General features: G+C 38.5%; 1 protein-coding gene across 1 annotated transcript; it reads left to right on the top strand.

Annotated features, from left to right (window-relative positions):
• The first annotated feature begins 23,038 nt into the window (after positions 1-23,038).
• LOC128112492 (integumentary mucin C.1-like) lies at positions 23,039-53,542 on the top strand. The gene is made up of 2 exons (XM_052741490.1): positions 23,039-23,113; positions 52,097-53,542. Exons 1-2 carry the CDS (start codon positions 23,045-23,047, stop codon positions 52,676-52,678), a joined length of 651 nt encoding a protein of 216 aa, XP_052597450.1. The 5' UTR covers positions 23,039-23,044; the 3' UTR covers positions 52,679-53,542.
• Positions 53,543-72,089: the final 18,547 nt, after the last annotated feature.

Raw genomic sequence — 72,089 nt, 5'->3', positions numbered from 1 at the left:
TCCCTCTTCATGTGAATATCTGGAAAAGATTTTTCTCCAATTCAGTAGGTTGCCTCTTCATTGTGCTGTTGATTTTGTTTGATGAAGCTTTTTGTTTGTTTGTTTGTTTTGTTTTTTTCGAGACAGGGTTTCTCTGTGTAGCTTTGGTACCTGTCCTGGATCTCACCCTGTAGCCCAGGCTGGCCTCGAACTCACAGAGATCCGCCTGCCTCTGCCTGCCGAGTGCTGGAATTAAAGGTGTGCTCCACTGCCACTTAGCTTTGATGAAGCTTTTTAACTTGATGTAGTCTTAATTGTCAATTCTTGTTCTCACTTCATAAGCTATTGAACTTTCATTTAGTGATTCAATGCTTATGGTAATATCGTTATGCATTTAACTTATAAAGTTTCATGCCTTACATTAAAATCTGTGAAGCATTTTGAGTTGATGTTCACACAAGGAGAAACAATGGTGATCCTGTTTTATTTGTCTGTGTGTGGATGTCTAGCTTCCCCAGCTCTACTTGTTACAAAGGTTACTTTTTCCTAATGTAAATTTCAGTGGCTTCTGTCAAGATTCAGATGGCTATAGCTTCTATACGCAGCTATCCCTATGGATGCTTCTTTCATTTCGGGGGCGGGGTGTATATTCAGGGGTCTTCCATCTGTTACATATCCTTGTGCTAGTACCATGGTGGTTTTGTTACTATGGTTCTGTATTACAGTTTGAAGTTAGGTACTGATGATAGTGCTGACATTGCTGTTTAGGCTTATGTTTCTTTGAGGGCTGTTAATGGAATTTTAAATGGGGATTGTGTTGAATACCGAACTCACTTCTAGAAACAAGGCCATCTCACTAATACCGATTCTGTTGCACTGTGACCATCAGGTGTCTTTCCATCTACCGCTGCTCTATAGTTTTTAATTATAGAAACCCTCAGCAGCTTTGGTTAAGTTTATGTCTAGTCATTTTATTTACTTACTTTTATGAGGTTGCTGCCAATGGAATGATTATCCTGACTTCCTTTTCAGTAAGCTTGTTACTGGTGTTTGTTAAAATTATTGGTTTTTATAGATTAGTTTTGTACTTTGCTACCATGATGAAAAGGTTTGTCAGATCCAAGATTTTTCTACTGCCCTGTCCTGGGTCTTTTAAGTATAGGATCATATCATCTTCAGAGACAATTTGATCTATCTCCTTTCTTTCCTTTGCCTTATTGCTTTGGATAAGCTTTCAGGCACCATATTTATTGTGGAGTGAGTGAACATCCTTTTCTCAATCGTAAATTTTAGAGGAAATGTTTTGATTTTTCTCTTTCAGTGTGTTAGGGATGAGTGTGTGATGTTTAGCTCTTTTCAAGAAACAAAACACTTTTGATTTAATTCAGTTAAATTTTGTGTGTGTGGTATATTTCTTCAGATAGGTGTGTATGCGTGTGTGTGTGTGTGTGCGCGCACGTGTGTGTGTGTGTGTGTGTGTGTGTGTGTAGGACACAAGCCAACTTCAGGTGTCTTCTTGCATTGCTCTCTTTTATTTTTTAAGACGGTGTTTCTCATTTTGCATCAAGCTAATCAATTCAGCTAGACGGCTGGACATGAACTTCAGGGACCCATTTGTCTTTCTTTGTCCCTGTCTGCTGTGGCTAAGATGCATGCTGTATCTCGGGTGTTTATGTGGGCTCCAGGGATCCAGGCCCTCATGTTTACATGGCACTTTACTGACTGAGCCATCTAACTGCTCCTTGTCACACACTGCTTTTATTATGTCTAGGTATGATCCTCGTTTTCTTAGTTGTTTTTTTTTTTCAAGGATTTTATCATGAAGGTAAGGTGAAACATTTCAAAGGCTTTTTATTCCTCTATTGAAATTAATGGGTCATTATTGTCCATATTTTATTTCTGCTCTGATTAACATTTGTTGATTTGCTTATGTTGAATTATCTTTGTATTCTTGGGTTAAAATCAAGCAAGTCATGATATATGATCAGTTCAGTGAGAGATTATGAACTGTTGTGTCTGATTGAAATATGAGGCACTTCTGGATAGTGGATGAAATTGTAGAATAGAGCCCAAGCTCCTTGGGGTTGTATCCTGGTTCCTCCATTTCCTTATTGTAGGGGAAGTTAAGTGTTTCATCTTTCTGTGTCTCTGTTTCCTTGTAAATGAGGAAAATACTTCCTAGGATTATTCTGAAGATTAAATAAGCTAATATTCATGAAGTGCTTGGGACTTTTGACTGGTACTTAGTAATTACAATTTCAGTGACAATAAAACATAAGTAAATGAAGATTTTCCTAGGTTAGAGACAGATGGCAGTGTTTTTCCTTCCTACTGAGTGGTTAGAGATGGTGAAGATAAAACACAGAAGTAGCAGTTATTTTTGTTATTTTTGTAAATGTAATTACATACATTTATTTGTTTATAGTGTACGAGTGCATGTTTGTGTCTGTTCCATGGCATACATGTGGAGGTCAGAGGACAATTTCAGGAACTCGGTTCTTCCCTTCCACCTTGCAGGTCCCAGATATCAAGTCCTTGGGACCTTAGATTTGACCACAACTGCCCTTACCAACTTGCCATCTTGCCAGGCTCAGAGAGGAGTTTTAAGCATGGTGGGTTAGGGTTGTGCTTTGCAGCTTTCATATTGGATATAGCCCTCATGACTCAATGTAACAATTTTTGTGCCATAGATCATCTGCCTTCAGTGTCTAGAGTGAGCTCTTTTTGAGGCTGACCTGGATTTTATAGTAGGTGCAATTACCTAGGCAAACGTGCAGTTCCACTCTCTGAGGCCCAAGGCCTCTCTGGTCAACAGGACCTGGGAAGGAGGCTGGCTGCCTAGAAATTGCCCTCCAAGGTCTTTGCACAGGGGAGGGTGTGGTCTGTGAGGATGCAGTACTTTCCTGGGGCCCTCTCTGTGGAGACAGCAAGGTGTGAACCCCGAGTTACTTTAGCTATATGCCAGGTGAGGAAGATTTTTGTTACTCCTTAATTTTAACCTTCTAGTTATTTAACTGTAGTAATACATGTACATTACTCAAGTCTGAAGTGCATCACTAAACCTGGGAGAAGGAACAAAGCAGAAAGATGAAGAAGTGGAGGCAGTGAGGAGGAGGGAGCAATGGGGATAGGGAGGGAGGGAGGGAGGGAGAGATAAGAGGTAAAGAGAGGGGAGGGAGCGAATTACTACCTAGCCTTGCAGATGCTTGGCATTTGTACATACTCTGTTTTAATTTTCTCTTTTATTCCCCCCACAGGAAAGGTTTTATTTCAAAGCTTCTTTGTGGCATTGGTGATATTCCAGGAGCTATTGGCAGGGTTGCCTACTTATTTTCAAGTTTTCTTTGATTTATTTACTTATTTTGTTTGGATTTGACATTTTTCACATATATAAATAAAACACTTAGTTGTTTTCACCTCCTTAAGACTCATCCCTCTCCTTTTCTACCCAAACCCTTCATCTGCCTCCTTCTACTGTCACATCTTCTTGTGTGAATGACCTACCCCACACTCTCACATCTTATGTGTATGACCTTCCTCCACAGTCTCATATCTTCTTGTGTGAATGACCTACCCCACACTCTCACATCTTATGTGTATGACCTTCCTCCACAGTCTCATATCTTCTTGTGTGAATGACCTACCCCACACTCTCACATCTTATGTGTATGACCTTCCTCCACAGTCTCATATCTTCTTGTGTGAATGACCTACCCCAGACTTTCACATCTTATGTGTATGACCTTCCTCCACAGTCTCATATCTTCTTGTGTGAATGACCTACCCCAGACTTTGACATCTTATGTATATGACCTTCCTCCACAGTCTCATATCTTCTTGTGTGAATGACCTACCCCACACTTTCACATCTTCTTGTGTGAATAACCTACCCCACACTCTCACATCTTGTGTGAATGATCTACCCCACACTCTCACATCTTGTGTGAATGATCTACCCCACACTCTCACATCTTTTTGTGTGAATGATCTACCCCTACACTTTCACATCTTCTTGTGTGAATGATCTACCCCCACATTCTCACATATTCTTGTGTGAATGACCTATCCCCACACTCTCATATCTTCTTGTGTGAATGACACACTGATTTTGAATTAAGAGATGATGACAAAAAATGCAACAAAATCTTATATTACCATTCTTTCCCTCAAGGCACTCATTTTAAGTAAAAATATGAGTATTAATAAGTCATTGGTTTAGGAGTCATTTGGAAGCAAGACTGAAGCCATGCTCCCAGCAGAAGACAGGAGAGGGACTTCCTGAAGCCTCACAGAAAGACTAGGCAGAGGGGTGACTTTCAGGCTGGGCTTTGATAATAAAGCCTGGAAGCCTAGTAGAAGGACATTTGGAATCCAATTGCTCATTGACTATGTGACCTCAGGCAAGCTCTTACATGTTAGAAGCTCATTTGCTTCTGTGTTTCATGGGGGTGCAGTATTATGTGCTCCTAAATACAGCTGTGAGGATGAAGTGAGAAAGTGATTATGGCATACTGAACTTGAACCCTGAGCCCAGGCCTGGTGCAGTAAGGTCAGAAAATACTTGTGAGATACAAGCATGCACGGATGTGAGTATGCACAGCTTCATAGTCAGGAAATGTCATGCACAAGTAGTCACTGGGAGACACTGATTACCATTTGGCTGATCAACCCTCAACCAGTAAATTTAAATAATAATAATAAAAACTCCCAGTGTTTATCTTTTTTCTTTAAGGTCACACTTTTGAAATGCTAAGATTTTTGGTTGTCTTACATTTTATGACCTATTTTTGTCTTGTGAATAAGCATTGGAATTTGCCTCACTGATTTTGGTACCAGCTTGGATGCTGTAGTTGATGGGGCTCAGTCAATTCTGGATGATATTGAGTGACTGCAGAGCTTCCAGTTTCCTTTAAAAGCAAGTTATTGAGGACAACACTGTTCTCAAAGAGGGAGTGACTGACCTGGGAGTTATTCCCAGAAATGGAGGTATGCTAAGAATTGGATCCTGTCTGGTGCAATCACTGTCCCTGTTACTGGTCATGGTAAGACAAGACCAACTCAAGTGGCGATGACATTGCTGTGTGTCTTAAGTAGATTATTGAACAGTTCTGAGTTTCAGTTTATTTTTTAATATAAAATATATTGAAGGCAGGGAAAATTGTTTCACGTGCTTATTCAATAGATACTAAATGACAGTCTGCTTTGTCCCACGTCCTGGGGATATGATTAAAAACTACAAAATTCCAAACTTGGTGGATGTTTTTAGTGCCAAAAGAAAGACAGACGGTATATAAATAATTATAAAATGAATATGTATTGTTTAGCTGATAAGCCCCAATAAAGAACAAAGTACTAGGAGGTTATAAAAGTAAAGGTAATTGAACTGGAAGATGAGATTCAAAGTGAGATCAGAGGATGCTGTGTTAGTTTTCTGTGGCTATTCCTGCAAGAATCACTAACTTAGTGACTTAAAACCATACAAACATCATTTTCTAAAGATAAGAAGTCCAAATGCACATCACCATCTCACCCAAAGAAAAGCAATATATCTGAAGGATATCTGGAGGCTCAAAATGTGAACCTGTTTTCTTGCTTTACCAATAATGAATCTACCCAGATTCCTTAGTTCACAGCCTCTTTCTTCTGTCTGCAAATCCAGGAAAATTCCATGTCTTTGACCATTTTCATTGCAACCCGTTTTGTGGGCCACTTGCCCTCCTTTTCTATTTTGAAGGTTTCCATGGTTACAGTTGCAGTCACTGAACCACATGGGATCATCTCCCTATTTAAAGATCCGCCAATCAAGCCCATCACTCTGTCAGCAATCATGACTCCCCTGTTGTGTAACTACTTGTGAAGTCTGGGAAATGGGCCTTTCTGAGAGGGTCATTACTTTACACAGATGGGCAAGAATGAGCCTGCTTAAGGTGGTAGGAGTGTGTGTGTGTGTGTGTGTGTGTGTGTGTGTGTGTGTGTGCATGTGTGTGTGTGCTCATAGGCATTCTAAGCAGATGTCTGTTGATTTTGAGAAAATTTTAAGGACCTTTGGAACTTATTAAGTATTTAGTTTTTTTTCCCTTAAAGACTTTGAGAATTGGTATTGAGTTGGTGTGGCATCACATGATGGCATCTAAGGATCTTCCTGTCTCCCAAGAGGGTAACAGACTGGGGAGGCCATCAAGGAGGCAACTGCAGTTACCAAAGGAAGAACCAGAGAAGACCCTAGCACAGTCGAGGAGTTGGCAGGAGTCTCATCCTGGTAATTCTCTGCAACCCAGGTATTCTCCAGCATCTTTATTGAAAGCATCCATACTTGCCTGTGTTCCTACCTCAAAGGCTCTTTGATGTTTCTTTTATGCAATCACTGACATTTTTAATGCCTGACTCAGGATTTACAACCTCAAAGCAGCTTCCAGTCACTGGCTTTGCTCTATGTAATGTATATTTGTGGCTGTCATGTATTTGTGGCTGGCTGGGTAGTGGTGGTGGTTGTAGGAGCACCCTATTTGAGGATGATACTCACGTATTTGTGTAAAACAGTATGATAGGTACATAAAACTCATGCAGAATATCCCACTTAAATTAATTTAATCATCTTAAGTTATCTCTAGAAGCAATCATCTCTAGATTATTTCTAATACCAAATTCAGTGTAAATGGTGTATGAACAGTTGTTTTTGTGTGTGTATGTGTGTGTGCGTGTGTATGCATATGCATGTGTTGTGTATATGCATTGTATATATGTGCATACATGCATATGTATGTGTGTGTGCTCTATGTGGAAGCCAGAAGTCAATGCCTGGCATTTTCCTCTGTCTCTTCATATTATATTTTTTGAAATAGTATCTCTTACTGAACCTGGTGTTAAATTAATTGCACTAGGCTGGATGGTCATTGAACTCCATGGGCTCCTCTGTCTCTGTCCCATCTAGCATGGGGGTTACACATGCATTCTGGAAGCCCAGATTTAATTGAATGATTCAAACCCAGATTCTCATACATGTACAGAAACAAGCACTGAACTCATTGAATCATCTTCTTACCTCCATCCAAATTATAATATATTTTAGTTTTTTTTGGTTTTTTGAGACAGGGTTTCTCTGTGTAGTTTTGGTGCCTGTCCTGGATCTCACTCTCTAGACCAGGCTGGCCATAAACTCACAGAAATCTTCCTGCCTCTGCCTCCCAAGTGCTGGGATTAAAGGCATGGGCCACCACCACCTGGCTATAATATATTTTACAGGAAATAATGACAAGATTTTATAAGTTATATATATTTAGTAGAGATGTGAATTAATTGTTTTATGGTAACAGTTGTTTTAATCAGATGAAGTCCAACCTATAGATTACAGAGGACCAACTCTATGAACTGCTTCTCTCTTAGCATGTTTACTATGACTTTCATTCTATCCCCCCCACCAGAACATATTCTAGCCTCCTAGAGTGGCTTCTTCCCTCAAACTTCAAAGCCTTCATGACTGGGATTCTAAGTAGATGCTAGAGGTAAATCCTTGATTTTGAATATTGGGATGCTAGAGTCTTACATTGTCCACTATGCCCTGGTAACATGTTCATGTCCTTGAGTTGACAAAGTCTGATCATTCAGCTGGGACCATTGGGTTCCCTGTGTTAGTCTGGCCATGCTAGATGCTCCTGCTTTAATAAGCATCCTGAACATTGTAGTAATTGGTGACTATAATGCTTTGTGTTTCTTATTCACGCATCTTTGATATATCTTGAAACGTAATCAGAATATAGAATTTCTTGATTTATATTTTTATCTCTAAGTAATTAAGTTTCTATCTCTCTTTCTCATCTGTCTCTAAAGTTTCTAAGCATCTGATGTTGCACAGTGACTAGAGTAGGACTTTTACAACCACTTCTTAGGGAACAGGTGCGGGACCACCAACTTAGAAGTAATCAAACATTTTCTTTCTTTCTTTCTTTCTTTCTTTCTTTCTTTCTTTCTTTCTTTCTTTCTTTCTTTCTTTCTTTCTTTCTTTCTTTCTTCCTCTCTCTCTCTCTCTCTCTCTCTCTCTCTCTCTCTCTCTCTCTCTCTCTTTCTTTTTTTGGTTTATTCGAGACAGGGTTTCTCCATGTAGTTTTGGTGCCTGTCCTGGATCTTGCTCTGTAGACCAGGCTGGCCTCTAACATTTTTAAGTGCTATGGTATTTCTTTCATGAGGAAAATGGGGAAATGATAATTCAGGAAGGAATTAGGAGGATTAGATGTGATTGATGTGGTATGCATTGAAGGATCTCCCCAAAGAGGTGCCAATAATAGAATGACAAGCCCTGGCTGAGTCAGAGGCTGTGGTGTGAAGTAGCACCTTTGTGTGACCCAGTGTGTTCCAGCAAGGGATGCAACTTCTGTTTCTCTGCCTTTCACCTTTGTGTGAACAACTCTTAGGTAGCTTTGTCCATATGCCAAGAAAAGTGTCTACAGCTTATTTAAGCCCTGTTTTTGTTGTTGTTGAGTTCCTTTAGGTTTTTTAGTCTTCTACCTTATTAACTTTTCACATAGAATGAGGGATTGTTAAGATTTTTGATGAGATATTCACATATTACCACACATTTTGAGCCAATACTTCTTGCAGTTTGAATGAATGGGAATTACTGAATGTAACTACTGTACTGAAGCCTTTGATTTCTGATATCTATTTACTTGGTTATTAATTAATCTCACAATATGACAGGATGAGCTATAATAATTCAAGTCTAAAAAATAGTTAAAGATTAGAGAGAGTTGGAACTGTCATCCTGGCTTTCATCATTTGAGAAGACCAAAGGAGAGGTACAAAGATGTCTTAATTAGTATCAGAACATGGTGAAATTTCAACCATGGAATATGGGTAACATGACCTACAAATCAATTGTGTTATAATCTTTGAGAGTGCAGTATGTTCCTTTTAGAAAGACAGATGGCACGTACTGACAGATTATGCGTTCTTTTGTCTCAAAAAATTATTACTTGTTAAAAGACTGCCAACCGTTCTCAATTAATACAGACTTTCAAAGTTTTCAGCTTGAAATTCTGCAGATATAAAGAGCTTCCTTGGGTATATTCAGCATAATAATGGGAGATGTCTGCAATTTCCACATTGTAATAATCAAGGTGTATTGCATACTAGTTGTTGCTCTGTAAGGTAACAAATACAAATATTGTGAAGATAAATATTTAATTCTATACCAAACAGTTATGTACATGGTCATTTATTTTTCCTTTTTCCTTTGGCTCTTGTAAAGGTTAATTGATTAAAGGCAGTGAGTTTGGCACCTCGACAATATTTTGCTAGTCAGAGGATCATAAACATGCCATAGTGACCTGGATCAGCACACTGTTCCTCAGTGACAGGGTCCTGAGAGAGAGGACTAGGAGGTCAGGAGATGAAGAGATAGATCAGTTTGGGATTGAGAAATCTTGCACAAGCTATGTCTTAGGTCAAGCAAACTTATTAAGAAGCACAGCATCTTATATACCATTTCTGGGGAGAAAGGGAACTGTCAGTAGAAGCTATCATACAACAGGATGAAGTCAGCAGGATGACAGTGAAGTAATTTTCATTGGGAACACAGAGTCTCTCAAGGGCGTCATAGACTGAGTACACAGTGGCCTTGGGGCTAACAGCTCCAGTCTCTTTAGAGGAAAGGCAAGTTCCCAGGAATCAAAACCTTAAGTTCTTTGATGCTCTGGCCAGATTAGCCTTGCCAAGTTCCTTTTGTCTTTTCATCAGGGTCACTGAGAAAGCCTTGGGAAGGTCTGGCTCTCAACACCATATGTTGCAGAAATTAAGCAGACATTGCTTAAGCTTAATTGACTAAATGGCTACCTAACAGTCACTGAAATATTTAAAAGTGTTTGTCTCATCCCTATAAGGATATACTGGGTTTAAGAAAAATGCAAACCCTTGATGTTCAGAATTGTGGAAGCCAGTCCCAGTGGATAACTCTACAAATCTACAAAACATTTTCACTCTTATGGCTCAGGGAATGTTGCAGAAGAGGGACCAGAAAGATTGTAAGGGCCAGATAATCAGAGTCTTTGCTGTGAGATTATGTCTTCTAGTAACATCAGAAGCTACACCCATAATGTCTCACTAATACGACTGCCCAAATGTGACCTGAACAAGGATGACACCAAGGGACATTATAAAAAGGATGGGAAAAAGCCCAAGAGGCCTCAACCTACACAAAGAACTATAGGCAATTAAGTAAAGTTACTAAGACCCAAGAAAGAGCACACAAATTGGCTGTCCATAGCCAAATGATCAGCTCTGGAAACATACATACAAGTGACATTATGTAGACTCAATGGATTATATTTAGGAATATATACATATACATACAATAATAACTGATGAAAAGTGAGGTCATGAATTCAAAGGAGAGTGGATAGGGGTACATGGAAAGGTTTAGATGGAGGAAAGGGAAGGGAGAAGCATTGTAATTAAAATACAAATTCAAAAATTAAAGAGAAAGAAAAACTCAATAAACTCTATAATCTTGTCCAACTGAAATGTTAGTTTCTAGAATTACTAATTAAGTTGTAAATCCATTGCCTTATCTAGTGGTCATGTTTACTAACAGCAAAATCTTGCAATCTGAAGAGTGTATTGTATTGTTCATTGCCTTTATGAAATCACTTATTGAATTACTATTTCATGGGAACAAAAGTCTCTTCTCTGGCTTTTTAATATTCCTTCTATGTGCTGCAGATTCAAGGCTATTTTATTTTGCTGCATTGGATTTCAATGAAAACTTTAATCTAAAATGTTTACTGAAAAGAACACAAAAGAGTAAAAAAATTAAGTCATAATCTATGGGAGAGCAAGGATCTTGACTCCTGCCCCACTGAACAATGTAGCTGCTCACATACTTCCCAGCTCTTTGCATCTCTACTGAATATAGTAGAGAATCAGTGCTTATTGAGTGAATAAGCTACTTCATCACTTTAAAATTTAGAATAAATTAGAGTTTTTTCCACAAATACATTTCCCCCTAAAGACATTAAAATACCCCACAATCACTCTCATAATGATTGTTTAGTAAAATACTTTTCACATGTTATTTGGCATTTGGACTAAGAGTCAGACTTCCTTATTGCCAGAGTCTGACTCAGTCTCAGCTGGCAACAGGTACATTATAGGCTCCAAAAGGATCATTTCTAATGCCAGATATTTGAAATCCATCACTCAGTTGTTTCCTTGGTTTCCTAGTAGGTTATCGTTCTTGGTAAAATGCCACTATGAGTCAACAATTTTGCAGTGGGACACTAGGCTGGTTCTGCCCCACAACTGATTTTATCTCTTCATCTCTTTGGTTATACGTTTTCTCAACTATAAAATGGTCTAGCTGGGTAAGATCACTCAGACATCATGAAATTCTACTATTGGGTGATTCTGATCTGTGAAATCTGATCAATATCTGGTTAAGAAAATAGTGCTTAATAAGACAAATTACTTTTTAACCAAGGAACACAGTACTTTTACTTTGTTGTTTTGCTCTGAAGTATCTGTGTATTAATTACCAAGGAGATAGTTTTAGAAAAACTCAAATTATTTAAGCACTATTCATCATAAAAATTGTGTGCATCAGTTTTATTTGGAATTCCCTATATTCATGTTTGGAAACTAATTGAAGAATTATTCTTTTATTTTAGAGATTAAAAGTGATTTCTTAACTCTTGCCATTTAAAATCCAGCCAAAGACATTTCTACAACAAGAAGAAACAAAACTCTTTACTTTAGACCATAGCTTGGAAAAGTTGAAAGATCCACGCAGCTAATAAAACAATGTGAGTTCACAAGAAGGGTAGGAAAGTGATTCATTATGAATGATATATATATATATATATATATATATATATATATATATATATATTCACTAGATGTGAATATATTCACAGAGATTTCTTCACTACATCAATTGTCTAAGTTAGCTTGGTGTCTGTGGAATTACAAACCAAGTTAGCCTAATTTTTCCCAAATGGAGATGGAGTGTAGGAGAGGGAAAATGAGGGGGAAAGGGAGGAAGGGCAGGGCATAGCTTTGAGAAGCTTTAGAGTGCAAGACGAAACCCTAATGGAGCACGACTTGGTAAGCTGCGAGTAGGCCTTCTGTGTCTAAAAGCTGCTTTCTGCAAACACATGAAAAGTCAGCCACATCTGTCTAGCAAAAAGAAATCTCCACTTACGTCAGAATTCTGTCACGGGCTATTCTTGAAGTGAAAACCTGTACCAACGTTAGGGACAGAAGAGGGAGCCCCACACGATGCCAGTTAGTGGACAGGCTGCTTGGTGGAGCATGGGGAGTCTAGTCACTGTGGTGGGATTTACCATCTTGTGCTTTAAATGATTGTTAACACCTCACTCACTTCTCTCTTGAAGCTAGAAATCACATAAACAATAATTATTTCATGTTTAGTCTAATCCACACTAGCACGTATGTCTCACACAGTGATATCAATCAACTTAATGGTTTCTCAAGGCTGCAGGTATAAAGTGTGATGAACAATCAGGAAAAATGTGTCTGGAATTAAGGGTGTGATACTGGCAGCTTGAGAAAGGCCAGAAAATACACAGCAAATATTGAGCCTTCTGTAAATCAGCAAGTGAGTATGTGCTGCGTCACTGGGGCACTGGGGCATTGGGGCAAGTTCTGATAGCACAAAGGCTTGATTTATATTATATATGTATGTATGTAGATATATAATATACATATTAAATATATAAATATATTTTTTTAATTACAGCTTAGTTCTCCAAAGGAAACATTAAATCAAATTGTTACATTAAGGACAGTTTTGTATGCTTTATCAATACTTTAGATTACTTGTAGAATTTTTTCTACATATGGATATATGCGTGGAAACATTTAAATATTAAATAGAAAGTAATTTAAGATATTGGCAATTGTGTGATGATAGTTTAGCAACAATTTTAAATAATTATGTAGTTATAATTTGAGCAGCAGCCAATGAATCTGGCTTTGGTTGCATTAAAATTGCTTTGAAAATGTGTTATGTTGGTTGCATTTGTAGAGTAACACACAGACTTCTTAGAATTCAATAATTCCTATGTATATGAAGGCCAGAAGTCAGTGTTGTCAATAAAGTTAGACCTAAGAAGTGAATGTTGTAATAAATTCGTAGGTGGTTTCAGACTAACTACTTATGAATTTGTTTTTTAAATATATAAGTAGAGAATTGATTTGAGAGTGTATAGCTTATTTGAACTGTGAATATTAATGGCCTTTTGATATCAATTTAAGAGGGGGAGGAGAACCATAATCAAAATATATGAAAAATCTATTTTCAATAATAGTCTTTCTTAATCAAAAGAGCTGGTTGTGGCAGAAGTTAGATTTCAGCATATATTTTCAAACTCTACATTTTATGCTGTCAAATGCAGAGCTAGAATGAAGGTTCGTTAGAAAGTTTGAAAAGCCACTAACTAGTATAGTAAAAATGAAGGGCACCAAAGCAGCTAATTGAGGAGTAGAATTTCTGGCAGTTGACTAGCCTACAGGAAGAAACTTGTAGTCCTTTGATATTTGAGTCTCTTAAACAGCTGTATACAACAGTCATTCCCTGCACATAGAGATGTTTCTTTTGATAGTAGGACGTACAAGAGGTAAAGAGTTTTTATGTCCAAAGAAATTTATTATATTTAAGATTTGGAATATAGGCATAAATTAAGAAACCATGAGACGTTCTTGAAAAGTTCTTTATTCTAATATTAAGAAAAATATAAAGAAAAGTCTTTCCTAGTTAAAACTGAAGTTTGAACCCAATATTTGTTATGTGAGACTCTTAGGCTAGTTTTTGTTTCTATAAATTATTTTATGAAATAATCTATTCCAATAGTCTACCAGAAAGCTTTAGTAAACAAAACAAGGTGATCATGGAATTTCCAAAGACACATAAAGGGCTGTGGGTATGGCTCAGTGTTATAGTGTCTGCCTAGCATACACAGCACCCTACTCCCACCCCCACATCCACAGACACACACACACACACACACACACACACACACACACACACACACACACACACACATGAACACACTGGCTGAAAAGGGCCCTAATCAAATCCACCTGTTATGGTCAATATTCACAAAATGTCAAATATTCACAACTGGAAAAAATAGTATCTTTGATAAATATTGCTAAGAAATCTAGGTATCCTATGTATGAAAGAATAAAATTAAACTTCAATCTTAGAGCATTTACAAAACCACCAGAGAATGGATAAAAGACTTAAAAGTAATATCTAGTACTATACAATAACTAGAGGAAATCTAATCTACAAAGGATGATCAATGGCATTAGCTTTTCTTGGATATTGCCTTTACCTTTAGTAATAATATAATCTTTTCCAGGTGGCACAGAACCTCTTCAGTGACTGGTCTCTGTGGAAATTCTTTCCACTTTGTCTCTTAGTCTCTTAGTAATTGGAGCAACTGTAATAACAACAGCAATATAGTGTCCATAGTATATAACGGAAAAAAACCAGTAACGTTCCCATTATTGTCCAAACTTCCCCCAAACCACTGAACACCTTCATCTACTACTGCAACAATTTCTTGAGTTCTAAACCTGCAGTTATCCTGCTTACAACATCAACTTCAACTCAATTATCACAACAGCTATCGCTAGTATTTTAGCAGCATCCACTAGAGTAATGACCATCACTAATGCTTCAGAAAATTATTCAAAATATCCAAGCCATGTCTTTGACAGTTGGTTTTGTATTTGTAAAGTCTACAAATAATTCTATTTTTTATTTACAGTTTATGTATGAGTTCTCTGCATATATACCTGCATGCCAGAAGAAGGTATCAGATCCTATTATAGATGGTTGTGAGCCACCAAGTGGTTGCTGGGAATTGAACTCAGGACCTCTGGAAGAGCAGTTAGTGCTCTTAACTGCTGAGCCATCTCTCCAGCCCACAAATTATTCTATTAAGTGATATAAAAAGCCTTCAAGTTCTCCAGGAGGAGATGACTTAGATGAAGGAGATTCTCTCTAAGCTGGGCTCACCCATGATGATTTGAGAATATAATCTCATATCTACCCAGACAGAGAGCTCCAGTGTCTGCACTCGTATTGGGAAGCTGACAAGGGGAATAAGGACTTTGGCAGTGAGGTAAAGTGCCTGAGTAAAAAAGATATTGATGTTCTCCAGGAGCTGAGAGATGATTGTGAATGTTCTAAGAAACACCCAAAGCCAGTATTTGGGAAGGCTCATTTAACTTGGCTATCTTGCTTTCCAATTTCTACCTCTAAACAACCAATCTTTTTTTTTTAAATACAATGATGTTAACAAACATGCTTACTGCTATCAGTTTGTGGTGACCTAGAGATTTGTCCATCTACAGAAGGAGTGAAAAGTTGGCTTTACTTTTCTTTGTTAATTCCGTTCATGTTCATGAAAGTTATTTATTTTAGATACGACATAACTGATTGCTTTTATTTTTCATATATTGGCTGAGTGTATGGAATAAAAATGTTGTAGGGAGTTTTTAAAAGGTTCTGCTAATATGGTTAATTTTATAAAACCTTATAAAATGAATCATTTACTATTAATAAAGCAGATACTGTCTCTGAGACCATATCTTTTGAATTGGAAATTAAAAATCATTTTTTTGGGGGGGAATGCAACTTAGAATTAAATTGTCTTTTCATGTAGCCTGACAATATAAAATGTATTTACTGTATAATCTTGGAGTACAGATGTGACAATTTGAGGCTAACGAGAATATGTTTTCAAACACTAGATATGGTAATTTAAGGTGACAGTCCCAAGTTTTAAAATTTTACCTTACCCAACTGTTTGTAACCAAAATTGTGTTTTACTTCAGATAATGTTTTTGCTTATTGTTAATATTTGAAACAAATATGAAAGTTCATCATCCAAGGAAGCAGCAATTCTCACTTAGACTTGTTTTCTTCAGATTCATTCCTTGGATGAATGAATGCTGACTGTAACTGACTTCCTTTACAAACTTTCCTGGTACTTGTTCCTTATGCATGACTCAGATGTAAACAAACAGGTAATTACAGTCACCTTATTCTTCCACAGAACCCTTGTCCATGGTCCAGCCAGTTGTACAATTTCATTTAACCTTATGCTAGTTTTATATTTAACCTTATGTTATACTCACTCATGTTAATCTTGATGTAAGACTTCTTTCGTTAACTTTGTCTCTTAACACTTTCCACAAAATTGTACAGTTATTACCTCCTTATGTTCTTATGTCTTATGCTCTAGATCTTTGACAACTGTTAATTTTTTTTTTTTTTTTTTTTTTTTTTTTCCAGAGCTGAGGACCGAACCCAGGGCCTTGCGCTTGCTAGGCAAGCGCTCTACCACTGAGCTAAATCCCCAACCCCCAAATATTTCAACCGTTGTGCGCATAGTGGCACACACTCTTTTTTTTTTTTTTTTTTTTTTTTTTTTTTAAAGATTTATTTATTTATTATGTATACAGCATGTATGACCAGAAGAGGGAGCCAGATCTCATTAGGTGGCTGTGAGCCACCATGTGGTTGCTGGGAATTGAACTCAGGACCTCTGTAAGAGCAGTCAGTGCTCTTAACCTCTGAGCCATCTCTCCAGCCCGACAACTGTTAATTTTTATCATGGCTCCTCAAATGGACCCTCTTCTGAGGACTCTAACTGCAGGTCCCTTCTCATCAACCACCTGCTGACTATGAAGTAGTCACTGAAAGTTTGACACCCTCAACCACTAAAAGCAATTTTAGTGACCTCTGAAAATGGGACTAATGGGCCATGGGCCATCCAACTCATCTCTTGTCACTATAGATATTGTTTTGGGGACTCAGAACTGAAACAGCTGGACTGAAGCCTTCTTTGCATCAATTATCATCTCTGTCTCACCAGCTCAGATGACTTTTACACCCCGGACAGGATCAACTAGACTCCTTGATGGCTGCAGTACCACACAACTAAAAAGGACTAGACATGCCTACTGCTAAGGATGGGATTAGTGTTATCCTCCATGAATGATGTTGCTTCTAGGCCAACAAACCCTAGCTGGTTTTAAATGGGGCCTAGAGACTGGAGCTGGACAAAAATTTATTCTAGTTACCTCCTACCCTGGCCCCTTTCCTGGATCATTCCTTTTCTCCTTATTATCCACATACTTACGTTTTCACCCTGTATTTTAAATGTTTTACTTACGGAACCCCATCCTACACCAAAACGAAATGTTCCACATAAGGTCTCCCAATGGCTACCACCCTACAACAGCTCTATTTGTTCATGATACATTTGCAAAAGGATCTTTTAGATGCTGTGGAGAAACTGGCTGAAAGGGACCATCACCACTTTCACTTTGGGCCAGATACAGTTCTTCACATTCATCCTCTATTTTCTCCTGTTCCATTCCTTTGATGCTCTATAGATGCCTTTGCTAACTTATTTTGGTGCACCAGTTCTGGCAATGGGACTAGTTACTGTCACCCTGAATGAACGCTATGCCTACTTCCTCTACCTGATCCACTCCAGCTCTCCTGTTTCCATTCCTCCTTATCCCTCAACCTTTCCCCCAAATCCCCCAGGTTTACTCTGTAACCAAATCATCTGCTCACAGCCCTCTAACCTCTAATAATTATTTCTCAAGTCTCTTCAGGAATTCAGGATGGCAATTGTGTAATTCACTGTAGCCAATCAAGTTAAGACTCTTCCCTTTACTATATGGCCAGAGGATTCCCTCTTCAACACACTCAGAACTACTGACTCCGACAAAGATCCTCCTCAACAGAAAACAGCTCTAACACTCCTACACTGCACTTTTATATATGCTTAGAGTAAGGGAAGACAGTTCCCTGCTAAAAGACTATACTCCCAGCTTCTCTCATGGCCAGGCCAAGCAGTTCCAGAAGGGAGGTACTATGGCATTGTAGTTTTTTACACCCCATAAGGGGACACATCACAACATCGCATCTTCTTCTATAGGTGTTTTGGCCATCTTCACACACAGATGATAAAAGTGCCCCTCACTATGAATAAACATGGTCTTGTCTAAGGTCAGATCAAGCCTCTCATTCTTTTTGCTTTTAGTTTCTTTACAGATGCTTTCTATAATCTAACAGTAATAACCAAGATAACTGCTGCCAGCATTTCTGAACACACAATAATGATGACAACTACTACCACTTCTACAGACTCTTCAACTACCACCACCTCTTTTGAGGAATCTACAACCTCAATTGGAGTCACTTCTCCAAAACTTACTGTGACAATAACTGCAAATACTTCTACTAACTCTACAACCACGATGACTACCATAACTGTTATTTCCGAACCCTTCATACAAAATCAGCTATCACTTCAACAGAAATGACAACTGTGGGCATGTCTAGTGAATCCACAAACATACTGCCTGTGTTTGTTTTCAATGCTCTTCTCTAATGGCAGCTGTTCTTTCAACTGAGCCAAGCATTACTATGGCAAGTACCTCCTTGAAACCCACACCGCTACTGTTTTCTCTCAACACTCTTCATCAGCAGCAACCACCTAAAATAAACAGAGCACTAAAACAGCAGGCACTTCTACTGAACCCATAACCACACTGGCCACTTCTACTGGCTCCTTTAATCACCTTCCCACTACACCAACAGCCATTATTCCAACAGAACCAAGTTACATTACAGCAGGGACTTCTTTTGAACCCACAGCAACATCTGGTACAACTACTGCCTCCCTGGAACACTCCACTACATTAGCAGCTACCACTGCAACCGAGTCAAGCTCTGCTATGGTTGGCACTTATATTGGCCATGCAGCAATATCCTCACAGACTTCCACTACAATAGGTACTACGAAACTGCACCAAGCTCTACTATAGTTGGCACTTATAATGAACCCATGACAGCCTCTGGTATCACTACAACCTCCCCTCAAACCTTTATTACAATAACAAAGCCAAGCTCTACTACAATGGGCACTTCTACCAAATCAATATTGGGCCTTATTGCTGCACCCTTCCCAGTCTCAACTACAACAGCTGTTATTACTTCAAATGAACCGGGCACTATAAATATAGGCTGGTCAGTGGAACACTCAACCTCATTGGCTGGTTCTACTTACTCCTCTCAGCCCTCCATGACAACAGCAGTTATGACTGTAAAAATATTGAGCCTCTCTACCAAACTCACAATCACATTGACCAGCACTGGTGCCTCTCCCGACCTTCCTCTATAACAGCTGGGAATATCTCCTGATGAACCAAGCACGAAAATGCAAGAACGTCCACTGAACACACAACCACCTTGGCTATGCCTTATCCCTACTTCCAACAATCCATGGAAGCAGCAAGCATCATTACTACAGCAGTTATCACTTCAACAGAACCAACCACTACAACTGTGGGAACATCCACTGAACACATGACTGCACTGACTATCACTACTGCCTCTTCTTCCCAACCACCTTCTACAACCAAAGTCAACACTTTAACTGAACCAAGAACTGTGACTAAGCACTTCCACAAAACTCCAACCACACTGGCCACTACTATACTCCAACCACACTGGCCACCACTATAACCTCCTCTCAAACATCCCCTACAACTGAACCCACTACTACAAGTGAACCAAGAACTACAAGTGTAGATACTTCTATTGAACCAACAACCACATGGGCCATGTCTATTGCCTTTTCTTCTCCCTCTATTACAATAGCAGCCATCAGTTCAGCTTGTGGGTTCTTGAAAGCTCTACTGCTGGCAAAGAAATGAACCATGAGAGAAGGAAACTCCTGGTTCAACAAGCTGGTTCAAACTTCTAGAGTCTGACTCTGAGTGGTTTATCTTTAACATATTTAAGCACAGTACAACCTTGGAAAAAAGTTTCCTCAATGCAATTATCACAATAAATCTGAAGGCAAGACTGTATTAAACTCTTTTACCAAGTACCTAGGACCTCTTCCACAAGAATGTGCTCTATTGACTGAGAAACAGTGCTCAGAAGTCTGGGGGATTCAGGTGAAACCTAGGACTACAGAATAGCAAAGGTTACTAGGCTGTAAAAGAACATTCACTCTCAACCTTTTAGGCAGAGCAGGTGTAAATCTCTTCCATCGAAGAGAAAAGACTTTGTATTTAGCAACTCTGGTTTTCCCATTGCTATCTGTGAGCTTGGAGAACCTCGTGTCCCTTTACAACAACTGAACCAAGCACTACAAATTGAGCCCATAACCCCATTAACAATCTCTGCTTATTACTCTGAATGCTGAAACACTATAGCTGTAGCCACTTCAACTGAACTGACTATAACTTCAGATGCTTCCACTGAATCCACAGATACTATTATCTCCCCTCAGCCCTCCAGTATATAGCATGCATCTTCTTAACAATACGACTCCGACTTTAGGTACCTCTACTGAACACACAACCTTATTTGCCAACACCACAGCCTCCCCCTCAGACCTCTACTATATCAGCAACAGCCCCTTTACCAGAAACAAGCACTGCAAGTGCAGGGACTTCCACTGAACCAGCAGCCGCACTGGCTGCCACTGCTGAATACTCTCCACCTTCTACTATGACAGTTACCCCTTTCAGTCACTGAATGCTACCAACTAAAGCAGGCACATTCAGGGAAACCACAGCCACATCAACCATCACCAGTGCCTACATGGAATCTACTGTTACTCTAGAAGTCACGTCTGTAATGAGTGCCAACCCATCCACCGAGGCTCCAATGTCATTGGCCATCACTACTGCTTCCACTGTATTCAGCCCTTTGTGAAATTATAGCTATGAGAGTCACTTCTACCACCTTTAATGAGCCTATCAAGACAGAAGCAGTCATTACTTCATCACAAATGGCCATTGCTGCAGCTGTTTGAACTCCTGAGGCTATAACACAATGCTTCCTACTATGGACTCTATTGAACCCACAACTGCAACACTTTCCCCACTTAACTCAGCTGAGCAACACACTTACATGCAATCGTTCTGTTGAGGCAGAAATGACAACAGTCACCACTCCCCATTTTTCCTGAATTCACTACCATCTTTTTAACCAAACTGTTGAACAATCACTGCCAGTGTCTCCACTTAGTTTACATACACAATGAACACTACTAGTGCTTAAACTTGTCAAAGCAAGAGCATTAAAAGAATTCAAATTCTTAAAGTTTCAACAAGCACTCAACTTGCCTATGACTACAACCATTTGGATTATTGATTCAAGAGAGGCAGTTGTGTTCTTCCTTGAATTGAACCACAAACTACTTGCAGAAGTTCAAGTATATGTAAATAGCAAATACACAATTGAAAGGATTTTCTAAATAAAATGTAGAAGGTGTTCATGGTGTTCTTGCCTACATTCTTTGACAATCCAGCTAATCTTGGTGTGTTCTGTTTATTATTGGGTAGTATAATAATACCTGCATAAGAAATGTTATTAGATAAAGTGAAGATAATATGGATCTTAGGAGAACATACATATCCTAATATATATGTTGTTTCTGTAATTGAATCTGGCACTCATTCGATCAATTAGGCATTTTGAAAGTGGAACATTCTAATTATAGTACAACTATCAGACACTGTTTGTTCATCTGTAGTCCATTGAAATAAGGGATAATGCACATGAATGCTTGTGAAATTTTATCTACATTGTGCTATGGTGCTCCAGGGCCAAATTAAGATAATATCTCTGTGGCATAATAAGGCAGTGTTTGTAAGGACATGATTCAACTATTGTAGAAATCTATGGCACTGCATTTCTTTATATTTTGAAGTCCATGGTTCTCCAGCTGGATGCCCTGACATCTTAGGACATGCTCATTTCTTTATCACAAAATGGCTCAGCCACTCATCTATATTCAAACAGAAGAGAAAGACAAAGGGAAGGAAGGGTCAACTTCTTTGTTCTGAAGAGTATACTCTCTTAGTTATATGGCACCTTCTCTCCTGGTACGGGGTAGCATTTAAGTTCATGGCCACAGCTTGCTGTAACGAGGACTTTATCCTTGGTGGACATTGTGTCCACCTAAAAACATCTCAGAGTGCTCTCTAAGACTGAAGAGAATGCTTAGGGATCACTAGCAATGTGTCATGTATATAGCCAGCCTGAAGGGAAAGCCTGCTAAGCTGTCATTTCTTAGGCAATGTCATATTAGATATGCTTCAATAGGATTTTATCTATTTAATGTTTCATGCCATGTTTAATATACTCAGACTGCTAATGGCTCACAGGCTTCAGATGTATTTCTTGGGAGACATCATGTTGTAATGCTTTTTTGAAAGAACAAATCACTCTAACTGTTTGTTTCCTCTCCTTCCACAGTGCCTTCCTTGTCCATATGATTCAGAAGTACGGGTGCTGGCACTCTGCTAGGGTTGATTCCAGTTAGAACTACTAAGCTGAAAGTAGTGAATACAGTATAATTTCATGATTTTTCTCCATCCCTCAGCTCCTCCTAGGTGCCCCACACACAACTTCATGTTATTTCTCTGTATTGCAAAAACAAAGAAAAACAAACAAACAAACAAACAAACAAAAAACCAAACTTGCCCAAAACATAGGGTTCGATTTGTGTTGGGCACCAACTGCTGAGCATGGGGCCTGCCCTGATGTCAAAGTCTCAAAAGGCAAATAAATTGATTTTTGAAAAAAATGGAGAAAACCTTTGTAAGAGCCTTAAAAAGGCAAAGCTATGCATGCATATATTTCTTTTCAACAGTGCAGAGGTTTGCTCACGTAGTTTCTAGTGTTGTGTCTTACATAAAAATGCATTCTGTAACTTGAAAATCTCCGGCATACTTCAAAACTAAAACCAAAACAAAAAGTCAAAAAATAAAAAGTAGTTTCCTAAATATTTCATAGGATCCCAATGCTTCTCTTGAAAATATTTCTATGCTTACAGTTTTTAAACATGCTATGCCCAAGGTAAGGGATTGCAAACCGTCCACAGAGATCTGGGACTTTGGTCTATGGTCCAGGAATCAGCACTTCCAAGAGGTCTTCTCATCTCTCTCCAGTGCTGGAGCTTGAATTTCTTATTTCTTTTTGTTTTGTAGGTGAAATCTAATGCATTCTTCAAGGGAGTCTCTGCTTCTTCACTCTCAGATCAGCCCTGAAGGTGGCCACTGTAAGCAGGTAATGCTAGAATCTCGAGACTGCTCTTTGTCTCTCACCTGTACTGACCTGTACCTGCTGAGGCATTGTCTGTGAGCAACCCACTAACTGACCTTCTCACATGAAGAAATCTCACCCAGGAATGGGACATCCTGCTCCTTACCAATTTCCCTGCCTTCTTCCCGGGAACTAGTGAGCCTGGTTACTGGCTCTTGCTCTGAATCCTGCCCCATCCTCAAAAAGTTATAACAAGAAAATCCCTCTCCTGCCAGGTGGTCTTGGAGTCCCTGAAGAGACCTGAATTGTTCTTGGAGTTCTTGCATGCTGTTATCCTTCTGTCTGTCTGCCTGTGGTATTTATAACTCTTCTGATAAATGCCTTACTCCCCGTACTCTGTCTTAGTGTCCTCTTGAACCACCTGCCCTGTCTAAAACCTAAGAGCTCTAAGCATTAAAGTCAGAAAGAGGTTGCTGACCATAATAAATGATTGGTTGATTTCTCCTCTGGAGGTATTAGAGTGGCTGAGTTAGAGTAGATGAGGTCTAACACATCCATTCCATCACCAAAATAAACTGTTGATGGCTCTCTAGCTGATTAGTGCTACAGGTACAGCTATCACAAAACAGTATTGCTTTTGAGTGAGTGAGATTTTGGTCATTAATTATTTCAAGAGTTATTATTTGAAAGTTTACAAGCTATCCAAATGCAACCTTTACTAACACTTTCTGTGTCAGTTTTATAAAGGCATTTATGGATATGTGCACTAGGCACAATTGTTTAATTTAATTCTTAATTGAGAGCAACCTATTGACCTCATTTATTTTTGTTTTGCATATGCAAATCAGACTCTTTCTCAGCAATTATACTGAGATCTTCTTTTACTTTCAGGAGTTTATCAGGAATGTAGCCAACTTTGGTAGATACAGTAACAATTATTTATATATCAGGTTCACTGGATCTCAGAGTTGTGTCCCTGAGGACGAGGCACAAGATAGATACTCCCTGCCCCCTGCCACACCGGAAGCTGAGAGAGTAGAACTGGAACACTTTAGTGCACTGAAGGAGATCCTGAAAATGTCTAGATGCCATGAGTAGAGTTATAAGTACCTAAGAAGGGGAAGGAAGATGGCCATGTTGAATTGGGAAGACAGCAACGGCAAGCATCATCTCTAGAGAAAATTATCACGGAGATAGCCTCAAAGGCAGAGGGAAGCGTATAGAAGGGATGTTTTTAAAATATAAGAAAACGTGACGTAATTTTTGATTTTTTTTCTTGGAGGGCTGAAAGAAAATTCAGCACCCACAGGAATGGTTGCCATTCTTACCTCTAGTATTGATTTCTCCCCAGTTCCTCCTCTAAGGTAGCTCCCATATGGAAGGATGGTTGCTTGTTACTTAATTTAATTCATACCTGTGCTGATGCGTCAGCTCTAATAAGATGGTGACCTCAACCAAGCTGACTTATTTTTAAAAAGTTTAAGTATGAAGGACAATGACCAAACTGAAAGTAGATGTTGAATTTAGATATACTGTAGTCTATTTTCAAAAATGGAGACAAAAGGGGAAAAGAGACAGTGAGTATTGAACCCCTGAACTATAACCCATGTGTACCTGTTTTTTCATCTTTAAAGTTTTCTCTTGGACTTATATTTGCAGCATTTACAGAAAAACTTACTTTTTTTTAACCTTCAGAGAAAATAATTATTGACGAAAAGTCAGCTTTTTTTTTTTTTTGGTTTCCTGAGACAGGGTTTCTCTGTGTAGCCCTGACTGCACTTGAACTTGCTTTATAGACCAGGCTTGCCTAGAATTCAGAGATATGCCTACTCCTGCCTCCCAAGTGTTGGGATTAAAAGTGTGATGCCTCTGGAAGTTGCTTTATTATATAGGATTTTTTTAGCTATCCTTTTTTTGTTTGTTTTTCCATATGAAGTTGAGTATTGTTCTTTTGAGGTCTGGAAAGAATTGTGTTGGGATTTTGATGGGGATTGCATTGGATCTGTAGATTGCTTTTGGTAAGATTGCCATTTTTACTACATTAATCCTATCTGTCAGAAAGCATGGGAGATCTTTCCGTTTTTGGATATCTTCTTCAATTTCTTTTTTCAAAAACTTAAAATTCTTGTCATACAAATCTGTTGGAGAATATTATTTTAAGGTGTGTTACTTTTTTATGTTGCATTTGTTTAACTCTGTGAAGCTGTGTTACTGTGCTTGTCTAAAACACCTGATGGTCTCATAAAGAGCTGAACGGCCAATAGCAAGGCAGGAGACAGAAATAGGAGGGGCTGGCAGGCAGAGAGAATGGATAGGTGGAGAAATCTGGGAGAGGAGAGAGAAGAGGAGCCAGAGGAGGGAAGGACATCAGGAGTCAGCCACCTAGCTACACAACCAGCAAGACATGGAGTAAAAGTAAGATTTAAAGAAGTAAGAGAAAGGTAAAAGCCCAGAGGCCGAAGATAGACTGGATAATTTTAAGTTAAGAAAAGATGGCAGGAAAGAAGCCAAGCTGAGGCCAGGCATTCTTAATTAAGAATAAGCCTCTGTGTGTGATTTATTTGGGAGCTGAGTGGTGGGATCCCCCAAAAGACCACGTGAGTAAAAGCAACCAACAATACAGGTCTTACACTTGTTTAGTTAGAATTACCTCAAGATATTTGTGGCTATTATAAAGGGTGATACTTCCCTGATTTCTTTCTCATCCTGCTTATCATTTGTATATAGGAGAGCTACTGATTTTTTGAGTTAATCTTGTATCCTGCTACACTACTGAACATGTTTATCAACTGTAGGAGTTCCCTGGTGGAATTCTTAGGGTTACTTATGTGTACTATCATATCATCTGTAAATAGTGAAGTTTGACTTATTCCTTTCCAATTTGTATCCCCTTGATCTCCTTTTGTTGTCTTATTTCTCTAGCTAGAACTTCTAGTACTATATTGAATAGATATGGAGAGAGTGGACAGCCTTGTCACGTTGGGCGCCAAATGTAGATGGAACCAACCATTTTATTAAATAAGAAACACAGAGCTGATTCAGAGAAGAAAGCCAAGAGGTCAGAGCTAAGAGCCTCACCCTTCCTGCTTTAGCGATCCTCTTTAGTCAAGAAAGCTCTCCGAAAGGGACCTACTTTCTGTGTGTATGTCTTTATATACTCTAGCTGTTCTGCCTTCTCATTGGTTGTAAACCCAAACATGTGACTGTCTCGTCACTGCCTGTATGTACCGCCCTCCAGGTCCTTAAAGGCGTGCGCCACTGCCGCCGTGCACTTGTTATGGCTCTAATAGCTCTGACCCCCCGGCAACTTTATTTATTAACATACAATTAAAATCACATTTTAGTACAAATAAAATACCACCACACAGCCTTGTCTTGTTCCTGATTTTAATGGAATCACTTTCAGTTTCTCTCCATTTAATTTGATGTTGGCTGTAAGCTTTCTGTATATTGCTTTATTATGTTTAGGTATGTTCTTTGTATTCCTGATCTCTCCAAGACCTTTATCATGAAGGGGTGTTGGGTTTTGTTGAAGGCTTTTTCAGCATCTAATGAGATGATGATTGTTTTTTAGTTTGTTTATATGATGATATTGACAGATTTTCATATGTTGAGCCCTCCCTTCATCTCTGGGATGAAGCCTACTTGATCATGGTGGATGATTTTTTTGATGTGTTTTTGTATTCAGTTTGCCAGTATTTTTGCAATGTTTATGAGGGAGATTTGTCTGTAATTTTCTTTCTTTGTTGTATCTTTGTGTGATTTGGACATTAGGGGACTACAGCCTCATAAAAAGAGTTTGGCAATGTTCCTTCTGTTTCTATTGTGTGAAACAATTTGAGGAGTATTGATATTAGCTGTTCTTTGAAATTCTGGTAGAAGTCTGTGCTGAAACCATCTGGCCCTGGGATTTTTTTTGGTTGGGGGACTTTTAATGACTGCTTCTATTTCCTATGGCTTATAGGTCTATTTAAATTGTTTATCTAGTTTTGATTTAATTTTGGTATGTGGTACCTATCCAGAAAATTGTCCATTTCTTTTAGATTTTCCAATTTTGTGGAATACAGGTTTTTGAAGTATGACTTAATGATTCTTTGGATTTCCTCAGTGTCTGTTGTTATGTCCCCATTTTCATTTCTGATTTTGTTAATTTGGATATTCCCTCTCTGCCCTTTGGCTGGTTTGGATATGGGTTTGTCTATCTTGTTGATTTTTCTCAAAAAACCAGCTCTTTGTTTCATGGATTCTTTGTATTGTATCTAGTCCATTAAATCCTAGATGAGGGAACTGGGTATGTCAGACTGGTTATGATTTTCTTTATGTAAAGTATGTAAAATTTATTTGAATCCTGTAGCTAGAAATGTGGTTCAGATAAGGATTGTTCCTAATTGGAGTTAGCAGGAATCCTATGGATGAAGTCAGGCCATGTGCCATCATTCATGATGTAGCTTCTATGTATCCTCTTCCTGGTGTTTAAATGAAAATCACTATAGTGACAGGTGTTCCCTGATAGGGGACCAGGAGATGGAATCCCTCCCTTCTCCTTGGGCCATTTTCTTTGCCTCTAAAAATCACAGCCACATTCTACAAACCTTAACTCCTAGTTGAGTAGACTACTGGAAGCCATTTAGAATTCACCTTTGAGACTATTAGGGCAAGAGTGGAAGATTTGGTTCTTTTAATCAGACTTTTGGGGTGTGAGCTAAGCTTTTGTTGCAGAGCTCCCTGAGTCTCCTGTTGGGTGGGCTGAGGATTAGGAAAGATGGGTACAGGAAGTCTTCCTGAAATGGAGATTGATATGTTTCTTTTTTTTAGAAATTCTCTGTTTGGATCTATACTCCTTTTTAAACTGTGTTTATTGCTTTTTAAATGTCCATTTTTTTGAGTTCTTTATGTGTTTTGATATTAGCCCTTTATTAGATGTATAGTTGGCTAAAATTCTAATATTATTGTATCCTTACTAAACATTGCTGAAGCCAGAGAAAACTTCTTGGAAAAATGGAGTCAGATATCTCACAATACCTGCTTCATCTGTCCAAGCTGCTTTACAGACCCAGTCACCATAAGCTATGTCCATGGCTTCTGATGGGACTGCCTCCACTTTTCCTGAGAAGACATCCAAGTTCTTGTTCATTGTTCTGTGTGTAGGGAACTATCCCAGCAGAAGGACTTCACAACCAACATTCTTCTGAAAAAGAATGTTGTCCTTTGCCACACGAACCAGTCTCATGAAGTACCTGAGCTCTGGAAAGTACAAGTATGTGACCCACAAGAAGACAAAGACAATCTTCTGTGTTCAGAACAGGATCCTCCTCTGTCAATTCTGCTTAGACACCCAGGAACATAGTGGTCACAGACACTGTCCCAGTGAAGCAACTACTAAGGGGCAAACAGAGAAACATCTAAAGGAAATGGCATCTTTATGGGAGAAGAATAAGAAAATCAAGAGAATGCAGAGACAGAGAACAGAATGACAACTCTGTGGACAGTCCATGAATCTATGTGAAGAAATGATTGGCACAGAGTATAGAAAACTGCATCCTATCCTCTATGAAGAAAAAAAAAACCCAACATATAGAGTATGTGAAAAGGGAAGGCCAAACTATTTTAGAGAATTTCAGGAAAAGTGAAGCCATGATGGTCCAAAAGAGGAATCAACTAAGAGAAATGTGTCAGGAGCTGATGACATCGTCCCAGAAGTCATATATAGTGCTGCTCCAGGATTTGGATGACATGTTCAGAAGGAGTGAGTCAGTGTAGCTGTGCATGCCCTAGGCTATGAAACCAGAACTCAGTGCCCTCCCATCACAGGACTGGTTGAATGGTTCAACTACATTCAAGTGCACATATTCATTGAAAATATGTCCGTAATCCATTACAAGATGAAACTATTCAATGTCATGAAAAGATTCAGCTTTAGATCTCACCATAAAGATACATCTGTGGATTCTGCTGGATACTATTTTGCATCCTGGGGACCACAGAGCTTCACTTCTGGGAAATATTACTGGAAGCTGAATTTGAAGGACTATTGGAACTAGGCTGTAAGGGCCTGTAAGGATTCCTGATTAAGGAATAGAAACCAACTATAATCTGAGGGTGCATTTCTTCTTGTGAGTGTGAAGGACACATTCATTACAATCTCTTCACCACATGCCCAGTGTTTCACCACTATATAGAGAAACAGTTGACTGGGTTGGCATGCTCCTTGATTGTAAGGGTGAATTTGTAAGTTTCCTGAATGTAGAAAATAGTTCTCTCATATATAGGTACCTTCCTGACTACCCATGAGCATAGGATGATGTAATCCAGTAATTTAGTGATTTTTTAAAAAGTATTTCTTACTTTAATGTTACTTTTTTATTGCTATTGAATATTAAGATACTATTAAGTGAAAAAACTAAATATGAAAAATTTAAAAACATTGATTCTCAAATATTCCTTAGTAGAACCATTTCTGTTTTGAGAGCCATTTGTCTTTATAGAGGGTCTTAGTTAAGGTTTCTATTGCTGTAATAAAACTCCATGACCAAAAGCAACCTGGGAAGGAAAGAATTTATTTTGCTTACACTTCCACATCACAGTCTATCATCAAAGAAAGCCAGGACAGGAACTCAAAGCACGAAACTAGAAGCAGAAACTGAAGCAGAGGCCCTGGAGGAACACTGCATACTGACTTATTTCCTATGACTTGCTCAATCTGCTCTCTTATATGACTTAGGACCACCTTCTCGGGGTTAGTACCACCGATAATGGCCTGTCCCCCCATCAAGAATATGCTCTACAGACTTCACTACAGGCAATATGATGGAGGCATTTCTCAACCAAGGCTATTCTCCCAAATAATACTAGCTTGTATCAAAAACAAAATAAAACAAAAGAAAAAAACTGGTGAACAATTAACCAAGACACAGAGATTTCAGATTGTGTCATGTTTCTTTATTTATAGTTGTAGAATGTACTTACTATTTGTGAAATATATAGGATAAAGTGTAATAGCAGGACAGAGTTGTCATTAGGTTATAATGGATAGAATGTATTTTAACGAATAGCTTTTATAGTGAAACTTTCCTAAGTTTAAGAAAAATTACCTTGATTGTAACATTTCTCTTGAGAGTTCAAAATAAATGTTTTAATCTTTGAAAGTTTCAAAATTGTTTCTAGAATTGATTAATTTAGTTATTTTTATGTTTTTTTACAAGCAAAATATTATTTTTTTAATATTTAAGTGAAGCTACTAAATTTGACAGACTTAAGGATGAAAACAGTATCCTCTGTTTTCTATCCTTTGGAAAGAGTATAGAAGACATAGGGGGAAAAGGTCCCAGTGTTTTTATTTTTTTATTTTATTTTTTTTTAAATTTTATAATTGATTTAATTTTACATATCAGTCACGGATTCCCCTGTCCTCCCTCCTCCTGCCCCCCCCCCCCGCCCTCCCTCCAATCCATCTCCCATTCCCACCCCCTCCAAGGCAAGGACTCCCCTGGGGATTCAGCTCAGCTTGGTAGATTCAGTTGAGGTAGGTCCAGTCCTCTCCTCCCTTCACCTAGGCTAAGCAAAGTGTCCCAGCATAGGCCCTAGGTTCCAAAAAGCCAGCTCATGCACTAAGGACAGGTCCTGGTCCTACAAAGATACCTCCACAATAGACTACTGGCAATGGTCAAGAGAAAGCCCAAACTGACCTACTCTGGTGATCGGATGGCCAAACACCCTAACTGTCATGATAGAACTCTCATCCAGTGACTGATGGAAGCAGATGCAGAGATCCACAGCCAGGCCCCAGGTGGAGTGCCAGGAGTCCAATCAGTGAAAGAGAAGAGGGATTATATGAGCAAGAGACATTTTTATGTTTGAGTGCTTTTACTGTATGTATGTATGTGCACTGTGTGCATGCCTGGTTCCTGTGGGAAGTCAGAAGAGGTGATCAGATCTTTTGGAACTAGAGTTGTGGATGGTTGTGAGCCACCATGTGGGTACTGGGAACTGAACTTAGGTTCTCTGCAAGAGAAGCAAATGATCTTGACCAGCAAGCCATTTCTCTAGCCCCTGAGATTAGCTCAAATCATAATGTAGAAGTATCATCTAATTTTCTGTTCAATGACTCCCAACCTCAGATCCACCTCAGATTCATTGCTGGGTTGGGTACAAACCTCCACCAATAACATATTTTTTTAATGTTCAGAATTTAATTTTTCTTTAGTTTTCAAAGGGCTTACATTTGATATCTAAAAGTATGTCTTTCTACATCTTTCATGTGTTTGACTACATGAGAGGGATCTAAACTTAAAGACAGAAGACATCCCAATGCAGGATTTCACCATAGACAGATGGTGTTTCCTAACTTTCAGGTTCCTCATTTCAAATTAATTTTCAGTGCTACTGGTTAGCTTCACTTCCTTCTTTTCTATTTTTTTGAGGGACAGTGTACATAAAATTCATCATTCTGACACATTCAAATGTGTATACATGTCACACATTATGATAGAGTGCAATTCCAGTACTTCAAAGATCCTCTCTTATCTCCTTTGTGTCAACTCCTCCAACCACATTCCTTATGACCTCTATTATTGCCTGATTGCTTTTACTCAACCACAGCATAATATTGTAATCATACCTGTATCTGATTCCTTCTGTTAGACAGTGTGAATGGGCATGCCAAATGCGATTGCCTGTGACGATAACTCATTTTAAAATTCACTGTGCCTGGGTCTTATTTATTTAATTATATGTTGTATCCTAGTGCATGAGTATATCAAAACTTCCTCATGTATGATTGACGGGCTTTTGGATCTTTTCTAGTTTATGTGTATAGAGGACAAGGTCACGTAGATGTTCTTGTGAATATATTTTCAACGTGTACACTCAAAGTTAGTAAATAGCAGAATACACACACACACACACACACACACACACACACACACACACACACACTCACACAGAGCTGTCAAATAGCCTTTTGTGGCAGATGTCATTTCTCATTCCCACCGGCGGCAACACCTGAGAGTCCCATTTGCTATCACCAGCACTTCAATCTTTTAATTTTAGCCTGTCAGGAGGCAATTCTGACCTGACAAGTTTGATGTATGCCTAGATGATTAATAATAGCAACATTATTATTTTCTGCAAAGAACAGACCTAATTTGCCTTGACTGCTTCTTTTGTGTGGCATTATTTTTGATTACTTAACACAAATTTGTTTGAAAACTTTAAAACATTTTATTGTCATTCTTGCAAAAAATGTTTCATGTGTGTGCTGGTTTTAGGTAGGTCACTTAAGACATATTTGATTTTATTAGGTAGCCTTTTATTTCTCAGTTCTTAACAATTACCCTGATTAAAAGAAGACATTTCTACAAAGAATAAAAATAGGTTTTCTCTGAGATAAGAGAAGAGATTTGGAAGTAAAGCTTGCTTCAAATCCCTTAACTCTAGCTTTAATTATGAAAAGTCCACCAAATCCTTAAAACATTATGTTTATATATTGTTCTGTAATAGAAAAGAATCTTGGTAAATTGCATGAGCAGTTGCTGGCTTATTTTTCAGTGTTACTCTTGATTTAGAAAATGGAGTTGTATCCAAGAAAATGTCCACAGGAAATTTTTCTTTTGATCTATGCTGGGGTGGGAGACTGGTGGGGGAATGCAGCTTTTAGATTGGAAAGATCAGAGCATTGGAGGCCGTTGTAATCAAGTCTGCCATGGATGCAGCAGAAGCGGGATCAATCGGAACCTTACTTGTCTTAGAGTTCTATCACGGACTGGCCTTTGACTCTGCAGGGATGGAATCTGAAGAGCTATGGGAAAAGGATAAATAAAAAAGTATTAAGTAACTTCTGTGATTGGTGAGGGAGAAGCTGCAGTTTCAGGCAGAGAGGCTTCCTAGTTTTTGAAGGTACTTAATGAATACTTTTGACTTAAGGTGGGCCAGGTCTTCTATTAGAGGTGATAGTTAGTGCCTCATCATTTATCACCTGCTTGCGGCATCCTAGTTAATTTCCATTAGTCAAGTAAATATGACTCAAGACCAAAGCTGTCTAGGGCAAGAATCAAAGGGAAAAACAGCCCTGAAATGAAATATGCTGGCAGCTCATGGGTAGAGCAGAAGTGTGGGAAATAGATGCAGAAACGTCTGGAAACAGCTGGTGAGTGCTGCTCCATTTTGGTATCATGGCCCTGGAGGCTGATTTCTAGTTCAAAGGGAAAACTGTGGCTTTCCTGTAACATCATAGAAATAATTCTTATGCCATTTCTCTCCAAAGAGAATAATTATGAGTGTTGAGGGACAGACAGTGTCTTAACTCAAAGTATTGCTTAAGAATCAGAACTTGTTTATTTTGTGGACTGATGGTAGCAAAAACATTAAGCTTTCCAATGCACTTATGAACCTAAATGTTAATATTTTCTTGGAGTATAATTTAATTATGAGTTAAAATATTAGTCATAATCATGCATTATTGGCTATAGTTAGCTACTTGAAAAAGTGTTTTTAAAATTGTCTAGCTTTCTATACATTTTAAATGTCTCTAGGATTTTCAGTATTCAACAATCCTAATGTATTTGAAAAGCAGAAGTTAATATTAATACTCTACAAGTGTAATAAATCAAATAACTCTGCTTCATATGTGATATTGTGAAGTTTTTATATCTGAGAACAATGTCCTTGTTCAGTTTGTATAGTTGCTTTGACAGCATCAACAAATGTGGAAATGTAGTTTGAAATGAACAGTATAAAGGATCTGAAGCAATAAATCAAAGAAAGTCAAGGTGGCAGCCATATCTTTCTGTGTGTTCAATTATCTGATTAATTTCATTATGATATACATGTATACATAATAATATGATATATATCTCATATATATAATGATGATATTATTTTATATATTCTGAATTTTATCTATATCTATATATCTATCTTTATATGTATTAATATACCTATGTAATTTATGTTTTTAATAATTTCTATATATCTCACTGTAATTCTATCTTCCACTTGGATATTATGAGAACTTCAGGACAATCTCTTCTAACTGAGGCCAGTTTTTATGCTTAGAGTGAAATATCACTTAGAAGTTATATCCCAAACACAGAGTCAAATACAGGGGTGAAAGCTGTAGAGATCAGAGAAATAGTGAGAGCCACCAGCTAACCTTAGCTCACCATGCCACTATAGCTTCCCAAGAGAATGAGCTTCTTCCTGTCTAACCTGAGCCTTTATTGCCTTGATGTTCTGCCTTCTCATTGGCTCTTAGTCCAGTTACCTCACTTCCTCAATACTGCCTGTCTGTACAGACCTCCATGTCTCTATGGTTGGTACTAGGATTAAAGGCTTATGTCACCACGCTTGGCTGTGTCCTTGACCACACAGAGACTCTGCCTGCCATGTGATCGGATGAAGGGCATAGGCTACCACCACATGACTTCTGTTTATGGCTTCGCTATGTCCTCTGATCTCCAGGCAAACTTTATTTATTAACATACAAATAAAATATCACCACATTTCAGCACAAATAAAATATCACCACAGAAGCTTACTTGAGACTAAACCCAACTAGAATTCTCATTTTCCCAATACTTTCATCCTCAGCTACTACTAAGTTCAAATGAGAAGGAAACCTATGGCTTCCACCATCCAACAGCAAGGGAATAATGGGATGCTAGTTTCAAGGGACAATGGTGTGCCTGAAAAACTCAAAGCCTATGTACACAGCCAGAAAGGAATATAACAATAGAAGAGAGAAAGTAAAGTATGGGTCCTCATTTCAGGCAGGGGGTTATCATAGGAGGAAGAGAGCTACTAACTGGGCAGTCAAGGGTAGCTCTCCAGAGACTCAGGTGTCATTGCTGACATCTTGCTTAACTCCAGTGTTCTACTCTATGGAATTAGCCTTACTTCCTTTCCAGTCATTTAGTTTTCCTGTCTTGGCTCTCACCTCCTCACATCTTCCCCCTTGCCTGGATTCAGATATGTTACTTATCCTGTAGCCTGCTCACTATGACCTTGTTTCAGAGTCCTTGCACACAGGGTGAAGTGATGTTGATTGGTTACTATCAGTATATGGCTGTCTGATTGGGTGCTCCAATCTCTAGCATTACTTCCTCCTTTACCTGTGTCTGATACAGAGTCTCCTGGTTGAGGATCTGAGCTTAGTTCAAGGTAACATAAGATACTCTTTCCTTAGAAGCCCGAGAAGTGACAAAGGAGAGACTTGATCTAAAGGAATTACATAAATCAATATTTTTGTTTGCTATTAAACAGCAGAATGTTGTTGCTCTCTGATATTACAGTATCTAACATATAGAGAAAGTAACCTTCTAGAAGGTCTACATTTGTGTGTGTGTGTAAACAAGAGTTCACATGCTCAGTTAGAGAAGATCCCAGCTTGAGAATTCAGGTCTGTGCAATGTTGCAGCCTGACTGAGCTTTACCTTATTTCTGGTTTTAATAAACAGCCAAGTGAAAAGAATGCTTCCCACACATCACAGTGACAGTTTCTGCCAAGTCACAGACACTGTTGCAGAGCTGGTGGCCATTGGTATCCTTGTTTCATTGGCTTTGGTGACCAATGAGTATTCCTGTTTTGGCTTCCAGGAACTGCCACTCTGGGCATTCAAATGGGGGCTTCTACCCCAGAACTAGAACCCACATTGTCTGGTGGTCATACCTTCCTTTTCCTATTTTCCAAACTCATGAAAGAATCCTTGAGCATGAGCTTGTAAGTAATTACAGTTTTTAAAGCAAAATGTCAAAGGTTGTACCAAGTACAACTTCTGTATCACTGAGACTTCACAACTACCTTTGGATATATGGGTACATTTTCCCTATTATGAATAGAGGTTTTATATGCTAAGAAAATTGTCAACTTTTAATGTGTTTATAAGTCAGACAAATATTTGACCCTGAATCTTTGGAGCTCAAAGTTTCTGAGCACTGTATTGTACTGCTATGATGAAGGCCCAAAGCAGAAGGCAATCACTTTTAAATTATTTCCTTAAGGACTACTGAGATAAATATCTTTTTGCTTACCTAAAGATAAGGAAAAATGACTTAGCAGCTGGGAAACTTGGCATTGTTTGGTATTTAAATTTGTGCTAAAAAAAACAAAAAGGCCGGGCGGTGGTGGCGCATGCCTTTAATCCCAGCACTCGGGAGGCAGAGCCAGGTGGATCTCTGTGAGTTCAAGACCAGCCTGGGCTACCAAGTGAGTTCCAGGAAAAGGCACAAAGCTACACAGAGAAACCCTGTCTCGAAAAACCAAAAAAAAAAAAAAAATTTGTCCTTATGTGATTTTAAGAAACTCTATTTTTCTGATAACCCTAATAACCAATATTTACATCATCATCACCACCTCACAAAACTTTATATGGAATTTACTACATGGCAGACTGTGTTCTAATCTATTTGCCTCCATGATCTCATTTAAGCCTTATGTGAAACTCTTCTGGTAAGTTCTGAAATCATTCTGCATGGACACCTGGAGGACTTCCAGGTCAGAGACCTTATTTACAAGCATATCCAAAGAAAGGTAATGGTGGAGTGAATACTAGCCAGGCATATGATACATATGTATGGAAAGTACATAACAAAATCCATTATTTTTAAGCCAATTAGACAAAATGAAAGAACTTGAAAACCTCATCCAGCAGTCTATCTCTATTGACCACCGCCCAAACTTCAGCCTTTGAAGCACAATGCCTCTTAAGTTGTGAGAGGTATTTTATTTAAGTGAGTCCATAACAGTTTCTAAGTCAGGTGCTTTCGTATAGTCAATCAGCAATCTGAGTTGAAATAGTGAGAAATTATGTCAGCAGCAATGCCCAATCTAGGGCAGTACAGTACATTGCTGGAAGCCCTGGATGGGGCCTATTGATGAATGGAGGGACTGCTATGATCATAGTGGAGGGAGTCTGTTCAACCTGACAGAATTAACAGACTTCAGTTCTCCCTTACCTCTGCCATGGTTTTATTTAAAGTGGGTTATGCAAATAGTTACTTTTATATCCAATCTTCTTTTTGAAAATTTGGAATTCCAGGTTGAAGAATATCTGAGGAGATAGTGGACATTTATTTCTAGTAATAGTCAAAACACAAGATCAATTCTTTCCAGGAACTGGAGTTTAAATTTTGAGACCAATGTGCATTATTAGATGATTATGTAAGTCATCTTCATCTTCATATATACTATGATTAGTTGTAATTTTAGTAAACTAAGCCAATAAGCAATCTTTTTGTTTTTAATATGTATGAGTTCATGAAGTGTCTTTTTCTTTACATTCTTTACAGGTAAAATGCAATTTCTTAAGGGTCTGCTCTCTCTGGAAAATATCTTGTGCCTGTGTTACCATAAAAAAACAATTGGGATAGTCATAGTATGTTTGGCATATAAAGTGGGGAATAACACTGGTCCAGTCATTGCCCATAGGACTCTTGAATAATAATTATTAAATAATATTTCCTGAGTCTAGAGTGATTATTACAGCAAATCACTATTACAACCAGAACAATAACACTGAAAACGAGTTCAGCAGCCCACTACTCTGTAGCTATCCCCTATTCTCACAATAGTCAAAAGATCCACACCAGCTGAACACACAGCCAAAGTCAGGCCTCTGTCATCTCTATGAACAGCAAGACTCATTTAGTCCCTGTCCACAGGAACCGCTGCTCTCACTACAACTAAGTCAATGACTACAGTAATCGCCAGTCTGGTAGCTGAACCTCAGTCCAGTTCCTTTCCAACGAATTCATTACCAGGAGTGGGGATGGTGACTTTACCTTTATCTACTACTGCAAAGATCACTGGCACTGTCACCTCCACATTGACTGGGTCTGCTACTATAACACTAACCACTCCTGCTTCAACAGAACTCACAGCAACTCACCCATAAATGAAATCTGAAAATAGTTTTACTTCTGTGGCAATGCAACAGGTTAAAAATTGTGACAGCAACCATACAAATCTCTGATCACAGAAAATGTGATCAGCAGTTGCCACTGCCTCCACCACTATTTCAGCTCACTTACTACTACTCAGAACACCAGCCAGACATCATCCTCACCAGCAGCCAATCTGCACTACGGCATCAGCTGAGCTTTTAATCCTAATGGAAGTCATAATAATAAGGATATACATAGCACTGAATCAATCCTGGAACAATTCCTGTTATAACAAGTACTGCTACTGTAACTAAAGCTGCATCTACCAGAGCAACCAGGATTGTCACCAGAAACAGCTACCACCAATAACTAAATCTAGAGGCTCATTGGATATCATCATGAATGTATTGCCAAAGTAGCTATTAACGTTCATGTCAATTACCCACTCCTTTTCTTTTTTTAACTACTTTTTCCTTAAACTACAAATACAACAGTTTCTTCTGGGCTGATACATCAGTTTCATCAGCCACGAGAACTTAGACGGCACCCACAAATATCAAGTTCCACAGAATTGACAACCGTAATACTGATGGCAGCTTTTACAACTGAACCTACGAGCACAGGCTTGAATAGAGTTTCAAGTGCCTGAAAGTTAGTATCTGCTTAGTATATGATCACAGTATCAAGCACAACAGTACCTCCTGTAATTTATGCTACAACCAAAACAGCCACACCATTTTGTTGAACTATTGTCACAGCAGTTGGCAGGGGGAACAGCTCTGGTGTCTTCTGCTTCCATGGAAGTGGCCGAAGTCATTGTCACCACTCTCAATCACTACCTTGGCGCTCTTTGTCTTCTGGGCTTCTCCTGCTCTCATCCCTGCCTTTGTGGCTCACCCCAACTCTCTCCTGGTGTATCACGACCACCCAAGGCTTGGCGAGGGCTAGGGTTGGTGTGGTGGAGGGGGTCTGATGACATTAGCCCATTGCCAGTGTCCCAGCGTCACACAGGCACCCAAAGCTGCCACTTCTCTGCCTGTTAGATCTTATTTCCATTTGGACAGCGTTTTGTCAAGGGTTTGATAATATCTAATATCACTAAGATTTTAGTTCATTGAGTTTTCCTGGCACAATAATTAAACTTTAACAATGATTCTCCAAGCAATTTGCTGAAAACTCATAGCAAAATTCTTAATAATATTGGATATTATTCCTTATCTGTATAATTTTTGTTTTGAGGAAATTAAATGGTCCAACAATGGAAAGGAAGAATTTTGCTCCTAAGAGCATTTTGCTTTTTAGTCATAGCACTGAACTCATGCCATGCATTTTCTATGAACCCACACAGATTAATTTTAAGTACCATTTAAGTACAATTATTATTATATTTTATATATTATATATAGTATATATATATATATAATTGTATATATTAAGCAACAAAGTATGGTACTTAAAATTAATCTTATATTTTATATATTATATATAATATATATATAATTGTATATATTAAGCAACAAAGTATGGTACTTAAAATTAATCTGTGTGAGTTTATAGAAAATGCATGGCATGAGTTCAGTGCTATTATTAAAAAGCAAAATGCTCTTAGCAGCAAAAAAATCTTTAAAAAAAATTTTTCCTTACAATTTTGCTATTTAGCACCACAGTTACTAGAATTGTTTGATGTTTTTTATGTAAACTTATAGTTACTCAGTTAAACATTAAACATGTTCCAAGGGCCCAATTCCCAAAATACTGAAGGATACACAGAAGGACCATTAACATAAAAGAGCCCAATAATAAGTAATTTGAATATTTCTTGTTTACTTAGAATTCTTGACTATTACAGAGGTTTAAATAGATGTTGCCATTTTGGGACTCCTAGGTTCTTCTCAGCCCCACTTCATCAGAAACAAAGAGAGTAAGCCAGGAATAGTACATATTCATAAACACCTTCAGAGCTGATCCAGTGCAGAGCCAGTTTTAAGTCATAAGGCCAATCAATAAAGTGAGGACTTTCTGCAGTGGGATACATTACTAGTGAGCTTGGTGAAACGAATTCAAAGTCTAAAGTAGTTTTAAATCACTAAAAGTAAAATATAGTTTTAAGATGAGAAAGAGAAACATGAAATAAAATACTACCAAGCCTAGTTCAATATGTGAAAAAAAATTGCATTTAGATGTGACATCTTATTTTACTCAGAAAATGGAAAAAGAATGGTGAAAATTTAAAAGATATATTCAATAGCTACAACAACAATAATGATAAATGCTAATGTTTCTTCAATTGGGCTCCATGAGAATAAGTTTTAATAATTATCACAGAATTTTATTGATATGTAAATAAACATTGAAGCTGTAATGTGTTACCTTGAAAAGAAATGCATAGAGCTATAGTCTGAAGATCGTACACTTCACTGGATATGCTTTATCGTATTTCAGTGTTAAAAGTAAATACAAGCTGGGCGGTGGTGGCGCACGCCTTTAATCCCAGCACTTGGGAGGCAGAGCCAGGCGAATCTCTGTGAGTTCGAGGCCAGCCTGGTCTACAAAGCGAGTTCCAGGAAAGGCACAAAGCTACACAGAGAAACCCCACCCCCCCAAAAAAAGTAAGAATACAGCACACTTCAATGTTAGTTGAGATCATAGGCATTTGGTTATATAAGGAATTGGCCTTTCTAGGTTTTGAGAAGCATTTAATGGAGAATATAAGCAAGAATTAAGAATAGTGATTACCTCTAACAGGAAGGGCAAGAAGAGTTGGTGGATAACATGTTCAGGAAGACCTGGTTCTAATTATACACAAGGAAATGTTCTCTCTGAACTGGGTGATGGGAATTTGACTATTTCCCAGATTTCATTACAAGGAATAGACCAGTATTCTAATACATAAGTTGGTTCTTAACACACATGTTCACAGTGGGGCTTGTGCATGTCATGTGATGTGAAAAATATATTAAAAGGGATTCAGAGGAGGACAAAGTTAAAAAAGTCTGAATATTCATAGGTCATGGAAATAGTCTGAGATTTTACCCTAAGGGAATGAGGCAACATTTAGGACTTTCATCAGGATAGTGATTTAAGTAGGTTCATATTTTAAAAAGTACTTTCTGGCTACTATATAAGGAATTACTCTGGGGACAAATGTGGAAATTAGAAGGCAGTTATATGTGATTCCCCTGAAGTGGAATTATATAATCAATATTCACATTTCAACATCTAACAGAGCCATGACTATAAAGAACAGTCACCAATACAATCATCCATATTACAATTGGAATTACTTTAGGATTATTTGGAATCACTTTTACTGATAGTAGCTGCTATTTGATTGGATATTCCATTAGTGATTTTTACTTTCTTTCTCTAAAGGCTACTTTTGTTTTTCATTTCTCAATTCATAGAATCCAGACCTGGTGGTAAAGGCCTATAATCCCAGATACTTGGAGGGCTGAGGCAGGAGGATCTCAAGTTAGGACCAGACTGGGTTATACAGAGTGAGTGAAGACCAATCTGGGCAACTTTTGAAACTCTGTCTCTAAAGGAAAAGTAAAGAAGAAGGTTGTGGGTAAATTGATCAGTGATAGATGGCTAGCCTAGCATGTGTCAGATCCTATGTACAATTCTCAGTGCTGTAATCAATCAATCAATCAACCAACCAACCAATAATCAGTCAGTCATCCAATTGACTTTTTTTACATTCTGTTGACTTCCGTTGTCTATGTAACCTAATTAATCTCTCTTTTTGTTATACTCACACTCTACCTCTAGACCATTCTTCTGTATTTCTCTGTAACCCTGGCTGCTTCTGCCAAGCTGTGTTAGTCTCATGGCCTTCATCCACAGCTTCCCTTAGTCCTCTTTTCCTGTGTATGTGTACTGAGAGCCTTTAAGCTCAGGATCTGAATTTGCCCTTTCCAAATCATGACCACGCTCATTCCCCCCTTTGCTTTCCTAATAAGGTGATCATTACCTTAATAGGTTTATTTACACTGTATCTTATTGCCCCGCCTCACTGTCCCTTCTCCACTATCTCTCCAGAGCAGAATTTACTGTAACTTCCTCCAGTTATGCCTCAATTTTCCCCAATGGCACATAGAGAATCCTTTCCCAGAAAGAGGTTCTATGAGCTGCTCCAGCTCTGTGAAGCTGTTATCCTGTCCTCCATTCCATGTGAGGTCAATCTTGAGCTCTGAGACTGCTGGATCTGACTGTATACTGAGCCCTGAACAGAGCTGTAACCTCCCACCCCAGCCTTTGTGTCCCACTCTAATCCTAGGTTTAGAATTATCCAAACCTGTTGATAATCCACTTATGGTTCTAGACCAATCAGCACCAATTTCTTCCTAAGAACTGAGATTTTCTTCAGTTTGCATCCTGAGTTCACATTCTAATATCCAGTCCATTTGTTGCAATTGATTTTACCAAGTCCAAGAACTCTGTCTCCTTTTTTATGTCCATTACTGCACACTCTCACACTTTTGGTGAGTGAACCTTAGTTTCTGGACCAAGGCACCTGCAGTCCTTAGAGAGCTCCGTCTGCACACATAGCTGTCATTTTCCCATGCTCTGTGAACTTAAGAACAGTTGTGTGATACACAGCAGAGTTTGCAGGGCCATGAGCCATGTCTCCACCCTGGGAGTTGCTGAGTTCTCATAGTTGACTTCTGGCATTCTTTAGTCACCTGAACAGCTTTAATTTATGACACCACTACCCTGGCTTGGTTTTCAGGAAACATACAGACTTCCTCCATGGGCAATATTCCTTTTGGCTGGAAATCCTACTTGGAATAGAAAATGAACATCTCCAAACCAAAGGTTCAACAGTTGTACATATGCTCTTTATAAGTGAGATCAAACTCTGAATTGTCCTTAAATTCCTCCCCCTAATTCTTAGGGCATGTGGCGCACATTGAGAAATTAATAATTGGCTATCAACAAGAAATATATGAAGACAATCTTGTAAACGGTCACAGAACATATTCATGTCTCATCAGAAAAGTGGGGATAATAATTCTTATAGGTATTTTAAGGATTAGATATAAATAGTGTCCTACGCACACACTGGAATAGACCTAAATGTCCATAATTTTAGTAAATTTTAATCAAATATTATGTCACAGACACCACTGCAACCATTACCATCAAACTATTCTTGTTTTATTTTTCAATAGACTTTATTCTTTAGATCATGTTTTAGATACATAACTTGAGTGGAAGGAACACAGAAAAAATATGATTACAAAAGTATTTTGATTGATTATCCCATAAATAGCAAGCCTCTGGCACTACTAACATACTCAACTGGAGGGTACATTTCTTACAACTGATTGAACCTGAATTTTATTATTTTCACATCCCATCTTTTCTTGAGACAGAATCTCCTTATGTCGCATGAGAAGGTCTACACACTGTGTACCCAGTTTGAACTGAAATAGTGACAATCATTCTGCCTTAGGATCTCAAGTGCCTAGGTTACAGGCATGTCTTCAGTCACATTTTTAAATACCAGTCATAAATGTTTATTTAATATTTGAAGTCTTTGATGAAGTAGCTCTTCAAAGCAAAAAGAACAAAACGGGACATCGTTATCTCTAAATAGCTGTCGATGTTTCTCATCAGAATACTTTCCAGCTTCTAATTAGGGCCTATAGCTCACATTATGTACTGTAACAGTTTTATTTTGGGTAGCAGGAGGAAAAGAATTTGGGACTCATAAGGAAGGGAACTTTTTACGTAGTGGGTTGCCCTAAATAACAATATCTACCTTTAAATATTTTTATACCAAAAACTAAACCATTAGTGCATGGTTTTCACAAATGCTTGTATGTATGTTTGTATCTGATTAGATAGTCTTTGGTATCAGAACAAAGAAGGGCCTATTTTGAAAACAAAAATGAAAAGTTAAAATTCCCTGCCAAAAGAATAGGTGAAGAGTGTGAAGAAATATTGCCATGACCATGAGGAGCTGTGGCAATGACCCTGCATGAATCATTTATAAGATAAATCAGAGAGGAAATTCCTGCTTTCCAATCAGTGTTTACTGAGAAAAAAGAACCCCTGGAAGACTTTTCATTCCTGCATACACAAAATATTTTTTCCTTTTTCAAGATGTCCAAGTGTCCTGATGTGAATACAATGACTCCTTAGCTGTATTCATTATATTATATATACATTAATCTGTATTCATTGTCTTGATGATTTCTGTAGATGAGAACACATTTGAATGTTTTTATAAATATTACCTCACATTCTTCATATAGTGTGTATCTGGAGAGTAACTGTTACATTTTATTATAGACATTAATTATTGCCTTCAATAATTTTATAAGACCAAATTCAAATGCTGTAACTTAAAAGTTGCTGACAGATAATAAACAATAAAGAAGGTGAATCTTGTGTTATTTTCAGTTAGGAATACAGGCCTTAAGTCAGTCCTTACAGAGTTAGGAGATGCCTACAGAATTTCCTCTGCCAGTTACAAGTAGTACATGATAGCTGCCTCTGGTTATTGCTAATTAATGCCAATTATATGATTAAACTATACCCACATTCTTTAGCTATTCCAATTTTGTAGACAGCACCTTTACTAAGAACCAGAGCAACTTAACTCAGTAAAATGGTCTTTGCATAGCTGAGTCCAGATTAGAGATGTGTCACTGTAGTATGGACTTATCTGTCACCTCTTTTGAAAGGGCTAGCATACAAAAAAGGTCCAAAAAGTTCTGAGAAAGAAAATAACCCACTGAATTGATTTTACATTGCCTGCAATGTGTATTAAATTAGTTGACTTTGTCAACCACAGCCAGACTGAATGAAACCAATGCAACAGAACCAGGTATATTTTGGTCAAGTAAGTCCTTATCCTCCTCAAATGTGCCTAGTTAATAATAGCGAGATTTTCCTCATTAAACATAGAGCTATTGTCTTAGTTCTTTGATTTTGTATTTACAGAAATACTCAAGTAATTAGTTTTTGTACAGAGAATATTATATTTTGTCAATAATTGATGAAAATTTTGTACTTTTTGTGATAGTTTTTAACGCATCAGTGGCTCCATACAAATCTAATCTGAAAGTTTTTATTTTTTTTTTGTAGTTTGAAATTTTTAATGGTGCTTACCAGTTGGTTGGCTGTTACTTCTTTATCTATTTAGTAATGGGTAATTAAATCAATGTGATATAAAACAATTACTAGTAATACCCATAGTAATAAAATCATTAATCCCACAATAATAATGGCAGTTAACAGTGAGTGAATGCACACTATGCTAGACATTCATTCTTTGTATCACTTTACACTATCTCATTCAATCACCCCAATAGTTAATTATTGAAGTAGAGTGAGGTCAGATAACAGTCCTAGTAAAGAAGTAAATATAATTTCCTATGAGATGAAGAGTCTCAGATAATTCACATATATGAATTTCTGTATTTTGGTGTGTGTGTGTGTGTGTGTGTGTGTGTGTGTGTGTGTGTGTGTGTGTGTGTGCATGTATTGCATGGTGCCTACAAGAATATGCTGGCATGCATGTCCATATGTGTTCACATGGAGATCAGAGCAGGACACTTGGCAATCTTCTCTTTTGCTCTCCACTTAATTATCTTGAAACAGATTCTTCACTGAATGAGAAGCTCACCAGGTGGCTACACTGGCTAATCAATGAGCTCTTCAGATCAACCTATCTCTCCTCCCATTGCTGGGGTTACAGACAAAAGACCATGCCCAACTTTTTCAGTGGTTGCTTGAGTTTTAAATTTGTGTCTTCATGATTGCAGGCAAAGTGTTCTTACATACTAACTCACCTTCCCAGGCTCATATTGGATCTTTTTTAAAACAGTCTTATTCTCAGTTCAGGTTTCCTTCAGATTCACGGGAATCCTCCACTTTCAGTCTCCCAAATACTATGATTACAGCCTCTACAGTGTTTTTGAGATGCAACAAAAACTTTTGCCCAACATCCATGAATCTATTTTATTTTCACACTCACTTTGCCTTCTTCTCCCCTCTTCAGTCCACATTTTAAGAAAACGCACTGCCTGAAAGCTTTCGTCTACAAACCCATTCATTTAAAATTCCCATCTATCCCTCCCTTTCATCATTTTAGAGTTATAGTGACTATTCATTATCTCTGAATTCTCTTTGTCTCCTAGCAAGTACATTTCTTGAGAATAAAAATTTTGTTGTTGTGAAGGTTTTTTTCTGTTTGCATATCTAAGGAGTGCATAGCAAGTATGTATCATAAACACAATAAACTCTTCTGTTTGGTGTCAATTGTGTGAAGGAGTTACTCTGAAAATTTTTGATGAGTAAAGAATAATAACTACCATATATAGTGTGTTAGTTTATGTAGTTGGAAGTTTTCCTGTGTCCTGCCCAGTCCACAACCACTCAGACCCAAGTAAACACACAGAGGCTTATATTAATTTAAGCTGCTTGGCCATTAGCTCAGGCTTACTACTGACTAGATCTTACACTTAAACTCAGCCCATTTCTGTTAACCTATATGTTTCCAAGTGTTCCAAGGCTTTATCTGTGTGCCATTACATGATACTCCCTGGATGGTGGGCTGGCGTTTCCTGACTCAGCCTTCCTCTTCCAGAATTCTCCTTGTCTGCTTATCCCGCCTATACTTCCTGCTTGGCTACTGGCCAATCAGTGTTTTATTAAACAGTGCACAAAAGCATTATTCCACAGCATTGACATCACAATAGCATACTATTCATAGTCCGGCACAATGGGAAGGACAGTGCCGTTAGCACTGTAAGGTCTGGGCTCAGGAGGTTGCTATTGTGTAGTTATAACAAATCACGTAATTCCTTTTGCTTCAACATTCTTCTTCCAAGAGGACCTGAACAGGCTATACCTGATTAGCTATGAAAGAGTACAGATGTCCTACCTGCCAAGGTGGTTTGCAACATGAACATAATTAACACTCACGTAATATAAAGGAGGAAGATGGATGATACACATTCCTCAAAATCAGATTAAGTGTAGTAAGTAATAGTCTATCTAGAGTTTTTGTTCTCAGAGAGTAAGAAGATATTACTTTCTAAGGTCACACTTCATTTGTTTTTGATAGGAGTATTTAATTCTAGAATTGCAGCCATGGCATTTTTGCTCACTTGTGTTTCATCTTTGTAGTCAAGCACTTGTACAAATGGCCAGGAAGCTCATCATCACACATGTTGGTGTCCATCTCCAAATGATGTAACTGGAAATGTATCTTCTAACTTGTCTGGAGTCTTGGTGAGCCCAGGAATCCTTTCACTTTCAGAATGTCAATCCCCAGAGCCATACAGCACACAGGTAAGGTGTGCTGTCTTTGCTTTGGGCCAGATTAGGATATGTTGTACAATGATATGCACTTGAGTCTGTTTTTTCCCACATAATATGGTTAGGAAATTGTCTATGTACATATTGTGTATTTGCTGTATACTCAGTATAATTACAAAAGTCACTGTGAATCAATGCTTTGAAAGATTGCTATTTGATCTATTTTCACAGATCCTACTTCATGGAATCTACTCTATGGGTGACTGCTTGATTTTCTTACACTGTTTTCTTATGGAACTTCTAAAGCTGTGTGTGACAACCTATTTGGATCTCTGAATTCTGACCTTGGTGCATGAGAGCTTTACCTAAAATACAAACTGTTATTTGGAGTGTATCCAATACCTTTGGAAGTCAATCTTAGCTTTTTGGTTCTTGACCCCATGTTCAATTGGCTAAATTACTTTTATATCACAATTCTATCTCTAAGTACTCATCCATGAGAAAGAGGATCTTGACTATAATTGACTGGTGTTTGACAATTTGGCTGGTTCCTCAGTCTGATATTTCTTCTTCCCACTACACTATTTGCTATTTGAACCAGAACTTAGACTTTGAGTCTAATTTCTTGATTGTTGATAAAAATGTCAACCATGTATATTATATAATGAATACAGTTTGATGGATATATTTTCTTTGTAACAGTTAAGTAATCCATAGCAATTATAGACTTGAGAGAGTTCTTAGTAACTTCTAGTCTGCTGGTTTTTAATCCTGACTGCACAGTGGAATCACCTGAGGACTGTAAAACATGCCAAGAGCTGACATTAACCTTATCTTAATGATGTCAAAACTCTGGGTTGGAGTTAATGCAACAAAACAAAACAAAACAAAACAAAAACCCAATGTGAATCTGATGTGCAATCAGTAATGACATTGACTGACCTAGCCCTTCATGCACCATTTAAGGCCAAGGAAAATAAGATTTTTAAACAGCTCATCATCTTTGCTAGAGGTAGCCAAAATGCAAGAAGGGATTATCATTGTTTTCTAACTTGTAGTATATTTCACTAAAGGAATCCTTTGAAATTTCTATAAAGCAGTGTTCTGGACCCCTGCGAGATGTGCATGTCTTCAGTGTTACTTCCCATTCTCCAGACTTTTAAAGCTCCTATCACAGGGCTTTTCCCAGGCTTGCCTTGGCTTTGGTTGCCCTGTCTCTAGCTCTCATCTTGCTCCAGCTTTTTTGGTGCCACAGATTTTTTTTTCATAAAACACCGTGGTTTACATCTTGCATTTAAGTCTCACTCCATCTCTCTGGATATTATAAGTTTTAGATTCTATTCCTTAAGGGGCTTACTGTCAACCAGGTGATAAGAAATAACTTTTGATCTTCAAACTCCTGTTTCTAACCCCAAATTATACTACCTTGAGAACTAGTGATTTTATGGGTGTTATTTCTAGTATAAATTTGTTTTAAGGGGGCCCCAGAAACTCCTCAAACAGAATAAACTACTGCCATTTCCTTGGCTGCCTCCCAGAACTTGAAGACAAGACTCTATGGCTGACAATATCACAGTTCTTTAGACACTGGATTTGGAGATGGCCAATTAGAACTGATCTAGAAGCCTTCTCCCTTAGGACTAGCTCTCACAGTATTGGAAGGGGTTATTGTTCTGGGAAAGTCATTGTTGTGGTTCATAGGCTTTACAACTGGATAAGACTATTGTTTGATTTTCTCTGTTGGCAATATCCCCAGTGATACAATAGTGGCATTTTTATCCTCAGATAATCAACATTTATCGAATTAGAACTGAGTGCCTCTCAACAGAAGGCAATAAATACCTGTTCTTATAAACATAGCTAATTACCCGTGGCTAGAGATGTCATAGGCCATGAAGGAGAACTTATGACCACAAACACAAACTTTTGAGGAAGTCCTTTTTATTGTGTAACTCCAGATGTTAATCTCAAGAAAAAATGATGACTGTGTCCTTCTGGTCTTACTAGGGCCTAGGTAGCCACCTACATATTGAAGAACAGAAAGTTATAAAGGATTACTATTATAATTTAATACATCACCTAACAATCAGCATTCCTTCAAGAACTGGGTATCCTAAGAATAATTTTCTAAGCCTCTACACTGTATTATTCTTTTCCTAATGACATAACCATTGACTAGTATTAAGCATTAGAGCAAAATTAAGTGTCAGTGGTCCCTGCACCCTATAATAGGGCTACTATTTGACATTACATATGGTGGATGGAGGACAGAAAAGGTTTTTTTATCAATGATAAGTGAAGAACAAACATAGCATACTCATCTGATAAACTTGCCTGTGCCAATGTCCTAATTTACAAGTAAGTACATCGAGGAAACAGAGCAGAGGCCCATGTAATCCAAGGATGTTGCTCAAGCTCAAGGCATAGTGGAAGAAAACTAGGACTAGAGGATGTCAGAAGGGATGGAGACAAATTGGACAATGCTGGAATAGGGCATAGTGAGTTAAGGGGCCTTAACAATGGGCTTGTATTCTTCAGGGATGACCCACCCACCCCATTCTAGCTAGTGGAACTGAATGACTGGGATGGGAAACATTTGATGAAACAGAGAAGTATTATGGATGAATTGAAGGTATATTTGAGACATCAAAGGAGTGGTATCTGTATTCATTTGAAGACTGGAGGATAGACCTGAACTGGAGATAACCTTGAGAGTCATTCAGTTACGTGTGGTAAACCATGGAAATGATGGGACAGATTGAAGGGTGGAAGATTGGCCCTTTATTGCCCACCATTTGACTTGGAAATAAAGTTTCAGTGAAATATAGTGTCCTTCATCTTATACTGCACACAAAATGACTACTTTCACACCCGTGGCGGATTGTAGTAAGTGTGATAGAAACCGAAAATACATATGTAAAGAAGATTGCTGACTCCAAAGTAACACTGGACAAGACAGAACATGGGAGCATTAACAGTCAAGACTGAGCATAAATAATGAGCCTTCAAAAGAAATTGGGAAGATTCTGGGGAATTAGGAAGAAATCAAAGAGACTGGAATATCACAGAAGCAAATGAAAGAGATGGTGCCAAGAAAAAAAAAAAAGAAGGAATAGTTCCCAAAGGCAGTTGTTGCCAAGAGCTTAAGTCAGAAGAGGGCTTGAACATGTCAGTAAGATCTTAGTTTGTGATTGTCATTGATGACATTTTCAGCGGCATGATGGGAACTAATGCCACATTGCATAGGGTTGAAGAATTTGTCTACTGCACGTAGACAAATACTGGGGAATTTCATTTTTTTCAGAGAAGGGGAAAAATAGCTAGGAAGGTTTTGGCATCAAAGGGGATTTTTTTTTGTATATGTGTAAAATGGGGCAGATTGGAACATTAGGAACTGAGGAAACTGGCAAGTATTCAATCTATGAGGAAGAGAGGGTAATCAGAAGAGAAAGTTGCTGTAAAGGCTAGAGAGACTGACATACAAAGGACAGGGAGTCACTCTCAGGAGCAGACATATTCCCCTGGCAGCAGTCAAGAGTAATGGGGAGTTGAGGCTTCATAGACTTTTCATCAATAGAAGTTTGCAGAGTTTTCATTTGGCGGTTTTAAGTTTTCCGAAGCAGCAGGAAGAAATTAAAGTCTTGACTGGGAATGAGAAAGGACGATACATATGTGAGGATGGATGGGTGGACATTATAGACTGGAAGAGAGAGGGGCTGAGAAAGTTTTAAAATATTGAGACAATAGCTTAACCCGAGACACACAATAGGATGATAGAACAAAGCATAAGATCCTGAGGATGGTGACAGCATGTTAGGACTGATGTTACTCTTTCTAGGTGCTTGGCTTCCCCACCAGCAGACCTGCTCCAGAGAGAGCAGGGAGATTGATTTGTCACAGAGGTCACAAAAACAGGGACATGTCAGAGATTCTTTTTGAAATAATGCAGCAGAAGGAGGATAAGGAGGGATATTGTGAAATGTGGACTCATGAAGTAGAAGTATTGGTCAATCTCAAAGTCATTATGGAACAATCGGGCCAATAACCAGAAGGGAAGACACAGTGATCACAGCACAGAATTCCTAAAGGCAGTTTGGGGGAAATGCCAACACCCAGAGGAGATGAAGAAAATGTCTCATTGGATGTATTTTTTTGTTCACATGATAAGACAAAAGTATATAAAGGATGGAGGATGACTAGAGCATAGAGAATTTTAAGACAGTGAAACTACTCTTTACAATACCATAGTGTTATACCTCTCACTCTCCTATATATGACATGAGTTTATATGTTTTTTATATATATATATATATATATATATATATATATATATATATATATACACATATATATACATACACATACACACACACACACACACACACACACATATATATATATATAAAATAAATTTTTTATTTACCTTCAAGTAAAATGTGGACTCTAGGTGCTAAGTGTATATCAGTATGGGTTCATTAGTTGTAACAAAGCATACTATGGTAGGAGCTGTTGACAGCTGGGGAGTTTGGGCTCCTTGGTTACAAAATGTATGTAGAGTATCTATGTATCTTCTCATCAGTTTTGTTGTAAATCTAAAGTTGCCATATAATTTAAAGTCCATTTTTTTAAAAATTAAAAGAAAATATAATGAGAAAAGAGATATTAACAGGCTTGTCTTTTTTCCAACATTGGGGAATTTCTTCCAACCTGGCCATAATCAGGATTTCAAAGTCAAAAGTTCAGATATTTAGTGATTCAAACAATGTTAACACAGTAAGTTAAAAGAAATACAAAAGATGATAAATCACAAGCATTTTCCTTTATTACTAATATTCTAATTTATACTTTTCATAGGTGGCTGGAAATAGTTGTGGTGACTGGTCCCTGTGGAAAGTCTTCCTGGCTAGTCTATTAGCCTCTGTGCTAACAACAGTGATTGGGGTACTCACACTGAGCCTGGTGAATAGAAACAATTCCCCCATTGTTATTCACTTACTCTCCAACACTGAAGCACCTATAGTTACTCCTGGAACAACCTCTACTACTTCTCAAAACAGAGTGGCCACTTCCACAGGGTCTACAACTGCCATGACATCCCCTGAAACAACAGCCATAACAGCCACAACAGCCACCACAACTTCTACTGAGCCAGCAAGGACATCCACTTCAACCCAGCCAACAACCTCTGCAGCATCCACTGAAATGAGTGCCACAATGGCCACGGCCATGACTTCAACTCCACCTATAACCACAACAGCCACCCCCATGACTTCATCTGGATCCATGAGTACAGCTGCCTCAACCCAGCCCACAACCTCTGGAGCCCCCACTGAAACGTCAGCCACAACCATGGATTCAACTCAACATTTAACCACATTATCTACAGCTTCAAGTGAAACCACATCCACCACCAGTGTTACAGAAACCAATGTATAACCCAGCACAGAAGAGGTCGTGTACACCACTGCTGCACTTGGAACTCCATCTGGAGCTCCTTACTCACAATTGCAACAGTTGCTTGAACCAAGATGCCACCACCTTAATAAGCCCTCTAACAGCGGAAGCTTCAATAGCACTAGGTGTTACTACAAGTAGACACAGCGGACAATCAAAACAATCATGGCTTTCCCCATCATTTTAATGGAAACTTTGTTCAACTGAATTGACAACTACTACTATAGTACTTCCATTTAACCTACAATGGTAACTTCTGCTTATTCTACAATAACAGTGCTCTTTACTCTCCTTCACTAAGTTATAATCGCCATCTAGTCATGGGAGCCTGCAACAAACACCACTTTAGACTTAACAGAATTACTGTCAGTCATAAAAATAGCTTCTTGTACATCAAGTACACTTTTAGTTATCATTAATATCAATCACCCTACAGTTACTTTCACACTGACTTTTCTCCAAACATAAATTGTAGTTATCTCTTCCATACCAGCTGAACTCAATATGTCTCAAGCATGCCCACAACAAGGATGCAACTTGAAGAATAGTAATTTGGACCACTATGAATGCAATAATTATCCCAATTTTCACAAAACCAACATAGAATTTCTAAAAGTGCCAAAATTTTTAATATGACTGAACTTTTCGGTTATAAGAATCAGAACTTGATTCTGTAGCTCCAATAGAATAATTCTGTATGGGAAAATGATACAACTGGTTCACTTAGGAGCTCATTACGAAGCTTCATCTAAAATTTAACAAAGTCAGGCATTTAGATTTTAGTATGTTTTGCGTATGCTCATAACACTGCATTTCCCTGTGCATAAATTGTCTGCATAAAATAGAAGTTTTTATACAGAGGAGATTTAGACAAATTTATTTATAAAAATGTAAAAATCTAAAATAACTGTTTCCTCTCTGTTGAAATGTGTTGTTTCTTCATTTTTCTCCATATTGTAAATACTTTCTAATAAATTGTATTATAATACACCTGAGTGTCTGAATCTGTATTTTAAAAGAAATAACTGACTTTCTTCAACTTTGTAAGCCACTCAGTTAAATGGTATTTCTTGGATCTGTGTCTGACAGCACTGACGGGGTACAGAGTTGTAATAGAGTCGTAGAGTAAGTGAAAAATACACCCATTCAGACTGTTCATTCATAATTTCAAAATTCCTTCAGCATTTATGGTACAATTAATGGTGCCCCGAAATTACTAAATCAAGGTCTTTGGTTGGAACTCACAATTTATAATGTAACAAAAACGTAACAGATGATTGCAATGCCCATGAAAATTTGAAAATCATAGACTCAAAGGTCAAAGACTAATAATGACATTGTCTGAAGTGATAAAAATTATCATTAAAATACTGAAAAGCAGAATTATGTTCTCAGCATGCAAGAAAAGCCCATAGGTAAAGGTATGTATGAAGACTACGAGCAAAAATTTATTTAATTGATGCATCTATGATTAAAAAGGGCATGCTTCATTTACTAAATGGTAAAGGCATGTTTTAAAGAAAAAATAACTAAAATTTCAAGATTTTTATAAATATTAAATAATTTAATCTTATACTTTGGACACAAGGAGATAGTCATTGGTGATATTGATAAATGTGCTATTTTATTTATATTTGCCTAGAAGTAATGACATTTCAGTAACTACATTACTTTGGGTAATAATTCATATTGTCCTTCCCTTCCTCTCTGATGTTTTGATTGACACTATTGACATAATTATCTATCATATGTTCAGTCTCTCTCTCTCTCTCTCTCTCTATATATATATATATATATATATATATATATGCATATGTATTTCTTTATAGATTCTTTGGGAATTTCAAATCATGCACCCCAATCTGCTCACCTCCCAGTCCCTCCATATTTTTATCATTTTAATAATAGGTGCTCTAACTGGGATGAGATGATACCATTGCGGTAAAGGAACACAGTTCCAGCAGTTGAAATTTACATTATAATGGAAGATGGAGTAAGCGTCAAAGATTTGAAATTGAACAAGTAGTGGGTGTGAAGACAGGAGCACCATATCTAGAAAGTTCTCAGTCTTAACCCTATTGATTGCCTTTTCATGCTGAATAATTCTGTAGGCAACTGTCAGATGTAGTGGAGCATGTCCAACAGCTTTTATGCCTCCTACTCATTAGGAATTGGCAGCACCTGCCTTCTGTTATGATGACCCAAAATACCTTCATTCATTGCCAGAATGTTGCTAGCTGGATTAAATGGGTTGAAAATACAGATACAAACCTTTTCCTAAACATATAAATATGAGCTTTTATAATGACAGTCATCAAAGTGAAAACAAAATGAAACCTAGACATGTAGTTCACCTGCTTTTGAGGCTCTAAACAAAAGATTAAAAACTATCCTCTCTCTCTCTCTCTCTCTCTCTCTCTCTCTCTCTCTCTCTCTCTCTCTGCATGTGTGCATGCATTTTGCTTAAGCTGTGCTTGGCAGAGCACATATGTGGAAGTCAGGAGCTTTGTGGATTTGGCTCTAGACTGTGATGACATGGGTTGACGAATCCAAATTAAGATTGTCAGACTTGCACACTGAGCATGCTTTACCCATCAAGGCATCTTACAGGCCCTAAAACAGAAGAGTTCACAGTGAGATTGAACAAGATGACCTCGGGGCCTGTTCCAATGCTGTCTGGTGACTTTGCTTCTTTTTCATTCAAACGACTCTCATTAATAAGCTTATTATTGTAAGAACAAGTTCTGTGCCCATCATTCAAAGCAGTCTTAAGATCTTAGCTTTCTGACCTGAAAAAGAAAAAGAAAACAAGATTAGAATGGATGAGCCCTGAAGCATCTTGCAGTCTCACTTTGGGAGATCCCCTAAACCAGATTAAGTAAGAAATAAGTTAACACCAGTACTACAGGCTCTTGTCAGTGTGCGACTCCTAGCCTGGTTCTGTTGGGTTCATGGAGTCTGGTGAAGTCACCTCTGAGGATGATGTCATCCTCACTTTTGATATTAAGTACAAACTGACTTCACACAGTAAGATGTAAGTTCTTGCCTCTCTCCTTCGTTCTTAATGTCACTTGGCCTATGATGCTTTTCTGTCCTTTGTGGTTATGACATTGGCAATTTGGGAGAGTACTGGCCCGTGGTTATGTAGAATGACTTTCAGTTTCTTACATTTTCTTTTACTAAATCTGGTCCTATGAACTTGTGAGAAGAGTGCCTGAGGGGCAAGGAGCCATCTTACCATGTCATACTGGAGGGATATAGGTCTCCACACAAAGAAAGTCACTGGTTTTATCAAACCCAATCATTTGGTTAAGGCCATGTTTGTCAGATTCCAAACTGTAAAGTGCTAGTTTTCTTCTATGTTTCGGTAGTACTTGGGATCCAGTCTCTGAGGACAGCTCAGTCCCAGAGTTAACATGTTTCGCAGCATCTTTATCCTCCTCTCTTTAGGTGTCAATAGTGTCCAGTCCCTGTTGTGATGGCCCAAACCCTTCTAAATACGGCAAATGCTGCTGGCTAGATCAAGTAGGCTTATAAACCCATTAAACTATACACTTAATTTTGACAAGAACTTAATTGAGATTTTTTTTTTCAGCTTTCATGGCAAGGAACAAAGCACTTCTGTTATGCTAAAGGAATTCTTTTTGTTGGAAATTCATACAATATTTTGTGATGACTGTTTCCCTCCCACATCTCCCAGATCCTCCCCACTTCCCCCATCCACCCAAATGCATGCTATCTTTCTCTTTAGAAAATAAACAGGCAAATAAAAAAGCAAACAAACCAGAAACACACACACACACACACACACACACACACACACACACACACACACACACACACACACACCCAAAATCTACACACATGAAAAAAACAAAAATAAAAAAAAATCTAGTATACAAGCAAAAGACCAGTAAGATAAAATAGACCCAAACAAAGCATTATGATATCAAAACATCTATAAAAAACACCACTTAGTTTGTTTTGTGTTTGCCTTTTACTGCCAGGCATGAGGCCTACCTGCACTTACATGTTGTTTATATACCCTGTGAGGCTCCACTGGAGAAAACTGATTTTTTTCCATTGTAAGTGGTTGTCAGTTGGAGACAGCCTCTTGGGTAGGTACAGGAGCTAATGTCCACTTCCCCCTTGCAGTGTGCTGGGACCCCTTCTAGCTTGTACCCGTGCAGGTCTTGTGCATGCTGCTGCAGTCTCTGTGAGGTCATATGCACATAAGTCCCACTGTGTCTGGGCGATACTGGTTTTTGGAGTCATCCATCCCTCTGGCTCTTACAATCTTTCTGCCTACTCTTCCACATTGTTCCCTGAGCCCCGAGGGAATAGGATAAATGAAGATATTCCAATTAGAATTGATGGTTCCATAGTTTCTCACTCTCTGAAAAGTCGTGTAGTTGTAAGTCTCTATACTACTTTCCATCTACCACAAGAGGAAGGTTCTCTAATTATAGCTGAGTAAGACTCTGATCTATGCATATAGCAGAATGTCCTTAAGACTCATTTATTGGTGTGTTCTACTAAAGGAATTCTTACTTCCAAAAATTTTGAAATTAATTTACCACTTAACCATGGATTTAACCTACCTTTCCAGTAGAACCTAGAATTTACCTCCATTTGACGAAAGAAAAAATTTTTTTGCAGACAGTATTTCCAGAATAAATGTGGAGGAAAATTAGAAAATATTTCACAGTTCTATTGAAATAATTAACTCAGGTAAGAATCATGAATTGACACTAAAACTATTAGGTGGAAGGCTGCAAGGAAAAAGAGTGTATTTGGAATTAAAGAAACAAATGTATATTTACAAATTTAAGATAGGGCAGGTTGACTTTTCCACAAAATTTTTCTCAGTCTTACTTATTTTTTTTTCACTTAAAATCTTCTGAAAATCCCAAGGATAAATGTGCTTATAAGTCTGTTATTCCTGTTCCCTGGTAATAATGCTCATTATGAGTCTCTGCTTGTGCTCACTCTTCCGGAACATCTCCCACACTTTCCCTATGATACTTTCCACACATTGATTACTCTTTATAGCTCTTGGTTTCTTGACACTTACTCTTAGATTTTGGCATATACGTCTTTGAAACTGTGGATGCGTCACAGATAATGATCTTTCCCCATCTTGGTCGCATTACAGGATAGAACTTGCTTGTGGCAGTTAGGACCACAGGGAGAACTTCATCTGGTTTTTGTGTGTTGTCATTCAGCACTTCTCAACATGACTGATTTAGCACAAAGTACAGAGCTTCCCACGTAAATGGAACACAGACATCAAAGACCAAGAACAGTAGCCAAATCCTCTCTACTGGACTCTGCTCTGGGGCCACACCTAGGCTTTGCTCTTTATATTTAGCTTCTGTTTTCCTCTATGTTACTACCTCTCTGTCTTCTGTAGGTACCTTGGCATGGTTTTCTGGCTCTCTCATCTGACCTGGCAATAATCTGATTGCCTTTGAATGACACCTTTTCATTTTTTTTCTTTCAAATTTACCATCACACTTAACCTTGGCCTTTGAATTCAAATTCCTTTCCATTCATTAGGTTGAGATGACTTCTCAGCCATTTGGCAGAGAAAGGTAAAATGTTACCAGAATGTGTCAATCCAATGTCTGGCTTCTACTAGCATTCCTGGGAAATGCAAAGATGGACCACATGAAATGAAGGTAGATGTGTAATGGAATGATTTAGGATTACACTGTTTGACTAGTACCAATTCTTTCTTCAGAATATAAAGCTTCTCACCAGGAAATATATTTATTTCTCTAAACTAACATTAAACTTCTTGTCTAGAAAATGAGTGCAGAAAAATACTTCCAAATAATGATAACATTTCATCTTGGGCCAGTGTCTGTGCCCAACTAAACTTAGACCTTTGAAATGCCCAGTGCAGTCAAAGAATTGTGTTGAGGCTCATATTTTCCCCCAATTACAAAATACAACCATTAGCATGATTCTTTAACTTTGAGAAACTACCTTTTAAAATAATTTACCTATTCCAGTAGTAAATAGCAGTAAATTTGACACCCAGTGCTTGTTGTTCTTGGTTATCACCTTGATGGACTTGGGAATTTCTTAGACAACAGGTAACACACACTTCTGGGTGCAGAGGGTATGTGAAAGTGTTTATGTAGTGGTTTCTGCCTGTGGGTGAGTTGATTGAATGGGGAAGACCAAAACTGATGTAGGTAGCACCAGCAAGTAGGATAGGGGCCTGGATGGAGCAGAAGGTGGAAGAAAGGGCAGATTTGCTGCTCATACATGGGCCCCTCTAGAGTGGATGAGGTTTGTCCTGCTACCATTGTCTGTGGAACTCAGACTCGAAGTCCTCCATCTTTGCATGTTGACTAGATCTAGTGACTCTTTAGAGGACTCTGAGGTCTTCAGCCTCCAGCAGGGGTGCATCGTTGTCCCCTCTGGTTATGGGGTGTCCAGTTTTCTAGACTGAGCAGCTACAGATTTCCCAGGGGTCCCCAGCCTGCTGATAAATTACCTGGCTTCCGGCTGTGTGAGCTGATCAAATAAACTCCCTCTTATAATTGGCTCACATTCTGTCAGTTCTGTTTCTCTACAGAAACCAAGACAAATCCTGAACTTTGCAGAAATTTTCTTGTTGTCTGCCCTTGTTTTATTCAAGATGGTTGATACAGCTGTTTGCTGTAACAGTAGCCTACTGTGTTAATCTATTTTTGACCCAGAATGAATCATGTCCTTTCCTATACCACCCCTTGTTCAGCCAGTGGCCATGTTCCTGGATCTACAAACAGGTCATAGTCATTTGGTGCTTCAATTTGATCAGCTTAAAGTCAGTGTGCCAAGTTACCAACTCATGAAAATATAACCATACAAGCCTTTTAAAGTTATTTTTTTCCAGCATGTTTTTGTGTCTGATGCCATAAAAATTCCCTTGACCTTCCCACTATAGGTTGAATTATGTATGTCCACACGTTATCTATGTGTTGAAGTCTAATAACTCGTGGTGGTGTTAGAATGTGAGACCTCCAGGTAGTGAGCAGTTTGTGAAGGCAGGGCACCCCTCAGGGAGATTAGTGCCTTTGCTAATGAGAAAAGAAACAACAAACACACACTTTCCATCATCTACACTACAGAGCTGTCCATGAACCACAAAGCAGGCCCTTGCCACTTACCAAATATGCCCTGATCCTGAACCGATAATATCCAGAACAGTGAGAAAGAAATGTCCATGAATCGTTTAGGAATACCCAGGCTAAAAAACAGTGCCATGTCCAGAGTGGACCCTACCCTCTCCTTTGCTTTTATACAAACTATACATCTGTTTTAGGAAATTTACTTCTGCTTTAATTGGCATTTCAATCATTCAGGAAATAGGCTTTGCTTAAATGTGCTTTTTGATGATATTACTTCTTTTGTGTATTGTCCTGTTTTCCCAGACTTCGTAGCCTTCTCTCTACTATTTCCCTTGTCTCCCTGGTCTCTTGACCTTTCTTAGGAGACCAGGATGCACCCCAAATGTCTTGTGGCACTTGTTTGGTCCAATAGCATAAGTCTGACCTCTGGTGTCCTTGTGAGGGATTGTTTCAAATCTTTTAACAATACCGTAGTGGTTCCTGGGAGCATATCAGGTATCTGGCATATAAGATTACATTACAGTTCATTAACAGTAGGAAAACTACAGTCAGGAAGCAGCAATGAAAAAATTTGTGTTTGATGGGGTCACCACACACAAGGAACTTTATTAAAGTGTCTCAGCATTAGGAAGGTTGAGAAACACTGCTGTGCTGGCTCAAGATGGTCTCCAAAGCCTACTTCCAATAAGCACCATCAAGGGTGTGTCTACAGTAACCCATAAGCCTCCAAATTTTGTTCATATCCATGTTAGCACAGTGGGGAGCCACAATCATGAGTCCCTTCCACTGTTGCCACAATGCATGTCACGGCCTGCTCCTCTGCTCCCAGAGAGGGAAATTCTGAATCAACTGTGTTTACAGTAAAGATAATCCTGGTTGTTACTACTAGATTGGGATTTCATCTGAAGATGTGGATTTTATTATTATTATTCAAAAACAAAACACAGTGACATGGGAGCTCTCTCACCATCCCTGTTTCTTTCTTGTGTGTCTCTCTATAAAGTTTATTTAAAGTTTTCTACTTTTTATTAATTAAAATTGTTCTTAGATAATTTTGCACACAGTTACTCTCCCTGTCCTCTCTCCTTTATCTTCCCCAACCCTGCCACCCTCCCTCCTCCCTGCAAGTCCTGTCCCCACCCACAGTCATGTCTTTTGTTTTGTGACCCAATGAGTTTAACCAGGGCCTTCAGCATGACCCTAGGTGTGGAATTGTTCACTGGAGCCCAAGTCAGCTCACCAGTGGGTATACATGCAAAGACCATGACCCTGCCCCGCCCCTACCAGAATCTCTCAATATTCACCAGAAAAGGATGGGGATCCATAAGCCTCTACACATCCATGACTGATTCTAGACAAGCAAAGATTTTTTTCTTTGTGTGTGTGTGTGTGTGTGTGTGTGTGTGTGTGTTGTGTATGTATGTATTGTGTGTATGATGATTGTGATTATGCATTCATGTGTGTGATTTTGGGGCATACATGCATTGTGGTTCATGTGTGGAGGTCAGAGGAACTCCCCTTCTACCTTGTTTGAGACATAGTCTCTCTTGTTTTTCTGTTTCATACACCAGGCAAGGTGGCCTGTAAGATTCTGGTAGTACTGGGATTATAGGTACTCGGGCTCATCTGGCTTTTACTCAGATCTCTGGAATCCACACTCAGGTCCTCACACCTGTACAGCAAGCATTGTTTCCTATGGGGCTGGCTCCCTGTCCCCTTTCTCACATATATGAAGGCAGAATGATGACTAGGTCTTAGTAATGGAGATACGGCTTACAACATTATCTACTTTGTTACTTTGATACTAAGTCAGTTTAGCTCAGCCTTACCTGTGTTCCCACTCTTTGAGTTCTGTGCTCTTCTCTGTCCCATGTTTTTCTCCTTTTTTCTCCCTTCTTCTTCTCTCGCTCCTCCATGTCTCCCTTTCTATTTCTGCCTTCTCTCCCTTCTGACATTTGCTATTTGAAGAGGGCAATGAATATTTTTGATCAAAGCATGCATCCTACTGTTTTAGTAAGAGGACAATCATATGAAAGGGACAGCAAAGGAACTTGGAAGTAGCAAAGTATGGGAGAGACTGTGGTGTATTGCCACCATTCTCACGGAATGCCGTGAGAAGAGAAGAGTCCTCAGGATTGAAAAGTTAACAGAGAGGGTAGGTACACATATGAAAATACAAGGGAACAAACAAATACCAAACCAAACCAAAACATCATGATTTGACAATGAGGGAATCATTCCAAAACTAACAGAAGAGTTGAGAGGGACATTATGTGGACAAGTCAGGCACAGAACAGAGGTTGGGGAGGAATTAGCAGCACAGAACATACTTCCTCTTTACAAATTCTGGATGAGAATAAGAAAAAAGAAAAATTTAAAAAGAAGGATGCAGGCTACAGCAATACTTATTTTTCTTTCTTTTCAGGTTCCAAGATGTGAATATATTTAGCAGTCAATGAATGGGAGTTGTTTAGGATATTTTAGAATATGAGTACCATTGAATTCTTTGTACATAGGTATTGATCCTAGTCAACCCCTCAAATGGTAATATTTCATTCATTATCCATTCATTAAGCAATCACTGGTCCTTATTACTTAGTAGATATTGTTGTGGGCCATATCTCCATGATCTATGGTGTCTAGTAGTGAAAAGACATAATAAAAACACAAATAAAAGAAGCCTATCTATTTTCAGTTAAAGACAAGTGTTATGTAGAAAATGAAGATAAATAAAAAGAAGGAATGTAAGGTTACCAGGGGTGAAATTTTATATATGACCATGAGAAAAAAAAAAGCAGCAATTTAAATAGAGGAAAAATCTGTGGTAGCTGTGGTAAGGGATCTGTACTTAGAATGACCCACAGGTTGGTCTAAGGGCCAGTACAGCTTCGGTGAAGTGGCTAAAGGGCTGGTTACAAAGGTTAAAGGAGAAGGTGATGAGGGAGGGCAGAGTGTAGGGGGGGTTCTCACATCGTTAGGAGGACTAGCTTCCATGGGAATAATGATTCTGTTCTGTAGTGAATGGATTTTAAAGGGCCAAGAGTAACAGCAAGGAGTCTAGTTAGGGAAGAACTGAACTAGTGCAGAAGAGGGTGGCTGGGGTTTGAACTAGGATGGAAGTAGTAGGTAGTAGCAGGTAGTAGAGTTGAAGAAAGAATGCCAGTGTTGGTTGACTTGATGATGGAGACATGGGAATTTGCTTGGATGCATTGTGAGTGAGGTATGTGGAGAAGACAATCTCACGTGCTTTGCGTAATGCAGCTGGAAAGAATAGCATTGCCATTTACTGAAATGGGTAATGACTTTAGGACCTCACCCAAGAAACCAGTTCCTTTGGGGACATTGGACTGAAGACAGCTTCTGTCTTAAGGATGACATCTGACTACTTAACAGTGAGTCTCAACTGCCTCCTCTTTCGTCACCAGCAGGGTCATTAAATCATGGAAGTCACACCTGTTTACAGAAACCACTTCTCTCTACGTTCACTCTATTCCCAATAAATCCAGCACCTCTTACCCTGCTCTTTCTAGTAACAGCCAGAGCTTCCTTCTACACTTCTCTACTCTCTGCCGAAAGTCTGATAAATTGAGTCATAAATCCTGTCACAGTCTCATTGTGTTTGTGTGGCCTTATTAGTCACATCCAGTGTCTGTGTCGGGTTTTGGGTGCAGGTCATCCACAACAGAGATGAATCAATGTTGTGGAATGTGGAAGAATTTGAAAAATAGAATAAGGAACTTATCTATTGACTTACGTAAGTTTGAGATGCATAGTAGAAATCTGAGTGACATCATTGAGTACAGCAACACCGGTGTCTGAGGCCTGGAATACAATCCTGGCTTCAGACAGAAATTCAAGAGTCATTAGTGCACTTATGGTGTTTATCACCACAGGATAGATAAGCTTACCTAAGGCCTGAGATTAGAGCTGGGGAGAAGGTCAACTGACACTATAGAAATTAAAGGGTAAGAGATAAGCTAGAGCAGCTAGTCTTTGCAGATGGGGTTTCTTGTAACTTAGGAGGGCTAATGAAAATATTGGTCTGGGTAGCCAAGTAAAGGAGTTGTGTAGAGAAAGGAAGAATAGTCTATGGATACTGTTGGCAGGACAATGTGTCCTCTTTTCAGACTTATGCAATAAGGAAATAAAGACTTTGAGCAATGGGAGAGGGGAAAAAAAACCTGACCATGAATGAATTTAGAACAACCAGCCACATATTGAAGGATCTTGCACGTATCATTTAATTGATTTCTCTAACTTTCTGCAGCCTATCGGCACACATTTACTTATTTCCCCCAAGTGCCCTGGCACTAAATCTCTAGACTTTGCTTTTCTAGACGACGGAACCCTATCAGCATCACCAGCCTGGTTAGGTGTCCTCTGCTACAAGTAGCTGCCTATTGGCTGCTCACACGCTATACTGACCATCCAGGTGTCTCCCAGGTTTAGGCTCCAGAACTGTCCTGTATGACAAGCTGTAACTGTAAGTGTGGTGTTGGGGGCAGATGAAGCCCATTTGCTTGAATCCAGGGGCTGTTGCAAGCTCCTCTCAGTGACTCTGACGGCAGCCAAGAGGCCTCAGAAACTCAGCCTAGACTACTTGTGGTATCTGGGTTTCAGCTCCAGGACTAACAAGGGCAACCCATGTCCATTTGTCCTAGGCACTTGGATGCCAGGTCCCTCTTGTGGTTATAGTCCTCTGCAGTTCCTGCAACTTCTCATCTTACCTTCCAGAGGGCAAGAGAGATGGATGCCCACAGAGCTTAGGTGAGCCAGGCCTCTATGACACCATCCTGAAAGGCAGAGACAAAAGCTCCAGGGTAGAGTGCAGAATGAGAAAGACTGTGGTAAGTCTTCCTCTTCCCATCCCTCCACGGTAATTTCTTCTGCTCAGCAAAGTTCCCAAAGGAAAGCTCCCTTTACAAAGAAAGCAGCTGGGAATAGAAAGTTAAAGTGACAGCAATCACTGGGGAAGACAAAGCCATTGACTCATGGCTAGCCCATGACGATTCAAGTCAAGAACACAAATGTTGCAATTCTGTAAGGAGGTGTCTGTTGCTTCTGGGAAGTGCAAGGATTGGAGTCACTTTTCCTGGGTGTGCAAATCTGAGTCCTGGAAGAGACTATTTTGTAACCTCTGTGTAAAGCAGTGATAGTCATTGTATCTCAGGTGAGTCTAACAAGGTTGAAAATTTAGAATATCAGGGAAGTGTTTTCCAGACACAGAAACCACACGAGAGAAATGTTGAGGGTTTGATCATCCTGCCAGAGGCTTGTGTGGCCAGACAGAGATGCTGGCTAAAAGGAGACAAATTTGGAAGGCAGCAGCAATCCCACTATGCTGAACCTGTGCAGATTTCATTGTCAGCAAAATGGACAATGGTAGAAGGGATTCATAAAGAGTCTGCTTTGCACTTTAAAACATTGGCTTTGGGCCGGGCGGTGGTGGCGCACGCCTTTAATCCCAGCACTCGGGAGGCAGAGCCAGGCGGATCTCTGTGAGTTCGAGGCCAGCCTGGACTACCAAGTGAGTTCCAGGAAAGGCGCAAAGCTACACAGAGAAACCCTGTCTCGAAAAACCAAAAAAAAAAAAAACAAAAAAACAAAAAAAAACATTGGCTTTGGCTTCAATGATTACTAACACAGGTTCAGAGTGAGCCACGTGAGAAGTCAAGCCTTATTAACTGACACCGGTCATATCATCCTTGTCTCATTCTATTTCATAGTGGTTTACTTGATTTTCCTTCATTGAATTTAGCTAAACATTTAAAGGTGGACACTTTGAAGAAATGTCTACGTAGTATAATTTTCACTGGTATGCCTCTTTAATTTATGGTGGGTTCCTAATTCCACCTGAACGTTTCCTTCTTCTTAATTTTTTTTCCTAAATCTTCTAATAACATTCTGTAGGCCACAACGGAAACCTTATGTGGTGGGTGAGAAATCACTGTATAATGAATATAAAAATAAGATAATGTGTTTTAAGTATTAAGAACAAGCAAGCAAAGAGGTGGCTATTTAACAATTGTCCCAGTAGTATATGAAGAGAACTTTTCTACCCTGAAAAGAACCTCAGCCTTTTTGATGAATAAGATTAGCCATCAAACACTAATGGAATACTGATGTTACCAAGATGCTGTACCATTATCTTTTAAGGTGGATTATTTCTACTGTTCATCTTAGTGCATTGATGTGGTTGGGATAATTGCTATATGCCGAGCTCTTGGTACTTAGCATGAATGCAAAGGGAAATGTGGCAGGAGGAGAAGACAATTTCAAAGCTCAGTTATAAAGACCATGATAGGAAAGAACAGATGAAGAAACTGGTGTGTGTGTGCAAAGCAGAGTTTTTATTTAGGCATCAAAAAAGTGAAATTATGCTTTTCGTGGGAAAATGGATGGGAATGGAGATTGTACTAGTAAGTTGCACAAAGAATTACCTGTTTCCCTTCATATGTGGAATATGGGGGGAGAAAAGACATGAATATAAAATCGAGACAGGTATATGGAAGGAGGATGGGGACAGAAGACAAAGAAGTATCATGTGAGTGTGATCAAAGTACATGTAAATGTGTGGAGCTGTCACAATCAATCCCTCATTTTATACAATTGATATATTCCTATGAAGGTGTGAAAATTAGTTTAAATGACTCTATGGACTGAATGTTATCCAAAAGGAGGGTTGAGGAATAAGTAGTCTATGGTAGAAGTAAGGTTAGAGGAATATGAGAAAGAGCCACCAGGCATGGTATGCAGACATTCTCTAGAAGATAAAGTAGACAAGGAAGTGGATTATCCAGTAAACCTCTACCAGGAAGCACATAAGCCAACACCCTGACTCTAGCTCAGCGACAGAACGATTTGACTTCTGATTTACAGTAACGAAAGACAACACTGTATTTTTAACATTTATCTATTTATGCTGGGTGTATGCCTGTGTGTGCTTGTGTTTGTGTGTTTGCATGTGTGCATGTCGGTGTGTACACACGTGTCCAGGTGTATGTGTGGAGGTCAAAGGACAAGAAATTGCTAGAGACCATTTTCTCCTCCCCACATGTGAGTTCCAGGTATCAAACTTGGGTCTCCAGGTTTGCAGGGAGTGAGACTTTCCACTGAGTCTTCTTGCTGGCATACTTTTTTTTTTTTTAATGGTACCAAGGAATTTTTTTTTTTTTTCGAGACAGGGTTTCTCTGTGTAGCTTTGCGCCTTTCCTGGAACTCACTTGGTAGCCCAGGCTGGCCTCGAACTCACAGAGATCCGCCTGGCTCTGCCTCCCGAGTGCTGGGATTAAAGGCGTGCGCCACCGCCCGGTGGTACCAAGGAATTTTAATGGTACCAGATATTGAACCTCAGGGCCTCACACATGCTAGACAAGCACTTTATTGTTGTTCTGTATCCCCAGGCAAATCCATTAGTTTCAGACTACTAAATATTTTAATTTTTTTTTTTTTTTACAGTGGGGAACTAATGCAACATGGCATCCACTTTTAGCAGTGGTCCTGAGATAAGTGCTTTCCTCATTAGCTAAGAACAGGGAGAGCATGACAAGGTTAGAAAATAAGGATTTCCTGATTTGAAGTGGACCGTGAGGATAGGAAAAAGGGAAATACATTAACAGGAAAGCCATTGTTTTGGAAACCCTTAGCATGTGGATTCTTAAGTTATTTCTCCAAGCTGCCAGGACTCTCGCTTGTGGTCGTAGGGTGAGTTACCCAGCACATCACCCTTTTGCATTTGTTTATTATTTTCTATCTCATGAAATGTCCCCAAAACCCTAATTTAAAGTCACTACCTTACAGGCAATGTAGAAAATAGATTGGGGGAAGAAAGGAGAGAAGATAGCTGGAAAGAGTCATTGGGAGTTTGGGGGTGTTTAAAAGAGCACAGAAAAAAAGACCCAGATTCAAAGGGAAGTAACTGATCATGGCAAGCACCACTGAGAGAAACATTGTATCCTTTGGTTGATGTTGGTTGAGTTCTCAAATTATGCTTGGAATGGCCAGTACATAAAATTAAATGCTGTAAAATGGAAGAAGTAGAATGAGTACAGAGAGTACAGTAATGATTCTCTGGATGCTTGGACTAGTTCTAACTCATTTCACTTGGTCTGCAATCCATGACAGTTATGCCTCAGATGCCACCTGCTGTGCTAGCGAGGACCCTATGCCATGACTTTCACCTGCAACCTTATCCTCACCACATTTCTAAACGTCACAATTTTTCATCTTTACACCATTGGCAGGAACATTTCACTCCTGTTTAGATAATTTATTCTCTCTCTTTTTGTGTGGTTGTGGCTTCTATCACATAACTTTTTCCCACTGCTGTCTCTTTCTGTGACCATGCCTCAGGACCATTTAACCAGGCCTGCACACCACTGCTTTTGCTTTCTGTCTTGTTTACTATTCCGAGAGTTCCCTATTTCTGTCCCAGAAGAATTAAACTAAGAACGAACTCTCAAGCTGGGAAAAAATTAGGTAGAGTTGGAAAATAACTACAAACAAATTCCTAGTTTTTCCAGAATGTGATAATTCACTGAATGACATTAACAGTTTCGTTTCTCAGAATTAGTGCTATTTTTATCAGGGCATTTCCTAAGCTTCTCGGTTGTTGAGAACTTCTGTCTCATGTCTTATGAAAATATAGATAAAATATAGATAGCCCATGAACATCTCATCCTAACACATGTAGCTTTTTTTATTATGAGGGGGATAGAAATTTCTCACCATTTTGAAATATTTTATACTCTCCAGACTGCGAAATATTTTTAACTCTGAGAGTATGAAATAAAGGTAGTGATCTAGAGTGGTGGATGTTCTTAGACATGAAGAATATGCAAATAGGAAACTATTGGCGATTTTACAGCAGGTTTGCAATGTATATACCTTGTAAAATAGAAGCTTAGTCCCATGGAATATGCCAGTGAAAAGCATCAGGAAGTGTGTACCAGATGTTCATAGATGCATTATTTATCTTATTTTTATTTAAAATAGATTCTTTCCTCATACAATACATCACAACCCAACCACCATTTCCCCTCCCTCCACTCGCTCCCCCCTTCCCTCTCCCCCAGATCCACTCCCTCTCCCTTTCCTCTTCAGAAAAGAGCAGGCCTCCAAGAGACAACAACTAAACAGGACAAAATAAGATACAGTAAGGCAAGGTGAGAACCCTCAAATCCAGAGTCTCAAGAGAAGGCAAAGGAATCAAAGATACATCTGCTCCCACTTTCAGGAGTCCCACAAAACCACCAAGCTAACAGCCATAATAACACATACTCAGAGGACCTGGTACAGAGGTTGCTCCCCTAGAAGCTTAGGGATCCCCATGGAAGAGGAGGAGGAAAGACTGTAGGAGTCAGAGGGGATGGAGGCTTCCAGGAGAACATGGCCCACTGAATCAACTAATCAGGGCTCACATGGGTTCACAGTTACTGAAATGGCAAGGGCAGGGCCTGCATAGTTCTGCATCATTTATTTTAAAATTGCTGTCATACTAACAACAATGACAATGTAAAAGCAAGTCCATAAGCATACTTCTGATACTTTTATTACTTATTTCCAAAGCTACAAAGATATGGAATCTATGAAGATAACTACAGGGATGATAAAAGAGGGATTTGGAAATTTGGGGGTCAGAGGACACTGTCTTGTATGTGTATATTGGAGTTAAATACTAGTGACTTCTATTTGTTGTAATAGGCATCAGACACAAAATTGTTTTGTCATTCGTTATATTTTTTGTTGCTAATTTTTATGAATTGATAGAATATATCATAGCATGAAGTTATCCTCATTCCTTCCTTAATTCATATTCCTGGGTGAAGAGTGCCTGCTTGTGTCACTCTGAATAAGGTGTTTTAAAATTTAGCCATGGCAACAACAGCTACAATCATGTGGGACTTTAGTCTCTATTTGCTGCTAATTAGTTTGTAGCAGTGATAACCACATAACAGGTGGAGGATTAAAAACTATCAAGATATCAGAAATGGGAGATTGGAACCCTTCACTCTTAATGAAGCTTTTTGTGGGGGTGGTTAGAATTTTCGGACGTAAAAATCACACCTACTATTTACGTGCAGTAATTTCCTCATCTACTACAATTCTACTAGCTGTTACAAAATCTCAAACAAATGGAAGACTCTGTAAAATTATCATAAACTATAGATTTATGGAATTTTCTAAGCCCAAAGCAATAATTTATCAGTTAGCAATCCCATATTAATCAGGTTCTAGTAAACTATGAGGTTAAATACAAACCACCCAGGAAATTCATTTTATGTAATAAACAGAGAACACACCCTTGAAGAACTGATGTTGTAAATTATAGGGACTTATGGAAGTCCTACAGCATACCTAACCTAGTAACAGAGTTTCCATAGACAGAAAACTGAGAGTCAAAGGATAAAAATGAGGAAATACAGATGGTAATTAGGGTGAAGAAACTGTTGCAGGAAAAGACAATGTTGAAGTACAGGACATCTGTCAAAAGTCAAGTGCCCGTGCTGTTTGACACAGATATGGGTCATTACTATGAAGAATAAATAGCAGGGTTAATTCACATGTCAATCAACTCTATAACCACATAATAATGTGTAAGTTTCAGCGTTTCCTAAGACTCAAAGTAAAAAGGTTGACATCTTCATTTGAATAAGCACATGTGACTACACTGTGAGTGTTCATTAATATTATCCTAACTGCATTAATTTCTAGGGTGAAAACAACAAAGGAAATTCTTCACAGGCATGTATGTGCACACACACAGGGAGAGAAAGAGAGAAAGACAGAGAACAGAGACAGATAGACAGACCGACATGGATTTTTACATGATCTGATTGGCTAAGCAAAGCCTGACAAAGTTTAAAGGTGACTAGAATGCAAAGTACAATGTCTCTAGCATTGATAGACAGTAAATAACAATGTTACCTGTCGTGCTTTTATTCATTTGGACATATTTATTAATAGCTTTTAATCTAATTAATTCTGATTTAAGATACTTTATATACTTACAAATGAAAATATGGTTAAATAAATGGTGGTAATTTTTATATAAGACTACTATGCAGCTAAAAAACAATAGCAATCACGCAAAAGGTGAAAAGCCCTTACATATGTATTGAAAAACTTCTGGAAAGGATATATATGTAACTTCAATTGTATATACATTTAATTTCCCAAAGTTTCTATAACATTTACCTTATTACCTTTCTAATTATAAAGAGATACATGCAGTTGGATTTTTCACAACCCAATTCATAGTTATAAATGTCTCAAGGTAGTAAGTTGATTAATCTGCTCCCATGTATACATACATACATAACGCTTCTTGAATTTGTATGGTGGTGGTAGCATTGTTTTAAAGAGGATATACTACTAGATAACTTATTTAAATGGGGAAATCTGCTCCTCTCTGATTTATTTGTTGATGCTCATGTGAAATGGGTCAATTTTCTGTTTTTACATGGGTGTTTGATTTAGAGTAGGCTGTATCAACTATTGGTTTTGTATCCTGAAAGTTTCTTAATTTCATTGAGATTTAGTTTTTTTTTTTTTTTTTTTTTTTTTTTTTTTTTTTTTTTTTTGGTTTTTCGAGACAGGGTTTCTCTGTGTAGCTTTGTGCCTTTCCTGGGACTCACTTGATAGTCCAGGCTGGCCTCGAACTCACAGAGATCCGCCTGGCTCTGCCTCCCGAGTGCTGGGATTAAAGGCGTGCGCCACCACCGCCCGGCTGAGATTTAGTTTTTTTATCTTTTTTTTTTTTTTTGGTTTTCCAAGACAGGGTTTCTCTGTGTAGTTTTGGTGCCTGTCCTGGAGTCTGCTCTGTAGATCAGGCTGGCCTCGAACTCACAGAGATCCGCCTGGCTCTGCCTCCCAAGTGCTGGGATTAAAGTTTTTTTTTTTAAAGTTTTTGTGTTTGTTACTATTCCACTTTTATTTTTGTCTTTAATATATTTCTCAAAGAAATATGGACCATATTCAATAGCACATAAAAATTCTGTTTTCTTTTTAAAAAATATATTTATTCTTTAAAAATTTCGTACATGTATACAGTGTCTATGTTTAATGATATCTCCCCCATTCCAAACTTTCCTTAGAACCCCTATTACATTTCTTTCCAACTTAATGTCCCCCTTTTAAATTAATTAAGTAATTAATTTTAACACATTGACTCTTATTATTGTTGTCCACATGCTTATAGGTGTGCAAAAAAATGATTTTCCCTCCCCCTAGCAGAATAGAAGATTTCTTAATAAAGAAAAATGAAAAAA

This window comes from Peromyscus californicus, unplaced genomic scaffold (assembly GCF_007827085.1).
Source record: "Peromyscus californicus insignis strain IS unplaced genomic scaffold, ASM782708v3 Scaffold_17__1_contigs__length_78620276, whole genome shotgun sequence".
In the NCBI taxonomy this organism is placed as follows: domain Eukaryota; kingdom Metazoa; phylum Chordata; class Mammalia; order Rodentia; family Cricetidae; genus Peromyscus; species Peromyscus californicus.
This window is presented reverse-complemented; position numbering and strand designations above follow the sequence as displayed.

What these genes read in the sequence shown, in the direction of transcription:
- LOC128112492 (XM_052741490.1), top strand. Translation starts at nt 23,045, where the DNA reads ATGCATTCTTCAAGGGAGTCTCTGCTTCTTCACTCTCAGATCAGCCCT. An exon ending in AAGGTGGCCACTGTAAGCAG is followed by an intron (nt 23,114 to 52,096) that starts GTAATGCTAGAA and finishes TACTTTTCATAG; the next exon opens with GTGGCTGGAAATAGTTGTGG.